We start from the raw sequence: 69,378 nt of genomic DNA on the forward strand, positions 1-69,378 counted from the left end.
ATCCAACAAAGGGTTAATCTCCGTAATATATAAAGAACTCACACAACTCAACAACAAAAAATCAAACAAACCAATCAAAAAATGGGCGGGAGACATGAACAGACATTTCTCCAAAGAAGATATAAGGATGGCTAATAGGCACATGAAAAGATGCTCATCATCGCTGATCATCAGGGAAATGCAAGTCAAAACTACACTAAGATATCACCTTCCACCCATTAGAATGACAAAAATATCTAAAACTAATAGTAACAAATGTTGGAGAGGTTGTGGAGAAAAAGGAACCCTCATACACTGCTGGTGGGAATGCAAACTGGTGCAGCCACTATGGAAAACACTATGGAGATTCCTCAAAAAATTAAAAATAGAAATACCTTATGACCCAGCTATCCCACTACTGGGTATTTATCCAAAGAGCTTGAAGTCAGCAATCCCAAAACTCCTGTGCACACCAATGTTCATTGCAGCATTATTTACAATAGACAAGACGTGGAAGCAACCTAAGTGCCCATCAACAGATGAATGGATAAAGAAGATGTGGTACATATACAATGGAATACTACTCAGCTGCAAAACAGAACAAAATCATCCCATTTGCAATAACATGGATGGACCTTGAGGGAATTATGTTAAGTGAAATAAGCTGGATAGAAAAGGACAATCTCTGTATGACTCCACTCATACAAGGAATTTAAAAATGTAGACAAAGAGAACAGATTAGTGGCTACCAGGGGAGAGGTGGGGTGGGGGTGGGCACAAAGGGTGAAGGGGTGCACCTACAACACGACTGACAGACAATAAGGTACAACTGAAATTTCACAAGATTGTAAACTATCATTAACTCAATAAAAATTTTTTAAAAATAAGGGCAATCATCCTCCCCTTGCCTTCCTTGCAAGGCCATCCATCTTTTTATTCAGTGAACATTTATTCAGTTCAAACTTTGTACAGAGCACTGTGCAAGGCCCAAGAGACACAGAGATGAATAAAACAGAGCCCCTGCCCACATGAAGATCAAAATAAGGTGTTCAGGAGCACGGACTCAGAGGCCTGACTTTCTGGTTCAAGTCCCAGCTCTTCCGTCAAGTAGCTGTGGCATGGCAAGTCTCCCTACCTTCCCGTCAATTCTATGGGATAAGGTCAACACCTGTCCTATCAGGCTGTTGGGGGATTAAATGGGTTACCCGCTGTGAAGTGCTGGGAATACGGGCTGGCACCCAGCAAGGTCTCTGTGAGTATTGGCTGCTGTTATACCAACGGAGGAGCAGGCAAAGAAATATGACGCAATGAGGGAAGAAATACACCAGGAGCACATGCAAATAAAGGAGGAAAGAATCAATTGTGCCTTGAGGGGAGTAGGTCAAGCAAAACTTTTCAGAGGGAAATATTTGAGCAAGGCCACGAAGCTAGGAGTTTTCTGGATGGAGTGGGAAAACTCAGCCTCCAAGAGGTTACGGATCTGCCTGGGTTGCCCAGCTATACGCAGAAAGCCAGCTAGGCTCCTTCTTGCCACTCCTGGCTGGGTGAGGGGCCTTCGGGCAAAGTGGGCAGAATGTGGACGGGGAGACCGCTAAGGGCCAGGACCGTACCAGGGCCAGCTGCCCAAGCTTGGGAACATGACAATTCCTCTGGGGGTGGCTGACAGCAGGGAGGGTTGGGTTTCGGGCTGCTGGCGTCGGCCTGGGTGGTGCCCTTTCTGCTGGCCTCCGAGAGTCCAGCGGGTGGCCCAACCTCCTCCCTACTCTTTCCACACACACAGCCACCCCCCTGCGGCGTCCTACCTCCCCACAATGACACCTGCCCCAAAATAGCTCCCATGTGAGGGCTAGAGAAAGGAAGAGATTAGACCCCTGCCTGAAGCGACGGGGGGGCAGGGGAGGGGTTCGGGGAGTGAGCCAGCCATCAAGTGATCTATGTCAAGCATCCGGGAAGGTATAAAACCCGTTTGGGACCAGGCAGCCTCAAACCCCAGCTGTCAGGGCCAGGACACCCCGTCAGCCTGCACTTGCTCTCTTTTGTCGTCTTCAGACCACACCATGGGGCTCAGCGACGGGGAGTGGCAGCAGGTGCTGAACGTCTGGGGGAAGGTGGAGGCTGACATCGCCGGCCATGGGCAGGAGGTGCTGATCAGGTAAAAGGAAGCAATCCAGCTGTCCGTGTCATCTTCCTCCCAAAGATCAGGGGTGTCTGCCGGCAAGGTGGACCATGCACCCTGGGGTTGACCAGCCGGCTGCATTAGCAGAGTTTGTTAAAACCCCTCCTTGCTTCTAAGTGTCAGGGATTGGAGTCAGAGGAGGAAAAGGGATCCATCTCACACCTCTGTCAGCAGCTGGGAGAGGCTTAATGATCAACCCTGGATGCCTAGAGGAATCCTAGAATCCTAGAGTCAACAAGGGCCCGGAGAGATCTTGTCCAGCCACCTCACCTAATGCATGAGGACACAAAGGACCTGAGAGGAGAAGGACGTCCCCAGAGTCACATGTCCATTAAAGTCTATAAGGTGTCCAGGCAAAGACATGCCTTCAAGACAAGACATGTAGCTTTAGACCTGGCTCTGCCATGGAGCAACTGGGTGACCTTTGGGAAGGTACACAACCTCTCTGAGCCTCAATTTCTTCTCTTACACAATGGGGGAAATTCCTAATATCTACATGATAGAGAGAAAGTGAGAATTAAGTAAGATGATGTATGTAAGGGGCCCAGCCCTGTTGCTGGCATATACGGAGTTCTAGAAAACCTTACTAACTGTTATAGATGAAGCCCAGGCTAGGGACACTGAAAGTGTTACAAATAGAAAACAAGACAGAGGCCTATCAGCGACTTCGGACGCTGTGTATGTCTTGAATTTGAGAGCTCAGAAGGGTGTGGTCTCCAAGCACATCTTGCCTTCTAGAACCAGGGGCTCCTGGAAAAAAACAAAACAAAATTCCGAGTTCTATAGACAGAGGATGGCTTGTGGCTTGTAAAGGGAGCCTTATTTCCCCACTGCCCTCCACCCCAAATGGTAACGGACTCCTCTCCTCTCCTGGTCCCTCCCTCATGCTCTGGGCTGGCGCAGGTCGGTATCCGATGGGATGTCAGGAACATTTCCGCACCCGGTGGAGGTGCACCCGGGTTGCCTCGAATGAACCGATTGTCCTTGGCGCTCTAACTTGCAGATGAATTTCTCCTTCTCTACGAGTCAGAGCAGGTTTTCCTCTCCCACTCAGATGCCTCCCTTGGGCTACACCCATGTCAAGCTTCCACATCTGGGGAGCACGGCCAGTCCTGTGAGCTCTGTCATCTGAAGTTCCAGCCCTTAGTGATCCACGCTAGAAACACTTGAAGGACAGTCAAGGTCTCTGTTGACTCTGACTGGCCTCTTGCAGTGTTCCCTTATGTCCTTCTCCTCCTGTCCCTGTCAGCTGGCTGCTGGGGCGGCAACAGGTCCTGTTTGATTGGACAAGGCTCCCCCCAAGTTGACATCAACTCCTCAGCCACCAATTTGCTGTGTGACCTTAGACAAGTCACTGCTCCTCTCTGGGTGCCATTTTCCTTTTGGCTGAATGAAGCGTGGTGTCTGAGCTCCCCTCCTGCTCCTGCTCCCTGGTGTTCCCCAAGTCCATGACCCTCCCCTGCTGTTGGAGAGGTGGCAGGCTGGTCTGTAGAGCAGAAGTCTTTCCAAGGTGATCTGGGGGCTGCCAGCCCTAAGGCAGTGACTTGGATGTCTTGAAGGGGGCTTGGGGTATTGTGTCATCAGGGGAGACACTTCCTCCCTTCCCAGGGTGGATCAGAGAGACCCGCCAGGGCCCAGGGGCCAGTGGGGAGATCTGATCCTGAGATGGCTGGCCCTGGAAGGCCCAGAGAGCCCAAGGCGCTGTCACATCCTAGGCTGTAGGACACGCAGAGACATCGCTGTGTTTGGGGTATGGCAAGGGTGGCCTCCCTGGCTGGGGCCGGGGCGGGGATGCTAAGTGCAAATGCCCCTGGGAGCTGGCCTCCTGTTCTGTTCTAGATGCTGGACCCGGGCTCCCTTACTGACCTTGGGAAGGTCATTGCTCCCACGCCTCTGGTGATCAAAGAGGGCAAACTGGGTCCAGCCGAGTCTGTTAATAAGACGCCGAGGGCTTCACTGCCAGGATGTGATCATAAAGTGCTAGAACATCAAAGCTGCAAGGTCACTTGGAGACTCTGGTGCCAGGAGCGGGGGTTCGGGTGGGAGGGGCTGCCGAGGTCGCTCCGGGCCCCTGTCTTTCCTTCTGCCCAAAGCTTGTCTGCTTTATTTACTTCTGCATTTGAACAAAGGATTTCAAGGCCATGAGAAGTTTGAAAATCACTGCTGGTGGCCAATACTTCTCACGTTACAAAGAGCAAACATGGCCAAGAGTCTCAGCCAGCCAATGGCAGCTGCAGGCAGAGCTGAAAACTCCCCATCTTAACAGTTCGGCTGCTGCTGCTGGAGATGATGGTGATGATGATGGAGGTGATGACGGAGGTGATGGAGGTGATGGAGGTGATGATGGAAGTGATGGAGGTGGTGATGGAGGTGATGACGGAGGTGGTGATAGTGAGGGAAGTGGTGGAGATAATAATGGAAGTGGTGATGGAGATGATGATGGAAGTGATGATGATGATGGAGGTGGTGATGGAGATGATGATGGAAGTGATGGAGGTGGTGATAGTGAGGGAAGTGATGGAGGTGGTGATGGAGATGACGATGGAAGTGATGATGATAATGGAGGTAATGGAGGTGGTGATGGTGATGATGGTGATTATGGTGGTAGAGATGAGGAGGAAGAGGAGGAGGACAGCAAATAGTTATGCAGCACACATTGATTGCCAGGTGCTGTGTTAAGTGTTTCACATAAATTATCTCATTTAAGCCTCATAACAATCTTATGAGATAGATTTTATTATCACCACATTTAAGAGAGGTTAAGTAACTGGCCCAAAGTCACAGGGCTGGAATTCAAATCCACACAGCTTGGGGCCAGCATCCCTGCTCTTGGCCGCTGTGCTCTGTTGCCCCACCATCTTGGCACATTAGAGATGAGCTCCACCTTCCCTCTGGTTCTTTGGTTCTAGAGCAGAAAAGGACTTTTACAGGTCCAAGAGTCCCCAGTCTTCTGTGTGGGCGTCCAATTGGGCCTCAGGTCAGAGGACAGCTGGGAAATGGCCTCCTCTCTCTCAGACTTGCCTGCAGACCTGTGATAAACTAGGCAGGTTGACAACAGGATCGAGGAGGAAAACACCAGGTAAGTGAGCATTCTGGAACCCTGGAGAAACCCCGCCGCCATTTTCACAGCGGGAGGGGCTTTGTCTGCTCTTTTTCCGGTGGCTGCTGTAGGTGAATCTGGGTGTGGCCTTCTGGGGCTGCCCTGGGGCTCCCAGCTGCAGGACTTGGGGCCAAGGGAGGGACGCAGCCGTGTGGCACCAGAATGGTCTGCTGGGCACTAATTAGCCGGGTTTTCCTGTACTGTTTAAAGTAAGTCTGGGCCCTTCTCTGGCTGACTGTTGTGAGAATGGCAGATGAGGCGGAGGTCAAGCCTTAGAATCTCGAGGCTGAGAAATCAGCTGGACCAACCCTTTTGGTTTAGAGATAGGTGAACCAGAGAGGCTGAGCCCCAGAGAGGCTAAGCAACTTCTTCAATGTCACACAGCACATTGGAGACAGAGCTTGGGCCAGAACTCAGCTTCTGTAATTCTCAGTCCCATGTTCTTTCCCCAGACATCTGAGGTGCTCCCAAAATGTCTGAGATCCCTGGCTCCCTGGGGTCCCAGGTCCTTGGCTCTCTACTGCCTAAGATAGTCTCCTTCAGCGTCCCGACCTCGGGCCTTTGCCTGTGGGTGCTAGGTCTCAGAGCTGTCAGGCAGGAGTTTGAGGATCATTGTCACCAGATAATAATAGTCAGGAGCTCAGGGACCCTTGGGTGGAGGTGCCGGTGAGGAGCTGTCAGTGACACACGAGGCTTGGCTGGGGCCCCGGGCGAGGTGGTGACATTGGACGTGGCTGTGGACAGGCCTGGGTGTGCTGGGAAGCGGGATGGACGTGCTCCTGGGGAAGGAGTGCTCCCTGTCCGGGCTGCTTGGCGCGTGCTTGTGTATGAGTCTGAGTGCACATGCACACAAGTGTGGCTGTATGCTGCGAGACACTTACGCAAACTGGAGCGCATCCCCAGTCCGTTTAAGGGTGTGGCAAAGGCCAGGAGCTGCAGGAGAGGGACCTCCCGAGGCCCTAGACAGAAGGAGAGAAACCTCGGGTAGACGGGGTCAGTCCTGCGAACATTTCAGGGTGCGACCCAAGGGAGAGAGCGTGAGTTATGGACCCGTCCAATCTTGAGTTTGGGTCTGGGCTCTGCCACCAACCGGCCGTGTGACCCTGGGCTGGTCACCTCCCTCTGTGGTCCTCTGTTTGCCCACGAGTGAGATGGGGATCCCTCCCTCCCAGGACCCCCTGTAACCAACACCCAGCAGGAGAGATGAGGTCCAAGGCTGGAGGTGGCCGCTCAGGCTTGCGGGCAGAGTCCGTCTTCGGCCAGCTCACTGGGTCCCTGGCAGGAGCGGGGGCCTGATCTTTGGCGGGCGGCTCCCACCAGGGCCCCTCACCCTCTGTACCGAGTGGGGCTGGGAGGTGCAGGGAGTCAGAGTGTGTGCTCAAAATAAGCAAGACTTTCTGAGCCAGAGAGCTGCTCTGGAGCGAAATGGCTCCCACAGGGAGTAGTGAGCCTCCTGTCGCTGGGAGCATGTAAGCAGCCAAAGGATGATTCGTGGGCAGGAAGCTGCAGACATGGTCCCGGGCATGGACCTGATCTCAGTCTGGCTCTTCTGCACATCAGCCCTGTAATACGGAGCTAGGACATCATACCTACGAGCCTCTGTTCCCTCGTCTGTGAAATGGGAATATGACCCTACAGGGAAGTGCAGGAGCAGAGCCTGGCACACAGTAGGTGCTCAACAAATCCAGGGTCCTTCAGCTCCTATGCTCTCCCCTCCCCTGCTCCATCCTCAAGGCCACTGTCCCCTACTGTCCAAATAATGTACAGAAAGTGGGAGTGAGGCCAGGGCACAATGCAGAGACGTCTTTCCTTCCTGCCTCTCACAGTAAGAGTGAAAAGAGGAAGGTGATGATGCTGATGACAAGAATAATACTAGCCAGCGTTCTACCACCTGACGGTGGGCTGGCACTCAGCATACACCACATCACTTAATCCTCACAGCCCCCAAAGGCAGGGACTGGTCATCCCCACTCCTTGGACGAGGAAGCGGAGGCATAGAGAGGGGAAGTGAATTGCCCAAGGTCACACAGCTGGGAATGGGGGATTGAACTCGAGTCCGGTCGCCTCCAGACCCCACCGCACGTCCCTGCATCTGACTCCAGCCCTCCTTGTGCCCACAGGCTCTTTACCGGCCACCCTGAGACCCTGGAGAAGTTTGACAAGTTCAAGCACCTGAAGACAGAGGCCGAGATGAAGGCCTCCGAGGACCTGAAGAAGCACGGCACCGTGGTGCTCACCGCCCTGGGCGGCATCCTCAAGAAGAAGGGCCACCATGAGGCGGAGCTGAAGCCGCTGGCCCAGTCACACGCCACCAAGCACAAGATCCCCATCAAGTACCTGGAGGTGGGAGGCAGGGCCGGGGCGGGCGGGGGCCTGGAAGGACAGGCCTCGGAGGGAGGAGATTTGGGTTCGAGTCCCAGCTCAGCCACCAACTTGCTGGGTGACCTGGGTCGCTCCTCTCTGAGCCGCAGTTCCCTTCCTGGAAAGTGGGCTGTCAGCAGCTTTGCCTTCTTCTTGGGGTCACTGAGAGGAAACATATCTCTCCCCCAAATTGGTGTCTCCTTACCAAGGAAGAAGGGGGAGAGTGGATATGGGTGCACAACTTGCATCCTCTCCCTAGGTAGGTATCGTTATCACACCCATTTGATGGATGGGGAAACTGAGGCACAGAGTGGTTAAGTAGTTTGTCCGTGGTCACAGAGAGAGCAAATGGCAGAGCCAGGATTCGAACTAGGTCTCAACTGCTCCAGCCCCTAGATCCTAACCTCCGTGCAACGGGAGTCTGAGACGCGCAGCAGTTCAGGTGGCAGGAAATCAGCTGCCGGGCTCAGTTCTGGGCGGAGGGTGGCCAGCAGAATGGCTCTATTGCTTTCAGTATCTTTACAGATGAAGAGACGGAAACTCAGGTGTCCTAGTGGAGGAGGGGATGTGGGGACAGGGAGCACTAAGGGTCTGAGGGACACAGCAGGCACGCTGGTGCAGCAATGAGGATAAGGACAATGGTGACAGCATTTGCCTGAGTCACCACATGGAATTCTCACAACTACCCATGAGGTTAGGAATTGTGTTCAGTGTCTTCTTTTCCTCTCACACGAGTTCAGAGGTAGGGAGTTCCGAGCTGGTGTGGGACCCCCAGGGACACAAGCAATTTTCTGTTCTGCCATGTCCTTGACATGTGGTGTCCATCCTCAAAGTTGACGAATGGTCCAAGATGGCTGCTAAAGCTCCAGCCATCTGGTCCGTCTTCCAAACAGGCAGCGGAGGAAGAGAGGAAAGCTCTCTCTTAAGGAGTTTAAGGAGTCCCAGAAATCTCATCCAACAATTTTGTTTACATCTCATTGGCCAGAAGTTAGTTACAAGACCACCCCTATCTGCACAGGAAACTGGGAAATGCGGTCTATTGCCACTCCAAATACAACTAGTGTTCGGTTACCGAGAAAGGAGAAAATAGACATTGGGCAGACAGTTAGCGGTCTCTGCCCCAGGCAGGTACCCTTCTCACCCCCATTTCACAGATTTGGAAACTGAGGGCTCAGAGAGGTTAAGTAACTTGTCCAAGGTCACCCATTTAATAAGCCAGAAGGTACGGTCCCATCGACGGCACTCTGGAACCCAAATTCTTAATCCCTGTAGCACAATATCTCCCATCAACCACAACCCCCCAGCCCCTTCTGTCTTACTCCCTGCACCCGCGCCCCCATCACACACACACAGTCTTGCGCGTCCCCCCATCCCACTCAGCATCACAGATGTGAGGAGCCAGTACTGCCTCAGAAATTCTGCATGCACCGGTCCCTGCCCTCCTAGTCTTCTCTTGGTAAATTCCCCTTCATCCCGCAAGGCCCAGCTCAGAAGCCACCTCCTCTGTTCCAGCCCAGGCCCCGGGGCCACCAGCTGCTCCCCGCCAGCCCTCCCCCCCGAGGCACTTTGTCCTCGTTCCCGTCATGGCGCCCGCCGGCTGTCTGTAATTTATCTCTGTGCCCAGCTGTCTTCCGGCTGGGATGCAGCTCCTCAAGGGCAGACGCTGGCTCACCCCCATTTCTGAACCCCAGGGGCATGCGGCTGGCTCACCACACAATTTGAGTGACCGGTCCCCTCTCTAGGGATGGGGAAACTGAGGCTCAGCGAGAGAGAACGATGTTGCTGAGGTGGCACTACCAGCTAGTGGACGAGCACCCAGCTTTAACAGAACAAGTGTAATTTACTGTCAAATCCTTGCAAAACCTTAAGACCGAGCCATGCCTGCTCGCCCCTCGCTGTGGAACCGCCTCCCGCGCCCTTTATAAAAAATCGCTCCTTCTCCCCTGGGGGTGAGGGGCCCCGGAGGCTGGGGCTAAGGGCGACTCTTCTCGGTCACCCAGCTGCCTCTTCCCACAGTTTTCAAGGGACTAGTGGCTCTGCCGTAGGCTCAGGACAGCTGAGCGGGGGGCCCGATGTGGTCCTCGAAGCCCCGTCTGACAGGTGGAGTCCCACACTGGGGTCGGGCCTCCCAGGTTCCCCAAGGGCAGGCACCCCGCGCCCCCACCTGGTTTTGTAGCATTTGCGAAATTATAGGTCATCTTAAGCACATGTCCACATCGGTGCCCGAAGGTGGGTGTTCGTGGAGCTGTGCCTGTCTCTGAGCCCAGTGGTGTTTCCTGGGTGTCGACACTTGTGCTTCCTGATGGCTCCCTCAGCACATGCCCCCCAACTTGCCTTCAGTCCCCTGAACCCCAGGCGCCCTGAGAAAATGGGAAACCCAGCCGCGGTGCAGTCACGACCTCTGTCCCTGGCTCTGGCCGACATTTGCCCACAGTCCCCTGGGTGCACTGCCAGCTCTGCCGTCCACTTGTAACATGACCTCAGTCTGGCTGCTTTCCCATCTGGGCCTCTGCAAAATGTCACCACCTGGCCCACTGGCCAGGCATGTGGTTGGCATCGAATCCTGATGCACCGTTGAAAAAGCCCAGCAGCTTGTTACATCCACGAGCTCTTTCGGTCTCTGAGGCAGCCCCATGTCGTGGCTATTCCTGTCTCCGTTTTCCTGGGAGTGAAATTGGGCATGTAAGGGCAAACTGCGCTGGTGGGGCCGAGGACAGATGTTATTGTCCCAGGGGCAAGCCCGAGGCCTCGTCCCTTTCCTCTTCCCCTCTCGCCTCCCCTCCCACTGATATTTCTGAGCACCCACTCTGTGCTTGGCACAGAAGCTATGATGCTCTGCTCCCCTAACTCCTAATTAGGCTGTTTAAAGCACGAACCATACTAAACCATTAAATGCAAAAATCAAGTACACACACATGGAAATAGTTTCTTTCTAGATTTCCTGGTCGAAAAATCCTGGATAAAACCACGGAATGGGACATTCTCTTCCTTTCTGCTGCCCGTGGCGGCTGTGCCCTGAGCTCATGCCGGGCCGTACTAGGTCCTCGTTTAGAGCAGCAGCTGAGGAGGGCAGTGGGTGAGCCAGCCCACCTGTCTGCGTGACCTCGGGCACACGGCTTAACCTTCCTCATCTGTACCAAGATGGGCCTCAGTTTCCCCATCTGCACCTGTCTCACAAGGTCGTGAGGATTAAAGGAGTTAACCCATGGTGATCAAGCCCCATGACCGGTGCCCCTCTTGTCCTTGTCCCCACAGTTCATCTCAGATGCCATCATCCACGTTCTGCACAGCAAGCATCCCGGGGACTTTGGCGCTGACGCCCAGGGCGCCATGACGAAGGCCCTGGAGCTGTTCCGGAACGACATCGCGGCCAAGTACAAGGAGCTGGGCTTCCAGGGCTAAGCCCCTGACGGCCCCCCCCCCCCCGACCCCCGTGGGCCCAGAACCCGGGGGCGGCAGGGCGACCTCACGTAGCCATGTAGAGCTTGCTTCCGAGTGTCTGCTTTGCTGACGAGCGGTGGGTAGGAGAGGCGGAGGGCTGAGCGCGTGGGATGCCCAGGATGGCTCCGCTTGCCTGGGGACCGGGCTCCGGAGGAGGGGCATCCCCTTGGGAACCAGGAGCAGCGTGGTCCTTTGCTCACTGTGGCCCGCAGGGTTTGGGTCATACTTAATTCTCCTCTCTCCTAAACTCCAACCGAATTCCTTCCAGCCTTCAAACTGGCCCACACCTGCACCCTCACCTTGAACCCCAGACCCAGGCCCCAGCCGCAGTAATTCTCCAATCCATCCCCGTGCCCCTTGGGGACAGCAGAATGGCCTTTTGCAATGAGAAGGAGGTCTGGATGGGGAGGGGACAGCCATGCCCAGCCCAGGAGAGGCGTCGGGTGTCTGGAACATGAGTGTGCCTTCTCAGGTAATGGAGTGACTCACCTGGTTTGAATAAAAGACCCTGCAATATTGCAGTGTCTGCCTGGTGATTTCCACCCCCGAAAGCAAGTGAAGGGGGCTCCGACGGGGAGACGGTGGGGAGGCAGATGCCGGGATTGTGTGAGAGAGCCTGTGGGGAGGATTCGGGGGGGGGGGGGGGGGGGGGGGGGAGAGGGGGGAGAGGTGGGAGAGGGGGAGGGGCACGAGGGAGAGAGGGATGGACCCCGCCTTCCTCAGGCCACTGCTCAGTGGCACGGACAGTGCTGGGCCCGAGGAGTGGAGGGGAGGGTCTTGTCTGGTGGGGAGTGAGCCAGTCAACAGACCTTTGCCGTTTGGGCCGATAAGTGCCAGGACCATGGGGCTGTGGGGCCCAGAACCACGGGAGATGGTTATGTGGTTACAACAATTTAAGTAACATGCTCAAGGATACCAGCTAGCAAGGGGCAGAGCTAGGTTCAAATGGTGGCCTGGAAGGCAGTAGAGACTCCAGCTGGGGAGACAGCTAGGTGGCCAGCTGGTGGCAGGCTCTGACCTTCTGGCCACAGAGAAAGGACAGACATGTGGGGAGTAACTTACAAACAGGCCGGGAGACACAATCGACATCTACAGGGGCCGAGCACACGGGCGGAATGTGCCAGCATTGCTGCAAGGACCCAGAATAAAACACTGGCATGGGACCACGGCAGCCAGGAGGCATCCTGGAGCAGAGGCCGGGGAGAGGGACCACGGAAAAGGATCTGGTGGTCTGGGTCGGTCCGGGTGCCCAAGCCATGGGGGCCATGAATAGCACCCAAGACTCAGGGCACCATCTCTGAGAAGCCCCAAATCCTCAGCCTCATAAATCTCCAGGGGCTCGCAGGACAAGCAAGCTAGTGCCCCCTGCCCCAGAGTGTCCGTCCCGGGGCCCAGGCCCCTGCCATGAGCCTCACTTCGCTGCCCCAAACCTCCGATTATGCCAAGCTGCATGGCCGCGGAACAGGGCCAAGCTCGTCTGCTGAGTGTGGCCGTGTCGCAGACACTAACAGGCTCTCTATCAGGGCGTGCTGCGGCATCAGACGACAGCGTTCAGGTGTCCACTGCCTCCCGTGCGGCTCCAGGCTTTGGGAATTCATATGCGATCTGAGAAGGCGGGAGAGGCGGGGAGGGGAGTCCAGGAGACAGCGAGCTTTTTGATCTTGGAGCCTGGAGAAAAATTCCATGCATTTATCTAGTGTTCAACAGAACACCCAGGCAATGAGTGCTTCTGTACAGGGTCCGTGAGCACGATTTAAAGTCAAGTCAGCGGTCCCTGCCCTCAGGCCACTGACAGTCTCATCAGGGAGACATGCTCCGATAATTAAGTCAGAGCAGAATAAAACTACGGCTGCGGGGGAGTACCAATCATTTGCCTTTCATTCAACAAGTATTTGTTGAGCATAGCAGGTAAAAAAAAAATCTTAGTCTATACCTTTGATATGCACAAAATGCAACTACTTTTTTTTCTGTGATTCGGCTGAATTTTTGTCTGGAATCCTCCTTGGGGCCAGGTGGCACACACCTAGTCTCCTTGAGGTTTCTCCGCAGTTCCGAATTTCCCTGGAGGTTTGTTTCGCTAATTCCAAGGGGCTTACATGTGCCAAGTTGCAGCTTGTGTGGTCAGGGGGGTGGCAACCTAGTTGTCGCTGTCATCTGTCCCCAGGCGTGTCCTCATGGATGCCACACTCCCACCCGGTCTTCAGTAATTGACCTCCTCAAGCACTCGAAACTCTGAGGCTGCCCAAGGCTCCTTCTGCCTGGGGTCACTTCTTAGGGAGCCCCTCCCCGATGTGTGCTCCCCCTGGTACATGATGCATAGGTTCCCACTGTGTTCAGACCCCAAGGGCCTGTCTGAGCTTTAGCATCCTCCTCCAGGACTTGGCAGGGCTTGCTCAGGGTTGCCCTGTACGGTTGTATGGTTGTGCACTCCACATGGACGCCTGGCCGAGGGGGGCGAATAAGGGCTGGATCGAGTCTGTGCTCCAGTTTCCAAGCTGTGTGCCCAGAAGGGGTGGTTTTTCCTGATTCACACAAGGCTACTCTGAGCTGGCAGCGGCCTCGAGCAGGACAGAGCCACTTTCTCTGGGAACCACCATCACCTGCCATCTTACTGTTTTCTTTTCAACTCTTCCTTCTGCCGGTTCCGAAAATGACTTTCCAGCCCTGGAAGCAGAGACGCTTCATGATTTCCTCCCAATCTTTTGCCCTTCCTGTGTGTTCTTTTGGGTCCTCTTAGGGCCTAAGCTTTTGAACCTGCCCATCCGGGCAAGAGACATGTTTTTCTTGCTTTCATCTGTCTCATCCTTTCACAGAGGTTCCCTGCTGTCTGGAAAGGAAAGAGAAAAAAAGAACGGAAATCCTGGGGGGAGAGACAGGCTAATATTTTAGAAATGTGATTCTGCACCAGCATTTATTCTGCATTGATTTAACAAATATTTATTGAGCAGATACAACGGGCCAGGCCCCGGACTGGGACTAGAGTCCCATCCTCCTGAAGTGTCTGTGGTGTGGGAACGAGGAGGACGGGGTCTGTGCCTGGCCTCAGGGGCCGCGGGCACACTGAGAAGCAGAGGGAGGGGAAGACGGGCTCAGGCGCAGGGAGCCGCCCACGGAGAGGCCCCCAAACCCACTCACGACGGCGCCCTGATGGTTCATCCACACGTGTTTACTGAGCCCACACCGGCCCCACACTTCGCTCCGCTGCCCCGGGGGCTCCAAGGCTCGGGGCTCCGGGAGGACGGAGACCGGGGAGGACGGAGACCGGGGAGGACTGGGACGGGGGAGGCTGGGTCCTGAGGGATCAGGGCGACCGGCCCAGTCACAGAGGGCTGAAGTCACAGAGATTGAGTGAGTTAGGAGTCTCCAGAGGGACAGAACCAATAGAATTTAGATATAAATATAATCTATGTTACACACATGAAATATATATAATGTAATACATGTATAATACATACTTTATATATAAAATATTATATATTGTATGTAATACTATGTGTGTATTATATACATAAAATATATCATATAATACATTGATAATGTATATTTTATATACTCATAAAATCTATAACATAATACATATAAAATGTGTATTTGATATAAATATGTATTTTCTAGTGTTATATAATATATATTTATATAAATATATATAACATATAACAATATATAATATTTATTATATGCTTTACATAAAATATTATATAATATATTTTATATTCATATTGTCTATTATGTTATGTATTATACATTATATGTAAAATATATATTATACATAATATTGTGTAATATGTATTTTGTATATAAAGTACTATATGTGGTATATAAATTCTATAATACGTGTATAATATGTACACCCCTCCATCACGGCCACTCCTTCAGTGTTAGCTGAATGGAGGAGTTACGCCCCACTTTTCCTCCCGTGCACATGCAAGCGTGTTGTAAACTGCAGGACATTTAAAAGTTAAGTGATTTGGGAGGCCCCAGTGGAGCGTGGTTCTGAACTTCTGGTTCCTGAGGTTGAGCTCTGTGCGTGTGTGTGCGTGTGTGTGTGTGTGTGTGTGAGAGAGACAGTGTGTGGGCGCCTGTCTGACTCCTCCCCTGTTGGGTCTGCTCTCAACTTGCAGTCCATTTTACCTGCTGCTCTGAAATCCATGACAGCTGTGCCCCCAGGACGGCCGAGGTGACCTCTTCGGGGACTCTAACACCACCTCCTCTGACTCGGCTGGGACTGTGGCTTTCTGAGGGGGGAGCCAGGCTGAGAGCTGGGAGAGGACATGAAAGGGCCGGGGCTTGAGGTCTATCTGGGTGAGCACAGGCGAGAGATTGTGGAGAGCGCTGTGTGCGGCCGCTCTTCTGAGCTCTTGACCTGACAAACCTTGAGCCCAGCGGAGCTGGAGGTATCAGGTGACATGAGAAAAAAAGATAGGACAGCTTCCCGAAGGGTACCACACAATGCTCACGCCCGTTTGCCACTTTGTCAGTAATTTAAACTATGTCTTGTATTTTATATCTCATTGTGGTCTCTCTCTCTTTCTCTCTTTCTCTTGCATACACGCACCCCTTTCGTTTTATGCTCCCGACCAAGTGAAAGGTTCATCTTTCTAAAAAATAGCCACCAAAGCTTCTCCTATTGACATCCATCAATTCTGTTTCTTCTGTCTGTCAAAGATGACCCACAAATAGAAAAATTCTTTCCGTGCTGGCATTTCACACAGAAATAGAAGCAAAATTTTGAACCCGCGTTAACACATTTAGAGTCTCTGCTGAAAATGTTTCTCCTCGTCAAAGGATGCTGTTTCCTCAAGGAAAACGAGGGTCTTGTCCGGGCTCAGAGCTCCTCGTATTCTGGCCGGTGGCCTCGCTCCCATGACGGTGGACGGAGCCTTTCATCACCTCATTCAAAGTTTGCACGCAGTTTATCAGCCTCAAAACACTCGGAGGGCAGACGGCCCCCTTGCTCTCACACGCCTTAGAGAGAGGAAGAGATTCTCTGGGCCCCGTGAATTATGAAACAGGGTTATTTGGAGCCCAGGTTCTGAGCACTGGGGACTCGAGCGTCTTCTGACAAATGTGGGGCCAGGTGGGACATGGGAGAGGAGATCTGGGCAGAGTGGGCGTCCCCTTGTCACCCAGAGCCGTGGTGCCTTCAGCCAATGTGTGTATTGGGGTTCTGCACTATATTTCCTTAGAAATGAGCCAAATGGGGCTATTCCGCTGGAAAGGGTTTGCTACGACCACTAGCCTAGGTTGGTGGCTCTCAGTGGGCTCGTGCTGTCCCCTGTGGGTGTTTCGGATCTTTGTGGGAGTCACTTGTTGCACTGAATGAGGACACTGACCTTTAGTGGGGGAGGGGGCAGGAAGGGGTGTCGGGTATTCCAGAAGGTGCAGGAAAAAAACACAGTCAAGATTTATCCCATGTCCTTGATCCTAACTCCAGACCTTAGAAATATTACTGAGAAATACTTTATCTTTGAACCGTTTAAAAGTACGTTGAATTATTGGGGAAAAAAAGATTTTTTTGCTTTACAAGACTCGTTGACCAGCTCAGGAAACAGCACGCCTCAGGCAGGGCCACCTGGGGCCTCAGTGGCCCTCTGCAGGTGCTTGGTGTCCTCTCCTTTCCGGCATGTGTAGGTCGGCGTTTCCCCAGACCCTCTGAAGTTGGTGGGATCATACGGCATATGGGGTGCCTCAGCACGGCTTGACGAGTGGTGCCACATCTGCGCCCAGGATCTGAACCGGCGAACCCTGGGCCACTGAAGCCAGCGCGTGAACTTAACCACTCGGACACGGGGCCGGCCCTGTTCTTCTTGAGTTTCTTGAAAGATGCTAAAGGAGCCCCCAGTCCCTAGGCCACATCCATCCTTGTTAGAATTGTCTTTCCTTTCTTATCTACTTCCCTCGTGCCTCAAGGCTGCTGTGGAACTTCTCTTCTTAAAACTCTTTGTTGGGGCCAGCCCCGTGGCGTAGTGGTTGGGCCCACAAGCTCTGCTTCGGCAGCCCGGGGTTTGTGGGTTTGGATCTGGGATGTGGACCTACACACCGCTCATCAAGCCACGCTGTGGCAGGCGTCCCACATATAAAGTAGAGGAAGATTGGAGCAGATATTAGCTCAAGGCCAGTCTTCATCAGCAAAAAACAAACAAAAAACCTTCTTACCAACACAACCTTTTCCCCTCTTCCTCTCCAACCCTCGCGACTTTATTCTATACATCAAATCAGTTTCTCTCCTAGTAATTAAAAAACAGCCTTCCTCTTTAGAAGGGGGAGAGGCAGGGCAAAAAATGGACAAGTAATAAAAAGATAGTCTTCAGCCAGGCCTGAGAGAGGGAGATTCTGTCGATGTCCCACGTTCACGCCTTTTCTACCATCACAATGGGTTAGACTTTCTGAAAATGGAACAGGTTGCCTGGGGAGAAGTGAGCTCCCCATCATCAGACACAAACAAGAACGGGCTGAATGACAACTTGCTGGGACCGTTCCATTCATTCAGTAACCAAAAGCCTCTGTGCCAGGCACGGCTAGACGAGAGGAAACAAAATGATGAATAAGAAAATCTCCAGCTTCAGGCGACTCACAATCCAGGGGGAGAGGCAGAGAGAAAGTCCCAAAGGGTGTCGTGGTCAGCAGAGGGGGGAGGCCCGATCAGTGTGGCCGAGAGGAAGGCTGGGTCTCGGAGGACGGGCGGGAATTTATTGCCTCTGCAGTGGGGAGCGGGCGGGAGGGAAGGGCTTGTGGTGGCAGAGAGTCGGGATGGAGCAGGTCCCATTGGACACAGCTCAGTGGATGGGGCCCGTAGTGCAAAGGAGAATTAAGCGGTGGTTCTAGATCATTCTGGGGGCTCGGTGTCTGCTGTGCCAGGCTAAGATGCCTGCGTGTCGAGAAGAGACATTAAGCACTAGATGGATGGACAGATGCAGGCGGGGGGGGAAGGGGTTGGGGTGTGGTCCTCTGACCTCCCAGCCTGCCCTACAGATCTCAGACTTCCCAGACTCCATAATCTCGTGAGCCGAGTCCTTCAACTAGTCTCTCTCTATGCGTCCTATTGGTGCTGTTTCTCTGGAGGACTCTGACTAATGCAAACATCATGTCTACTGGACAGATGGGGAAACTAAGACAGAGAGAGTGTAAGCAACTGGCCTAAGATCACCCAACTGAGAAGGGTTGGGATTCATATCCGAGGTCTACACTCTTCGCTGCTGTGGCCCCCTGCCTCGTGGGACGTGGGACGTAACCAGCGTGGCATGCCCCATCAGCCTGGGGACAAATATTCTCTTGATGCCCCTCCTGGGCAGGCTGATGCTTCCTCCGTCCTGGAGTCCCGCTCTCCATCCTGCAGGCACCCCGAGGCAGAGCGATGACATTCGGTGATGTTCTCCAGGCGAGACTCGCTAATCCGCCATCTGAAGCCAGTGACCAAATTCCCCGCTAAGTGTCCACAGGCTGGCGGGGATCCTGAGCCGGGTGACGGTCCAGAGGCTGCTGGGTTGGCCAGATCGGGGTCACTCGTATCTCACCTCTCACCTTGTGTGAGAGTGTCTCCAAGGGGTCACTGAGGGCCTCTCCAGAGCAGAGGGAACCGCTCCAGGGGACCTGAGGTCGCTGCCACTCGATGGAAACTCTGGGATGCTTTACATGGCAGCTTCTCTTAAAAAGAAATTCCACCTAATCAGGTACCCAAGAGAGTTCCTTCACCAAACATCTGTGACACACGTGCTGTTCGGATTTTCACTGCTGCATAAGAAATCACTCCGGAATGTAATCGTTTCAAACACAACAGTTCAATATTTTATTATGGCCTCTCCCGGCTCTCGGGGTCAACCAGCGCAGTGAGGGGGCGCAGGCTCAGGTCGCTCGGGGTCTGGGCTGCAGTCCTCGTCTCCAGGCTCGCCCACACCGCGGCTGGCTGTCTGCTGGATACAGCCACGTGGTCACTCGGCTTCCTCGTGATGTGGACACTTGGTTGCAAGCGCAAGGGACCCAAGAGACATGGCCGGGCGGACGCTGCCTCGCTTTCGTGACCTCGCCCTGGGGATCACACAGTGACCCCCCCCACATTCCGCTCTTGAGGAGCCCGTCACCGACCCAGCCGTGTTCCAGCGAGGGGACCTGGGTTCCATCTCTTGACGGAGGGACAGCCCGAGGACGTGCAGACACACTGTGAAGCCTCTACGCTTGCTCTCCATTGGCGCTGGGCCTCACGGCATGGCAGGGAGACAGACACGAGAGCTCGGGGTCTCTCTCTGCCTCTCCAGACCCACTCTCCTCCCAGCCCCCTGCTCTCTGCCTGAAGGCCAACCCGATGGACAGCATCCCGGGCTCCCCGCCCTCGGCTTGCAGTGGGGAAGTGCTGGAGGTTGGAGTTTGGGGAGAGTGAAGCTGGACCGTCTGCTCCCCTGACCCTGCCCTGCTGGGTAGCCGCAGGCTGGCTCCATCCCTCCAGGAGAACCCACATTTCCTGCAGGGGCCTCTCCAGGGTGTTTCCCCTTCCCAGTTCCCACAGCTGCCCCCTCCCTTTGCATGAGGAGCAGAATCAGCTGCTCTCCGTGACCAGCCCTGGATTCCACCCATTGGCCCACAGCTTGCCAACAGTCCTTGTTGCTGGGGTCCCTGCAGACACAGCGTCGAGGATAGAGCACCATGTGGTCAGTGCCCTGAGGGAGGCCATGCCGGCAAGCGCGGGGCCTGTTCCAGGCTGGGCCGGCAGGGGGAGAGGACATGCTCCCCAAAGTGGGACTCCAGGAGTGAGTCCGAGCTGACCAGAAAGTCTCTCTTTTGGGAGGGAAGACGGACCAGAGCATGCAAAGTGACGGGGACGTGGGAGAGCCCAGGATATTCCAGGAACAGCAAATGGTTGGGCATGAGCACCACAGGGTGAACCTAGAAGCAGGAGGGACAAGCAGGGGAGATGTCAGGCCATGCTATTTGAACTTTTATCCTGTGAGCAATGGGGAGCCATTGAAAGATACTCATCTGGCAGTGATTTGAAGAGGAATGCAAGTGGTCCAGAGTCTGTATTAAGCCAAGCCAGAATTATCTGGTTCAAATCACAGCCCTCCCCAAACCTAACTGGGGAGTTACTTACTATTCATGTGCCTCAGTTTACTCTTCAGTAAATTGGACACACTAACAGCACCCATGTCACCGGATTGTGAGGATCATATCAATTAGGACTCTTTCAGCCTCAAATAACAGACAACCCAACTAAAATTGGCTTAAACAATAAGGAGATTTAATGTCATGTAAAAAACCTGGAGGTAGGGAGGCCCTGGAGTTGGGGATTTACAGCTCAAAGGTGTCAGGCTCTAGGTCGGCTTCTCTACAATTCACTTTCCCCTCAAGGTCACAAGATGGCTGCCACAGCTCCAGGCATCACATCCTCACCCAACATTCAAAGGCAGGAAAAGGCAAGTCTCTGCTTTATGTTCCCTTTGGAAAGCAAGGAGGGACTTCCTAGGAGCCCTCTGCCTCCACTCTGACAGATGCCCTCTCAGCTCCCATCTTCCAGGACCGGATCCCGTGCCCAGGCCTAAGTCAATCCTGGGCAAGATCACTAGATGGGCTGAGAGCAATTCCAATCACCCCTGGATCCACGGCTGGAGCCATCTTTCCTGAGCACCACTGAGTCGGGGGGTGAACCCCCAAACCAACAGGAGACTCTTGAGGCTTAGAAGATGGAACCAACAGTGTTGGCCGTGCGGCTGAAACAGGGTGATCCACACTAAGCCGGTGGCCCAGCGCTGGGGCGTGGCGACACTCGGCGAGGGCGAGCTGTCGCACTTGGACAGCCTTGTGTAATGTAAAAGCAAGAGACAGTGTCACCCAACCTGAGTCCTCGTCAGCTCAGCTCTGGAGCCAGCCCTGCCTCTTCCCAGGGTGTGATTTGGGGGCAAGTTATTCCACGACTTTGTGCCTCAGTTTCCTCGTCTGTGAAATGAAAATAACAATTTTCTTCTTCCTTACCCCAAGGCCTTCATGAGGTCGAATGAATTCACGTCCACCAATCCCCTGGAAGAGCACCCGGGGTTCCCGCTCGCCCTTCACCATTGGTCACGCCCGTGCGCTCGGGCAGCAGCCCCACGGGGGGTGGCAGCAGGAAGCGGGCCTGCTCCCTGAGTTTCTTTCTCTCCCTGGTGAAGGGTCCCAGGCTGCAGTTTCTCACTGAGGAAGGGAGGAGAGGGGAGTCCGGAGGGAGGGGGGGGGGGCCCATTCCGCCCTGCCCCCTGCTGGGAGAGGGGCCGCGCATGGGAAGAGCGCGGGCGGGGCTGGTCGCCTCTGCCCTTGTCTGCGAGCACCAAGGGCCAGGAAGGGAGGAAGCAGCAGAGACCCTGGGACAGCCACGGGGAGACTCCAATCTGGGCCTGCAGACACAAGGGGGCAGACGGTGGGGCAAGGGCCAGCCCGCCGGACTCAGTGCCCTAGGTCCTATCTCATCACAGCCGGCTGTGTGGCCTCGGCAAAACATCTCCACCTCTCTGAGCTCCAGCTTCCTGGGTGCCAGAGGAGACTAGTTATATTGAGCCGACAGTGGGGGATGGACTATTAAAGCGTTAACCACCTCTGGAGAATTATGAGGCTGTGGGACCCATCGCCCCAACCCCTTCTCAAGATGCCTCCCACCACAGGATCTGCACATCGGAGTCCAGGGGCCCTTGGGGGTCACTTAGCTCAGGTTTGGTTTTACAGATGAGAAAACTGAGGCCTGGAGAAGATAAACCCCGGTCAGACCCCCACACCAGGCCCCTCCTGGCCAGAGGCTTTCTGCGCCCTCCGTCTGTCTCTCTCTCACCCCCTCCATCTTGCTCTCTCTCCTTTCGCTCTTTCTTTCCCTGGGGCTTTCTCCCCTCTGTTTAAATCCTTGTCTAGTTGTCTTTCTCTGTCCCCTGCGTTTGACTGCACGTCTTTCTCTGTCACTCATCAGCCACTCTACATTCCTCCCTCTCTCCCCATCTCCAATCCCGTAGCTTCCCTGTCATTTTCGAAACAGCTTAAAAGAAAAATAAAAACTCTGATAAACCCAGAGCGGGGATGAGGACGGACTGCAATCATCGGGGTCTTGAGAGTGGAGTCCAGCTCTGCCACAACCTCAGGTTCTACAGAAGGGACAAGACTGGGTCCTGGCCGCCGGGGAGGGAGCCAGCCCAGCGCCAGACACAGGAGGGGTCGGGCGCCTGACCTTGGGCCTCCCTCGCGCTTGCCAAGGTTCTGATTCCAGGAGGAGCGGTGTGACCGCCCCCAGTCCCGGCAAAAATAGCGCAGGGAGCCGTGGCCAGCCTCCCGGACGTCTGGCGGCCCAGGTCTCTGGAGAGACAGTCCAGGCCTCCACCAGGCAGAGCAAGAACCTGCCCAAGGTCACGGAGCAGCTGGGCAGCAGAGCCGGAGCCAGACGCGAGCCTCTGCCCCCCGACTGGCGCCCTCGCAGCCCACCCAGGGCTAGGCCAGCTCCCAGTTACAGAGAAACCGCAGGCCTGCCCTCACCTCTCTGCACCGTAACAGCCCCACTTTTGTGACCGTCTCCCACGTTTCCCTGTGGGCTCCTTACCCAGGGGAGTGGAAGTGGCTCTGCCACACATGCAGTCACCAGGAATCCTAATAACAATGTCAGCTCACCTTCCTCAGGCCCCTGACAGTGCTGGGCGCTTTCTACGCACTGTCCGCACAGTGACTCATTCCCTCTTCACTCCAACCCTGGGAGGCAGGCGCTGTTATCATCACACCCCTCTTATCGATGAGGAGACTGAGTCCCAGAGAGGTTAACTGACTTGCCCAAAGTCACAGAGCACTAAGTTTACTGGAGCTGGTCTTCCAACCCAGGCCCTAAATGAATTCGTGGATGAAAAAGGGAATAAAGGTTTGAGACTCGAGCTTACTAAGCAGCTGCTGCTATCATTTGACTGTTGGGCCACTAAGGGTCACAGTGGCCCCCCTCCTGGCCCTGGCAGGCTAGGCCCACAGCTGTCCTCTCAGAATTCCATTTCCTGGGGACCCTGGTGCTGGGAGCCCCACCCCCCAAGCCTGTCCCTTCCAGCGGCTGACCTTGGGCAAGTCCCTTTTCTCCTCTGAGCCTCAGTTTCCCCATCCACCCAAGGGGAAACTTGATCTATGTGTCAGGGGTTCAGTAAATTGAGATTCCCAAGGGGGCTGGTGGGATGGACCAGACTGGGGTCCCAAGCTGAGAGTAGCCTGAAAGAGCAAATTCTAAAATTCGGTTTCCTTTGGTCAAAATATGGAAATGACTTTAAAAGTACAAGAGGACCTGAGGTTCTCATGTTTATCTGAAGGGGGCTCACCAGTAAGGGGTGAGCAGGGCCCCCTGACTCAAAGGGCATGAGTGCCCTGGCCAGAGGCCGGCCCGGAGGACATGCAGGCAGAGCCACCCCGCCCTCGGGTGCTGGCCGCAGCCATCCTGGCACAGCCAGCCTGGGGTTGGTGACAATCACGTCCCGGGAACTTCTGCCAGAGGGGGACAGCTGGGGAGGAGGAGGAGGCAGAGGGACAGCTGGCTCCAGGGCTCAGGCTGAGTCATCCTCCGGGGCCGTGGTCTACACGAGTCAGGGGAGAGGGCTGTTTCCAGAGGGAGAGGAGGCAGCAGCGGGGAAGGCATCCTGGGGCTGTGCCTGGACCGATCAGCAGGAAAGGACAGACAGCCAGGGCCAGACTGCCACCTAGGGGAGGGTAGCCCCCTTCCCCAGTCTGCCGGCCCCCGCCCCCTACCTGCCGGGCCCATTTCTTTTCTTCCCTCTGATCCTGGTACCTGGTGACCAGACCCGGTGCCTCCTCTGGGCCCTCCACACCCTCAAACTCCCCCATGCTCTCAGCCTCCCTCCCACTCCCTGGCCCCCAGGCCCTTGAAGCTGTCAGGCAACTCTGGGCTCCAGGCCACAGAGGGTGGCCTGGGGTCTCTGGAGCCAGAGAGACATAGCCCAAATCCTCCCACCATTTCTGAGCTGGGTGACCTTGGGTAAGTTACTTGACCACTCTGAGCTGCAGTTCCCTTACTGTGAAATGGGGAGAACACCGTCTTACTGCCCAAGGCTTCAAAAGGAGGTATCCCGGGTCTTGCCCTTCCATTATGGAACCCGCCACAATAGGCAAATCTACAGAGACAGGAAGGAGACGCGTGGGGGCCTGGGGCAGAGGAGGGGGAAGGGAGCGACCGCTGAGAGGTGAGGGTTCTTTCCGGGTGATGAGAATGTGGATACTCTGGGAAGTGACCGAAGCCACCGAGCCGTGCGCTTTAGATGGGTAAGTGTGCAGAACATGAGTTATAGCCCCAAAGCGCTGGTGATGAAGGAGGTGCCCGTGGGGTGGATGGCACGCGTGGGTGCTCCAGGCTCACAGCACACCCCTGTTGGCTGCTCGCCACCTGCCCCCGTCCTGGGCACGGGCTGCCACGTCTTGGCCGGGGCCCGAGGGGTGGATGCTGAGCTTGAGAGAGGCCCCTGAAGGTCGCTGAGATGACCTTGGAGGGAAAGGAGGTGGTCCATCCTCCACCCTCAGGGGGAGGCCGCCAGAGCCAGGGTGACGGGGTGGGGGCAAGACCCGGGACTTAGCAGCCACTGCCAGAGTTTCACCCCCAGCCCCCTTGCTGGCTCTGTGGCCTCAGGCAAATTGCTTAACCTCTCTGGCCGTCGTTTCCTCTTCTGAAGAAATGGAGGTGATGGAATTCTCAGTCCTGACCATAGGAGAAAGGAGGGCATCTGCGCGGCACATCTGGAAAAGGGCTTTGCCCATCCTGAGCGCTTGGAAAAGGGTCTCCGGAGGGAGGGGCTGAGCGAGGTCAGAAGACCCCGAGTCCAGTCTGGCTTCTGCCCACCTAGTGACCTCCACCCTTGCTGGAGCCTCAGGCCCTGCCACGTCCAGGCCTGTGCCTCCCGCTCCTTCTCAGCAGGCCTGTCCCCAGCCTGTCCCCGTGTAACAGACGGACCTGGAGCAGGGAATCCCCTCTCGGGGTCTTCGTCTGTTCACCTGTCGGATGAGGGAGGGAGACCGAAGAAGCCCCAGGGCCCCCTTGCTGCCGGCCTCGCCCGCTCCCTGGCCCAGCACGCCTCTAGGGCTTGCCCTCGGCTTCCCCATGTCCTGTGTCCTCATGTCACCCGCCTGCCTCTCTAGTCGCTCAGAGGCAGGAGCCCACCTTCCTGCTGGGGCTGAATGAGTGAGCATCCACCTTGACTGAGGCCCCAGCCAGCTTCACCTGGGCCTGAGGGAGTGACCTTGGGCAAAACCTGGCTCTGGGCCTCAGTTTCGCCCACTATAAAACAGACCTAATAATCTCTGTGTCTTCTTTGTCTTCCTGGGGAGGACGGTGATGAGCCCTGGCATCCAGGGGCAGGGAGGACCTTAAATGATATTGAGTTCAACCCCAAATCCAATGCTTGAGGACCCCTACCAGGCCCCAGGCTGTGCTTGCATACCTCTGGAGTGACGGGGAGTTCACTTTCTGCCCACCCAGTCCATTCTATCCATTTGCTTGACAACAGTGACCGCATCTAACAGGTGCCACACACAGTGGCAGGTTCTGATGGCTCAAAAGTGAATAGGGGCCAGGTGACATAGAGGCAATGACATTGTTCAGGCTTGAACCCTGACTGTTTCTGCCTCTTCTTAGCTCTGTGTGGCCCCTGAGAGTCTTAACCGCATTTCCTCATCTGTAAATGGCAGTCACAGCTCCCCGCCTGTGAGGTCACTGGAAAGACCACCCCCAGGTGAGCTGGAGACCCTGGGGCACGAGCTCAGTCACTCTTGGGGAGCAGGTGCCATCGTTGTCTCAATTTTTCAAATGAATTTTTCAGAGGCACAGAGATGTTAAGCAACTACCCTGAGGTCACACAGTGAGTGTGACAGGTGGAGCCCAAGCTGGGCCCCGGCTGCCTATGCCCGGGTCCCTTGTACCTCACACCTCTCACAAGGGGCCTGCTCAGCGTAGCCCAGTTCCCTTCACACGATTCGGGGGCATGAGCGCTCCGTGCTCCCCAGAAGCCTCAGACCCATTCAGCCTCCTTTTCTTAGAGGGCAAGTGGGGCCGGTGGTTTTCCACTGTTATTTTTAGCTCTGCCCCCACTGTATTGTTTCGGATCCAGAGAACGGAGCCTCCGAGGTCCTGCGAGTGTCCAGCCAGTGTCCGGGGGGTATAACCTTAGCGGGCTTGCATAGGAGCAGTGATGACAAGGCTACCGGAACCTGAGCTCCCCGACCCCCACCCCACCCCCACGGAGACTCGGATCCACTGCGAGCAACTCAACAGAAGCGGCCCTGCCCCCATCCCGTCCAACTGGCGTCCACAGGTGGGGAGAGGACAGCGCTCCCAGAAGCCGGATGAGAGGAGTTGCTCCGGGTCACGAGCTTGGCATTTCCCAGCTCCACCTCCGTGTCCACTCACCTCCAAGGTCAGCCTCTGCAGAGCCACACAACCCGCGGGAGGGACCCCTCCAGGCCCCAGGGGGCTGGCAAGGAGGACTGGGATGGGACAGCAGCCACCGTGTGGTGCAGCAGTGAATCCTGCGGCCCCCACCTGCCAGGGAGCGAGTCTGGGCTCTGCCGGTGTGATGCTGGGTGAGTTATTCAACCTCACTGTACCTGGTTCTTCATCCATAAAATGGGCGTGGGGTGATGGCTGGCTCATAGGTTGCTGTGACGATTGACTATGAACCAAGACAGGTGAGCCACTTAATTCAGTGCCCCAGACAGAGGAAGGGCCCGGCGAGTGGGAGGTGGTGTCATCATTTGCCGGCCATCCATACACCTATTTATATGAATACTTACTGCGGGTTGAATTCCTTATCTTTTGCTTCATAACAAAGTACTTCAAAACTTAGTGGCTTAAAATAGTGAAAATTTGTTATCTCACATTGTTTCTGTGGGTCAGGAGCTTGGGAGCTGTGTGGTTCCAGCTCAGGTTTCCCGTGAGGCTGTGTCAGGCTGTCGACCGGGCTACAGGCATCCAAAGGCTGGACTGGGGCTGGAGGACCCTCTTCCAAGGTGGCTTCCTCCCCTGGTGGCAGGCTCACACTGGCTGTTGGCAGAGGCCTCACTTCCTGGCCACATGGGCCTCTCCACAGGGCCACTTGGATGTCCTCACCACACGGCGGCTGGCTTCCCCAGACTGAGCGACCCGCGAGAACAAGGCGGCAGCTGCGATGCCTCCTATGACCTAAGCTCGGAAGTCACACTCTGTCACCTACACAGTATCCTGTTGGTGACACAAGTCCGAGCTGCTGGCTGTGGGAGGGGATGACACAAAGGTGTGGACGCCAGGATCTCTGGGGAGCCATCTTGGAGGCTGGCCGCACTGTGCCATGCCTTGGGGCCAGACAGGAAGCAAGACCACCGTTGTTGATGTCATGGCTGAGCCTGACTGTGTGTGTAAATGGCAAAAACCAGCATGGCGAACCCAAAGAAACAGCTGGAGACGCATCCTGTGAAGATGAACAGGGTGGCATGTGACAGTGGTCAGAGGGAAGGCCTCTTCAGGAGGGTTGGGGTGGGTTTGAGCCTGAGGGTGGACCCAGCCCGCCATGGAAGGGTCGGGGGAGGCAGTCCCAGGCAGAGGGAACAGCGCCTGTGCGCCATGAGAGGGCCGGCCTGCCTGGCTCTAACGCTCGCTTGCGTGCGTCCCTCTTTGACTCAGTTTCCCCGTCTATAAAAGGGGGATAATAACCGTTCCCACTTCCTATAGGCGTTTCTACAAGGGAAGCCCCTAGCACAGGGCCTGGGGCCGAGTGAGTGCTGGGGACGTGAGGGTCGGGATCCTCACTCGACACTCTGATGTTGACTGGGCCGCCATCCTAAGCATTGCCTGATGACAGTCTCGCTTCCTTTAATGTAATCCTCTAGGAAGGGAGAGGGACCAAGGAGCCAGTGTGGGGGACCCTGTGGCCCGGGGGTGGGAGTAAAGCTGGCGTGGGGGTGCTCTCTCTGAAAATATGGGGGCGTGCGTGGAAGGCCCCCGCAGGAGAAACACAGGAGTCTGGAAGGTGAGGCGGGGGACAAAGGCCTGGGACACCCCCCGGGGGGAGCCTGCAGGGTCTCTTAGGGACCGGAGGGCAGCTCGCTGTGGCTTCAGACCACTGAACCTCAGGGTCTCCGTGGACACAGGGAGGATCGAGGGAAATGGCTGGTGCGGAGGGAGGGGCCTTGAACATCACAGTCGGATGGGCTTTCCCGGGGGCGGGATCGACCAGCAGGAGGGAGGCAGGGACGGGTTTACCGTTCCAGAAGCTCCCTCTGGCTGCCAGGAGGAGGCGTGGGTGGTGAGGCAGAGGAAACAGGGAGCAGGTGGGAGAGATACTGGGGCCTGGCCCAGAGCGGGGGTGTGGGAATGGGGGGGGCCGGGAGGGCAGAGGGAGCCAAGGAGGAGAAGCAGCAGGAGGAGAGGGCAGGGCAGCCCTCTTCTCAGGCCCTGGCAGGGCTCCCCTCCTGTCTAGGGATCTGTCCTAACCTGCTTTCCCCGACCTCTGACCTCCCTGACCTCTGACCTCCATCACAACTATCCCCAACCTAAGATAACACTCAGCAGATGCATGGGGTTGTATGAGGCCTCTTCAGCACCGCTCCACCAGAGCACTCATTACATTGATGGTGGCGACCGTTTATGGAGTACCTGCTGTATTCCAGGCACCACACACACACAGACACACACCCCGTGACATTTAAACCCCACAAGAACCTAGTAAGGTAGATATTATGGCTCTCATCTTGTAGATGAGGATCTCAAAGATCAGAGAGGTGAAGTAATTTGCCCAAAGTCACACAGCTAGTAAGCATCAGGATCTCACCAAATCAGCTAATACATGGAACATGCTTACACCAGTGCCTGGCACCAGCAGGCACTCAATAAATGCTGGCACTGTTTTTGTTAGTACCATCAGTTAGGTGTGCCTGGCTGCAAGGTCCATAGCCCCGGGGCCTCACTGACTCATCTTGCTCAGTTCTCGAGCTCTGTTATCTATGTGTCTGCTCCATGGGCTGTGGGATCCTGCACAGCAGGAAGGGCCAGGTTGCTCTGTGGGTCCCTAGCACCCCACCTGGGGCGGCTCAGAGTAGGTGCTCAGTGATGCTAGACCGAATAAAGGAGACAGGAAGCTCCTGGAGGGCAAGGACTATGTCCTAAGAATCACGGGATTCCCCCAGCCATGAGTGTCCTTGAGAATCATGGGATTTCCCCAGCCATGGCTGTCCCTGAGAATCATGGGATGTCTCTGTGGGAGGAGCCTCCATCACCACTTCCACCAGGACAGTCCATTTCTCCTACCAGCCGCCTCCCCCGTCCTCAGGAATCAGCCCATAGTCAGCTCCCACCAGCCCCACCTTCCTCCTAGCCCTGGCTCTGGGCCCTCCGAGGCCTCACCCGGAGGAGCACATCACATCCATCCTGACGCTCTGGTCTGCCGTGGTCTTCCCACAAACGGGCCTGGAGCCCCTGTCTCTGCCTCGGGCAGGGGCAGGGGGACCGGCAGCCTGGGGTCCCGGCCTGGCCTCTGGCTTTTGGTGGGAGCCTGGGCAGGCCCCTGTCCCCTCCGGGCCTCAGTGTCTGCACCCTCCACTGAGGCACCACGAAGCGTCCCCTTGTTCTGCCGTCCCAGAGGTTGGGCAGGTGCGGGACAAGCCCCACCTCCCTGCCAGTCTCTCCAGGCCGCTGGGTCTGCCCCTGACTGGCTGGTGTGTCGTTCCCCCGTCTGGGCCTCAGTTTCCCCAACAACGAGATGAGCATGGTCATTTTCATCACTTTTACTCAGCCTCGTCGGTTTGCTACAAGGATCCAGCTGGATGGAGGGTGAGGAAGTTCTGTTAATAGCTCTCGGGCGCCTCTGGGTCCTTGAGGCTCAGGGGGAAGCGGCATGTCTCCTTAAGGCCACTAGGTGGTGCCAACGGGCCACCCATCTCCCTGAAGGCTGTCAAGTTCCACCCTGGGTTACTGCAGGACCACAGCCACGTACCTCCTCCCACTGAGACGGGCCAGCTGGCAGAGGCAGGCTGTGCTGGGGTTAGGGACGGGTTTTAGGGTCAAGCAAACTTGAACTTGAAGTTCTACTCCGGGCCCTGCTCTTGGTGAGTGTCCTGGGTCTCTGCTTGGCAATTAACTCGCTGGGTGTCACTGGGCATGTCACAGGACCTGCGACTTGAGGTTCTTCATCTGGGAAACAGGACAACGTGTCTTTTCTCCTGGGGCATCCTGGAGACCAAATGACATCGGTCGTGTAAAATATCCATCCCGCCTTCTGGCCCAGAGCGAGCCTCTGTGAGCACGTCTGTCACCAGCCATTACTACTTTACATGCAGAGTCTCCCCTGGGGAGAACCTCGGGCAGGAAGCCCAGAGAACTGGATCTGAATTTGGCAAGTCCCTTCTCATCTCTGGTTCTCTGTTGGCCCCAACGGACCTTGAGAGACTGGGAGCGTCGTGGAGAAATAAGGGCTTGGGAATCCGACAGACTTGGTGTGAATGCGGCCCACCTCTCCTCTTCCCAGCTGTGCGCCCTTGGGCCTCCCTGGTAATGTTTGTGATGGTTTGTTCTAAGTCTGTCTTCTGGGTTCTATCTAAGTTCCAGGAAGGCCTGGATCTTATCTATTTAGCTTACCTACTAAATTCATTCCTCAGTTTAGGGTCGGGCACAAAGTCAGTCCTCAATAAACGAGAGCCATTGTGATTATTACTGTGTGATTACTATATACATTCACTCAACAACAGTAGCAGGCCCTGTGGTCAGAGCTTCCCCTGCATTATTGCTGATAATCCTGTCATTATCTCTATTTTACAGGTGAGAAAACAGGCCCAGAGAAGGTGGGTCCCTGCCCAGGCTCACACAGCTACGGAGCAGTAGAAGCTGGGATTTGAAACTGAGCCCCAAGACAGATTCGTGTTGACAGATGTATAAACTGAATACTGACCCTCCAGAGAGATCCACGCCCTAATCCCGGGAACCCCTGTGAATGTCACCTCCCGATGGCAAAGGGATTCTGCAGATGGGAAGAAGTGAAGGATCTTGAGATGGGAACATTATCCCCGATTATCCAGGTGGGCCTAATGTCATTGCAAGGATCCTTCTCAGAGGGAGGTGGGAGCATCAGAGTGGGAAGAAGAGAAGGGACAGCAGAGGGAGGAAAGGCCACGTGATGTGGGAATGAAGGCAGCACCCATTCTAGAAAAGCCGGGAAGGGAATTTCCCCTAGAACCCCCAGAAGGAAGAGCCCGGCTGACACCTTTCACCCAGTGACACAGACCTCAGACTTTGGGCCTCCAGAACTGTAAGGTAATAAAAGCATGTTGTTTAAGCTATGAGGCTCTGGGCCATTTTTTACAGCAGCCACAGGAAACTAAGAAACAGACAAATGAGATAATGTCTGAAAAGCCCCCGGCATACAGTTGGAGCTCACTAAATGCTCTTTCCTCTTCCAGCTATAAGTCCCGGGATCTTCCAGCTCAACCAGCCCATTTTACCGACGACGTGGAGCCTGAGGCCAGAGTTAGGGGTCAACTTGCCCCGTCCCGCCGAGATGAGTGGCGGGAGGGTGCTGTCTCCTGGCACGTCCTGGGGGTCCTTGCTCTGCTCTTCTGGACTCCAGCCCTGGGCAGCCTGGGCGAAATCGTCTAGTCCAAACCCATTTTCCGAGTGAGGAAACTGAGGCCTGGAGTTGTCCGAGAGTTGCACTCGAGTCCCTAAGTGACAGGGGATGTGCAGGCCCTGAATCCCCAGGGAGTCCTCTCGGCAAGGCCCTCCCCTCCCCATCTGGAGCGCCGCTCCTCCCCGTGTATCCCCAGCAGACAGGGGCCAGCGGGGTCTGGGAAAACCACATCAGGAGCGGCCCAGCTGTGGTGCAGGAATTCGAGAGCAGCTCCTTAGTGGCCTCCAGCCTGGGAAAGCTCTGAGGCCTTCCTGTCCCCGCCCGCCTTGCCACTTAGGGCCAGCCCTGTCCCCAAGGCTGTGAGAAGTCGCCTGGAGGCAGTGTCCAGTGGGGTGGAGGAAAGAGCGGCCTAGAATGGAGGGACTTGATCCCCGATCCTAAGCCAGTTAGTGGCATTATCCTGGATTATCCTAAACCGAGCTCAGGGCCCTGGGCTTGTCTAGGGGAGCATAGGTCTCCCTGCCCCCGGCATGTGGGGGTTCCAGTGGTGCCTTAACACCCAGCGACACAGGCCCACAGCCAAGAAGGCACAGTTCTTACATAAAGCATTCATACCCACTGGCACCCTCAGACCTCACAACAGCCCTGTAACGGCGAGGCTGCTGCTGTCCCATTTTACAGATGGAGAAACTGAGGCTCGGAGAGAGAAAGGGACTCTCCCCAAGTCAAGGTCCTGTGGTGGCAGCACTGGGACTCTGCTAACTCCGGGAGCTCTCGCGATGACCCTGGACTCGTCTCTGGCAATTCGGTCCCAGGCTTGCTGTGGGGCCTTGAGTAATCTCCCTCTCTGAGCCTCGACTCTCCTCTGTGAACTAGGACATAATAATACCTCACTGGGGCGCCTGCAGAATCAGGGAGTGCGTGAGCCCCGCGCCTGGCACGCGGTGAGCGCTCCATCTTCGCTCACCCTCATCACCATCACACTACCCGATTGGATAACCGCAAATACTACTGCGCGGCCCCGGGGCCAGGAGCCCAGCACAACAGGCCCTGCCCCCGGGGCTGGGGGAAGACGCCAATAAACACACAGGTCCTGCGGGAGGTGAAGGAGTGACCACGAGAGCAAGGAGGGGGCTGCCTGGCGTGTTCAAGCAACACTGAAGAGGCCAGTGTGGTCCTAGGGGGTTAGAGACAGGGCAGTGGCAGGAGGAGAAACCAGAGAGGTGGGGGGTGGGGCAGAGTCACAGACCACGGTGGCCATTGGGTGGACGTCAGCTTTCCTTGAGCCAAGTGGGGAGCCATCGCAAGGTGTCCTCATTGTCCACTAAACGCTCAAAGCCTGCAATGGGCCCTTAGACCCTGGGTCACTGTGTGAGGAGTGGAATGGCCACCCGCTAGCTAACCACCCTCCTCCGCCCAGGACCCGCCCACGGCCCCTCCCCCTCCCTGCGATGCTCCAGAACCCTGAGAATCAGGTGGTCCTAAAGTGTCAGCGCTCAGAGGCAGCTTGGAGGCCATTTGGCTCCAATTACAGATGAAGAAAGGAGGCTGGGACGCGGAGGGGAAGGGGCTTGTCCGGGGCCTCTCAGCACATCCGCGGCTGTGCCAGCTGTGACGCCCAAGGCTCCTGCCTCCTGGAGCAGGGCCCCTCCCGCTGCAGAGCCCTCGGTGAACGGGACGTTTTGTTCTTCTGGCCCAGATCCAAGGAGTCCCCAGGGACACACTCTGGTTTGCCTTTGCCAAAGGCCTCGCCAGCTAAGGGTCCCTTCTAGGCTGCCATCTCTGGCAGAAGCTGCGCCCTCCTGGGGCCAGCCTCCCGCCTGCACCGGCATTGAGGAGTCCGTGTGCATGTGAGGATGGGGACCCTGTGCAGCTCCTCATCCCAGTCACCCTGCTCCCAGGGCTTCTATTCCAAGCACAGACATCGAAACACAATAAGCAGCCACTCACTGCCCACTTCTGGGGTCACCCTGTTGGAGCAATAAGCTCCTGACCTCTCTCCCCACCCCGTGGATGTTCATGGTGGTTCTGTAGCTGCCACTGCCAGCTCCTCAGCTGCAGTTCAAGGGGAGGGAACACCAGCCATTCATCCACTCTCTGATCTTCCATTCATTCATCTCTCTATCTTCTTGCCCATTGGTCCGTGCATTCATCCATACACCCACCTATCCAATTGCCCCACCCACATATCTAGCCTTCCGTCCATCCATCCATCCATCCATCCATCTATCCATCCACTGATCTGAACAGCCACCAGTCTGTCTGATTGTTACTGGTCCATCATCTCATCCATCCATCCATCCATCTATCCATCCATTCATCCATCCTATGCTCTCTCTCTTACACCTATTGTTTGCCCAAAAACCTCTCTCTCTGCCTGTGCGTTGGTCTACATATCCATCATCCACCTATCCCCTTACCAACTTCCCTGCCCTTCCGTCCATTCCCTCACCTTCCTCCCATCCATCCATCTCCCCACTCCACTCCCACTGCTCTGCCAACCAACCTGTCAGCCTGTCTCTTGGTCCATCTGCCCCTTCATGCAACGTTCATGGAGGCATATCCTGTGGGACTCAGCGTTGTAACTATAGCACCTACAGTAATAGCTGCCACTTACTGGATGCTTGTTTTATGCCAGACACTCTACCTACGTTCTCACTTAATCCTCACAACAACCTGTCGTCGTTTGACAGATGAGGGAACATGCTGGATGGCCTCAATTAGACAACTGTCAAATTGTTTCATTCCAAGAGCAGCTTTACAAGATAGATGCTGTCATCATTTTGCAGATGTGGAAACTGGCCGTGCAATTTGCCCGAAGTCACAGCAGTAACGAAGGACAGGATTTGGACCTCAGTGTTCTGACTCCGAGTTCCGTCCTCCTTCCTTCTGACCACCGCCGCCTGAGACCCGATGGCCAGACCTTGCTGCCCCGGTGTGTGACTGTGTGTGTCAGTCAACCTCGGGCCTCAGTTTCCTTGCCTGTGCAAGAGGGGGCTGTGGGAGTGGCTGCTGACTTCCTTCCTTTCTTCCTCTGTCTCCTTCTCATGAAGAGCCACGCAGGACTGGGAGATGAGCTGGGCCAGGTGAACCTCTGAGATCCAGCCTTGGACGTGGCTTGGCCCAGTGTGAACCCGCGGATGACCCCATTTCACTGGCTTGCTCCACAAATATCCTTCACTGAGTGTGTACCGCCTCAGGGCACAGCCCCGGGGACTCCGTTCCTCACCTCTGCTTCAGGGCAGGCAACCCAGCCAGGGGGAAGGGTGCAGCCCCGCAAGAAGAGGAGAGTCACGTCTGCTGCCAGCTTGCTGTGAGATCTCGACATTTCCCTCAGTTTTCTCATCTGCCCAACGGGCTAGCAGCACCCGCCTCGGAGGAGCAAGTGAAATATGTGATGTGAACACGCTCACCACGCCCTCTCCTCTCCCTTGCTTCTGTGCAATAACAGGGCTGGGCTCGTGCAGAGGTCCCAAGGGGGGTTCGTGGCTGGACTTCAGGAGCAGGAGCCCCCGAAACCACAGGCGGTGTTTGTGTGTGCACGTGCAGTCTTCACCAAGAAGGCCTGTGACTTTCATTAGATTCTCAAAAGGCCCATGACTTAGTTGCTAATGATAATAATCACTAATTGAGTGCGGACTTCGAGCCAGCACCTGTAAGTGCTCGGTGCTTAGTACACCTTACTTCATTTAATTCTTAGTAGACGGTAGATGGAATAGTGATTGAGCTCAGGAACTCTAGAGCCTCATTGTCTGGGATCAAATCCTGGCTCCATTGCTTCCCAGCTGTGTGGCCTTGGACAATGACCTAACCACTCGGTGCCTCAGTTTCCTCAGATCTAAATTAGATGACAAAGCTATTTGCTTCATAGGGTTGTTTTGAGGAGTAAATACAGGAACAGAGCTTAGAACCATACCTGTCCCTAAGCAAGAGCTCAGTAAATACTGTCTTAAAGTAGATGAGGAAATGGAGGCTCAGAGAGGTCAAGGAACTTGTCTACAGTCAACCAGCTGGGAAAGAGCCCAGATTCTAAGCCTGGTGGTCTGACACTGGAGCCCTTGCATTTAATGGATATGCTCACTGTGTGTTCTTGAAAAGACCCTGACTTCATCCCACATGCACCCTAATTCTTACATTCAAGGCTCTAGATTTTACTGACAAGGGAGAGGTTCTGGCCACACTGGTCTCCAAGGTTCCCTGACATTCTGATACTTGAGACTTCCACTGTGCGAGTCCCCCCATCTGGGGGCCGTTGACCCAGCAGGCTGACAGGCCTCCAGAGGAGCTGCAGAGAAAGAGCGAGAGAGCACGTGTGGGCACCTGAACGTGTGCACATCCCCTTCCCGTGCCCCCCCCCCCCCCCCCCCCCCGGGGCCGCCCCCCCGGCCCCCCTGCACAGCCTCCCAGGAGAGGCGCCCCCGCAGACTCCGCTCCCTCCCGGCGCCATGTGACACTGGCGGGTGGTGTGGGAGGGAGGAGGAGATGAGCTCGTCACTGGCTGACAGCTCTCCCTCTGGGGCAGGGAGCTCCCTGGCTGCAACCCTACCCCAGATGGCTTTTAACAGAAGAGGAAACAGAGAAGTGCTTTGCTGGGCCACTTCCTGGCTTAGCAGGACCTGGGCAAGCATCACTTCTCAGGGCCTCGTTCTGCTCATTCATAAAATAAGGACAATTGCTCCTATGCCACTGGGCTGTGGCGGACACGACAGGAGAAAAGGCATGTGTGTAAAATACCCAGCCTCACAGACTCCACACTCTCAGGTCCTCTCCATCCTGTTCCCCTCTGGAGGAAGAAGGGGACTCCTGGTCTGAGACCAGAAGTGGCATCCTTTAGCATCTTGTCTCAGGGACGGGAGTTCAGCTGAGGCAATGGCTGGAGACCTGGTGTGGGCTGGGTTGGCCTGTGCAGGTGACAAAGCCACAGGTACTTGATATCAGCAAAATGGCCCAGCACAACTCGATCTGTGGCCTCCTGGAGCTGAGCGAATGAGCTCCCTTCTCCAACAGACCTCAGGCTCCACTTTGTTCAACTGAGTCTCCAAGAACTCCACCAGCCGTACCATCCTGTGGGCTGGGTGGCTATCTCAAAGCGCACATGGCCAGAGGGTGGCAGTGGGGGAGCCTTCTCCCTACTTTGCATATTTGTTTTCCAACAAATACCTTTTAGAGCACCGACTACATGCTAGGTGCCAGGTTCTAGGTGCTGGGGGTACGGCAATGAACATGAGACTGTAGGAAGCTGATATTCCGGCGCGGACAGTCAGACTGCACACGGCAGGTAGTGAGGAGTTTGTGCTTAGTGCCGTTGAGTCGATTCCGACTCCTAGCGACCCCGTGTAGAGCAGAGCAGAGCAGACGCCTGCCCATCTTTTTGCGCCATCCTCTCATCCTCTGGCGCTGTTTCAGATGATGCTCTGCTGCTATTCACAGCGTTATCATGGCCAATTTTTTCAGAAGTGGGTGGCCGGGTCCTTCTTCCCAGTCTGTCTTAGTCTGGAAGCTCCGCCGAAACCTGTCCATCACGGGTGACCCTGCTGGTATCTGAAATACCAGTGACATAGCTTTCAGCATCACAGCAACATGCAGCTGCCACAGTATGACACCCAACAGGCGGGTGATGTGGTTCCCTGACCAGGAAACGAACCCGGGCCCCGGCAGTGAGAGCACTGGCTCTTAACCACCAGACACCAGGGCTGGCTAGTGATAAGCACTGTGAAGGACCACAAAGCAGACGGAGGAGACGTGGAGGGACCGGGTGCTCATTAGGCCGAGGGTCAGAGAAGGCCTCCTCCATGGGAGACATCTGAGCAGGACCAGAGGAGCCAGGTGGGGGCCACGTGAGGATCTGGGGCAAGAGCATTCTGGGCAGAGGTCAACTGCAAGGCGCTGAGTCTCCAACTGCCTGTCAGGATTGAGAATCGTCAAGAAGTCCCCGGGGCTGTGCGCAGTGAGCCGGGCGGTGGGAGGACGCGCATGGGGGGAGAGTGGAAAAGGTGGGGGCAGGGGAGGTGATAAGGAATTTGGCTTGGGGTCCTGAGCTTGAAGGGCTGGTGAGGAGTCTGCAGGCCCAGCCTTGCCTGCCCAGGCTGGGGAGAGGGGACACATTTTGTGGGGTCAGTCCTCTGAGACCCCAGATCCCCACAGTAAGCCACTTGGACCTAGCGCCTGCACAAGAACACGCTCTTGAAATTCTGGGTTCAGCCTAAGAGCCTTAAAGCACCAGCGGCTCATCTGGGCCAGCCCCCTTTGCTCACATAAGCCCACATGGCGGATAAAGAAATTGAGGCTCAGAGGGGAGAAATGACCTCCCCGGGGACACCCAGCCCCCGAGTGCGTCTGCATCCTGAGATGCGCTCTTCCCACTTTGGCATACTGCAGCCCTCTTTCAAAATGATGTTTGTGAACATTAGTCTCAGTAAAGACAGCTAAAAAGCATGGGTTGGAGATGTTTTTAGCTGCCTGTAAGCCAGATAAAAGGTTCTGTTGTTGCAAAAATGCTCTTCTTGTGTATGCTATAAGCATCCATCAATTTCCGAAATTATCCAGCCTCCCTAACGAGAAATGACGGGCGCTTTCTGAATTTGAGATGAAGAGGGTTTTTTTTGGTTGTTGGTGGTGGTTTACTCATATCAGACTCTTTTCCTGCCCTGAGTGTAATATCCTAAGTTTCAGGGAGGCAGAGGCTGTTTTTTTTTCATCTCTGCAGCCCTGGCAGAGGAGGCTTCTCCTGAGTGGCCGCTCGGACACCTACAGTTGTGTGACGCTCTATATTCACACGCAAGTGGATCAGCATATAGAATGGTTATTGAACAAATGAATGAATGACTGAATGAGTTGGGCTCAAAAAAGGCACATCTTCAGGTTCTACGTAGCCAGGGATCACCAGCCTGAGACCTCTGCCTCAGGGTAAAGAAGAGAAGTCATATTTTTAGGGGAGGATGATAAGCCAGGAATCAGCCAAAAAGCTGACAAAAGAAATTCCAAATTTGGGTTCCCTGTCCAGAGCGAAGATGCAGGCACATCAATGCTAGAAGGGACCAGCATGAGTCAGTTGTCACCAGGTTATGCTGCATAACAAGCAAACCCAAATCTCAGGTTCTTACAACAACTATTTATCTCTCGCCCCTGTTGCATGTCGGTGGCGGGGGGCCCAGCTGCAGCAGCTGTGTGGTCCAGGCTGTGGTCAGGGTCACGTCAGCTCCACAGGCCTCTAGTCCCAGGACGCAGGCTGAAGAAGCAGCTCCTATCTGGGATGTTACGTCTCATGGCAGAGGGCAGGAGCTCGACAGGGATGGGACAGCTCCCAATGGCTCTTGAAGCCTCCACCACAAACCATCACACCGTCACTTAGGCCCACATTTTGGGGTTCAATCCAGTCACATGGCCAAGACCAACATCAATGAGCAGGACTGATGATGAATATTTGCTAACAATGGTATAATCCTTACTAGGATTTAGGGACCCCTGAGTCCAGCAGATTCGAAACTGTTCTCAGAAGCATTCTCCAACCCTCTCGGGCCACAGAGAACGAAGGAAGCGAGGGGTACCAGTGGACAGGGCTCGGGGACCGCCACCTCCAGCAACAACACCTCACTGTGAGGTGGCCACGTACATTTTCATTTGAAAGCTGCTTTAAAAAAAAAAGATTTTAAAAAATCATTGGTCTAATACAAGTCCTCCGTATTACAGACAGGGAGACAGAGACTTCACAAGGAGACACACGTGAAGCTGATCAGTGGCAGAGCTGGGACGCACGCCCAGCAAGAGACCTCTTCAGACAGCACCCAGGTCCACATGTATTCATATATTCATTCAACAAATATTTACCGCCCAATAACTCTGGGCGAAATTTTGGCAATCATAGCATTCTCCTTCATTCAGTCTATATTTTGACAACTTACTTGGTGCCTCATTCATTCATTCATTCAAAAACTATTTTCTGAGGGCCTACTATAGGCCAGGCCAGGCTACAGGCACTGGGCATACAGCAGTGAACAAAACCAATTTTCTGACCGTGGAATTTGCATTCTAGGGCAGACACAGATAATAAATGAAATAAACTATATATGTACAAAGTGTGATAAGCACTATGAAGAAGGAAAAAAAAAAAAGCAGAGAGAGGGGCTGGCCCGGTGGCACAGCGGTTAAGTTCTCACATTCCGCTTTGCCGGCCCGGGGTTCGCCCGGTTCGGATCCCGGGTGCAGACATGGCACTGCTTGGTACGCCATGCTGTGGTAGGCGTCCCACATATAAAGTAGAGGAAGTTGAGCATGGATGTTAGCTCAGGTCCAGCCTTCCTCAGCAAAAAGAGGAGGATTGGCAGCAGATGTTAGCTCAGGGCTAATCTTCCTCAAAAAAAAAAAAAAAAAGCTAAGGGAGGGAGTAAAGAGTGCCAGAGGGGTCATTTTGGACCAGGGAAGGTGTCTTTCCATAGGTGAAATCTAAGCAGAGATGTGTGTGAAGTGAGAGATGAAGCCACATGTGTCTGGAAAGAGAGGTGGTGGATAGAGCAGGTGCAAAGGCCCTGAGGTGGGTGCGTACCTAGGGGCTTGGAGGCGCAGCGGAAGGCCTAAGTGAGGTCAGAGGGCATGAGGTCAGAGATGTGGCTCGAACCTCAGCGGTCCCAGGAAGGAGGGCTGGGTTTGCTGATGTGGTGAGGACCCCCGGGACGGTTTGCATCAGGGGAGAGGTCTGATCTGTGTCTTCCACGCGCACAGCTTGGGTGAAGAACCCAGGGCAGGGAGCCCTATGAAGGGGGCTCTTGCCACTGTCTGCTGGCGGCTCAGAGGGCTGGGGGTGGTTTCAGCGTGTGGTCAAGACAGTCCCACTCCCAACCCCACTTCACAGGGAGCAGAGCCCGGGGAGATGGCCAAGACAGCGGACGCCCACCCCGGGGGCAGCAGGCTAGCGGATGGAACCGTGAGAGGGGCGGGGCCTGCCTCCGGGAGTGATGGACAAAGGAACAGCGCCTCTCCTCCAGTGGTGCCCAGGCTCTGCGAGCTCCCATTGGCTGGAATTCTGCCCCGGCGGCTGGCTGGGCGGGAAACGCCTCCCAGGTGCCCGCCTCGCAGGAAAACCGCCCAGATGACGGGCCACTGATCTGTGATTCCAGCCACGCTCAGGACGCAGCTGCCACTTGATTCGTCCAGATCTTTCCCTTTCCATCAACCTCCCGACCCCCTTCCTCCCATGAAAAAGTAAATGAGGTCCTTGGAGGGGTGGGTATTCTCTTCCTCATTTTCTTTTCACCTGGTATCTCCTTCTAACATCAGCGAAGCCATCCCCTCCCCGGGAAGTCTTCCCAAGCGTCCGCCACTTCTCGCTCTTTCCGTTATGTCCTCCCACAGCTCTTCCGAGGGTTGCTAGTTTCCCTTTTGGTCTGTGATTATTTGATTGATGTCCATCTGTCCCACTCACTTATGAACTCTGCGGGGGCTCTTTCATTTTGGGGGTGAGCTGGGGGTGGGGGGTGTCACCGTTGTATTCCCCACTCCAGCAAGTCCCGGATGCATAACTCAGTAAACGCGAGTTTCCTGCTTCTGTGGTGTTTTCAGGTCCTGTCTCCTCCAAGGATCAGGACCTGATGGCCAGGAGCTGTCTTAGGATTGGGGTCCTGGGGAGATTTTTTCTCTAATTTTTTGTGCAGTAAAATACACGTAAAATTGTGTGGAAGTGAATCTTCCAGCCCCACTCCAGCCTTCAGATGACTGCAGCCCTGGCCAACATCTTGACTGCTACCTCATCAGAGACCCTGAGCCAGAACCACCCAGCTAAGCTGCTCCTGGATTCCTGACCTGCAGACGCTGGGTGAGATAATAAATGTTTATTGTTGTTTGAAGCTACTAAGTTTTGGGGTACTTTGTTACGCAGCAATCGATGACTGATATAGTCACCCACTCTATCCTGCCAAGTTTGGCTGGCGCTGGCCTTTGCTTGCTTCTCAGAATCAGATCCATTCCCAAAGAATGAAGATTCGCCCTCACGGTGGCTTTGGGAAAGAACGTCATCCAATGTGGATTAACCGGCTAGTCTCCTGGGGAGTTTGGAGTTTCCAGTGACTTAGTGAAGACAAAAGGGCTGTGTAGGATGGAAGGGGGAGCAGTGGGGGAAGGGGGAGCAGAAAGAACCCAGATTTGGGCGTGAAGACCTGGGCTGGAGCCCAGCCTCTGTTGCTTGCCAGTCGAGTGACCCTGACAGGTGACTCAGCCTTCCGGGCCGCAGGCTCATTATTCGTCTAATAGACTTAGCTGACAGCACTGCTGTGAGCTTGACAGTCTGTTCCCCCGACTGGGTCTTTTTAAATTGCAAATCCGATCATGTCATTCTTTGCTTAGAACCTGTTAGTGGCCTCGCATTGCCTGGATAAAGGCGAACAGCCCCGGCTGGCCTGCACTGCCCGCCGCTGTGGGGCCTGCCTCTGCCCAGCAGGCAGGGTCTCCCTCATCCTTGCTCACTATGGCTCTCCCAGCTTTAACCACACCGCCCGTCCACTGGTTTCCTGAAGGTGCTACGTTCGATCCACCCACGGGGCCTGCGGCATGTGTGGGATTTTTCCACCTGAAAGATGCCCCCCTTCGACTTGCTAACTTCTCTGTTACCCTTCAGATCTCAACTTGAATGGGAAGCCTTTGCTGATGACTTAGGCCCCACCTCATGGCCCTCACCGTCATCTGCAATTACAAGGGTATTTGTGTGATAAATAGACAGGCCTGCCTCCCCCCGCCCCCCCCCATGTCAGTGAGCACCACAAGGGCGGGGCCCGGCTGCAGGCCGGCACGGGCACAGCGTAGGAGTGTAAGTGCTTGTGCTTGTGTGAAGTGAATGAGTGAGCACAGGGTGCCCGTTACTGGGCACATGTTAGCTTCCATCCCCTCCCCCATCCCCGGATTCCACTCTGACTTCAGGAGCTCCCCGGGGACCCAGAATTCAGGCCGAGTAAACTTATAGGGCAGATGCTTCCAGATTTCTGTTGGTTCTGAACTTTGGCACTATCTGTAATGTTTTCCAAAAAGCCGATGCCTGGGTCCCACTCTCAGAGGTTCTGGTGTAGAGCTGGAGTGCACTGGACAGCAAGATAATTAAAAGTACCCCCGGCCAAGCCTCAGAACCACTGCCCTGGCCGGAGGGGAGACGGGGGCCCTGGCAGAGACTGGCCAACCTGGAGACTGGAGAAACCCAGAGGCTGCAATGTGCCAGACACTGTTACAAGGATTTCCTTTAATTAACTCACGTAATCCTCAGAAGAGTCCCATGAAGAGGGTGGTGTTATTACCCCCTTTCACAGATGGGGAGACTGAGGCATGGAGCTATCAAGTAATTTGCACAATGATCCAGTCTCTTGGTGGCAGAGCCAAGATTTGAACCTCAGGGACTCTGGCTCCAGCATCCAGTGCTGGGCCGCCAGCCTATACTGCCAGTGACCCTGGAGAGGTACCCACTGACTGTCCTCACCCTAATGATTGCTTTCGCATCTTCTGGGGGCTGGCGGGGTGGGGCAGCTACCCATCTGGCGTCTCTATCTTTTGCCGAAAGGATGTGCCCCGAGCCAGCAGCACGCATCACGGAGACGAGGTCAGATGGGCCCAGCTGACCCATTCCAGCTGGGCTTCTCCGACCCCAAAAGCATCCGCCTGATGGTGGAGCCCATCATCGGCCTCAGGAAGAGACAGGTCGCTATGGAAACCACAGGACTCCACAGCCATACCACTGGCTGGCTTCAAGGAAATATTTTCACGGCTCTTTTGGGGCTCTGCTGTGAGGCAGCCAAGGGGGTTCTAGCTAATTGGGCCCCCCGTTTGGCCAGGACATCAGGTTAAGTCCCAGCATGCAGCAGCAGCTCTGGACCAGCCCTTCTCCTCACCTTGCACCCCCAGAGGTGCTGTTTCCAGCCCTCCCGTGGGAAGGCGCGTTGGTGGGGAGGTCTGTGGGTGATTGACATGTGGGGTTGAGTCTTTAATTAAACCGTGCATCATGTGCCAGTCAGAAGAAAAGAAAGTTCAACTCAAAGCCAGGGTCGTTATCCCGAGCATCATTTCAGGAGCTCTTTCCCATGGCGGAGAGCGTGACCTTGTCTAACAGTTGGGCTGAAATCCTTCTGAGGCCTCTCCGATCTGTTCCCGAGCCCTGCATGTGACTGTGTGGGGTCCGTCAGCATTCAGCCCCTGCCATCAGACTGGGTGACTGGTGCCGGGCTCAGCTTTGACGAGCACCAGACCTGTGGTTCTCAACCCTGGCGCCCGTTCGCATCCCCGGGCAGCTTTCAAAAAACACCCACATCCGGGCCTCACCCCCGGCCAATTAGACACCATGTTTGAGAGTGGCCGGGGCTGAGAACAAGTCCACCTCTGCTCCACACAAACGGGGAAACTGAGGCTCTGAGAGGAGAAGAGACTTGCCCTGGGCCTCCCAGGTGGCAAGGAGCGCTGAGGCCAGCCGGTTGCAGATCCTCTCCATCCTTCTGACACCCCACAGCTCCAAAGGTGGGGGTGGCATCGGGACCTGGCTGGGAAAGGCGGGGGCTCCTGGGGGGATCCCTACCTTTTGAAAAAGTGTGGAACAGTGTAAGGCCTTTCTAGTAAAGACGTCCTCATGGGCCAGCAGCCTCGGCATCACCTGGGAGCTTGCTAAAAAGAATCTCAGGGCCACCCCATACCTACTCCCATACCTACCGACTCAGAATCTGCATTTTAACAGGACCCCCAGGCGATTCACATGGACTTTCAAATTTGAGAAGCCCTGTGGTAATGACACTGGGATAGAGGCTACAACACTTGAGTTCTAGTTGCGTGACCCTAGGAAAGTTCTCTTAATTTCTCTCAGTTACACTTTCTCCATCTGTTTTATGGGGATACCCGAACCTTTAATGTCAAAGCTGGAAGGACCAGAGACGGGAAGCAAATTGACCAAGTGACACAGCAAAAGTGCGGCAGAGCTTCTAGAAGCAAGAGCAAGGCTCCTAGACCCGTGCAGCTCCCTCCGCTGTGTTGCCCCCCAGCAGGGCGGTGGGGGCCAGGGTGCTGCAGATACAGCAAACGCTCCAAGAGGCCTCCAGCTCTTCTTTGATATGTCGTTTTGCTCAAGTGTCATTGCTAGAAATTGCATCTCCCATCTGTAAAACTTGGGGATTTGGTTGCAGTCCCATCATGTCTTTGTGAGCTAAAAAAATAACAAAAGATAGCAAAACAAAAGTTGGTGCCAAGGAAGAGAAGTCATTTGAACTTGAGGGAAAAGAATGATGTGTCTACCTTCCTCCTCTTCCTCCTCCTCACTTGTTCTTGGCAGAGGGTTGTGCATGCCTGTGCCTGCTGTGCCTGTGCGTGCATGCATGCGTGTGTGTGTGTGTGTGTGAGGGTGGGCCTGTACATGTGCATGTTTGCGTGTCAGTGTGCAAGGGTGTGCCTTGCACACATGCATGTTGTGCGTGCATGTGTGTGTGAGGGTATACCCATGCATTCATGTTGTGTGTGCATGTGTGTGCAAGCATTTGTATGTCTGTGCATGTGTGTGTGTGTGCATGGCTGTAATTGCCTGTGTGTTCCTGGGTGTGCATGGTGTTGTGCATTTGTGTGCATGCATGTGTGTGTGGTGGTAGATGTGTGCATGCCTGTGTACCACATGCATGAATATATGTTTATGTGTGTGTGAGTACAAGTGTCTGTGTGCAAGCAAGCATGTGAGCCTGCATGTGCATGTGTGTGCTGTGTGTGCCTTGCAATGTGCCTGTGTGCACGTGCATGCTCATGTGAATGTGAGGAAACGCATACACCTGTGTGTGCATACACGCACATCTGTGCATGCATTATGTGTGCATTTGTGTGCTTGTGTATGCGTGCATGCCTAGGTGCCGGTGTGTTCATGTGTGTGTGTGCGTGTGTTAGGCAGTGTGAAACATGAGGTGGCTTAAATACCTTATTTGGGAGGCAGGGGGGCACTGGAAAGCCCAAAAAGTCCTTGACATTCAAGGGTTTTGCATGCAGCTTGGGCTCATTTCAACTGACTCAAAGGCCCGGGGCTTGTCACAGTTTATATTTTTGATGAGGCAAAAATGCCGGCGTGGAACTGAGCTGGTGAATGAGCCTGGCTGACCACCCAGGGATAAACACTGTTTCTTTCAAGAAAATGGCCTCCAAAGAGTTCCAATTGCTAGAGCTAATCATGGAAAGAAAGATGAAGACATCTGAAACATTACTGGCTTTCAGTCTGAAAAGCAGAAACAGGGAGTGGATTAAAGAGCAGAGTCGAATCTGGCCCTGGCTTAGAGCTCAGGCTCCAGACGAGCCCGCCATATGCAGCTCTCAGTGGAAACCAAGAAAAGTGATTCCCCACTGGGCTCGAGCGAGCCCCTGAGCCAGCACAGAGAACAGCTCAAGTGAGAGAGGACCCCTTAATAACCGCAGAAATGGCTTTAGTCCTGACTCCATGGTCGGTAAACCTGCGAGGCAGCGTGTTAACGCGTCAGTTACGCTTTGCTCCCTTTTAGAGACAGAGTTGATGCCCGAGACAGGACTTTCCAGTGGGGCATTCTTAAAGCTCTCTTGTTTTACTTCTTGTGCATGTCAAGGGCCCACAGTACCTGTAAGCATCAGAGAAAAATTGGGGGCTGTTGGGTGGAGTCAAACTTATAAGCACGTGAAAATTATTAGTAATAATATTTTAACGGCTCATCTCTATCAAGAGCTGACGATATGGTAGGTGTGAGCTAAGAGCTCTCATATTAAGTATAATTACGCTTATATTAAGTAGAATAATATGATTCTCCACCTCCAGGAAGTTCTTCCAGGTAAAAGTCTACAGATCCTTCAGAAGCAGCTAAAATTGTTGCCTGCTCTGGGAGACCTTTCCCACCTGTGTCAGCAATGACTTCCCTGGATCGCGGCTCCCGTCTGTCCCTCATCCTTGAGATCCTCATCCATCTGTTCCCAGCTCCTAGCGACGGGGGTCTGGGCATGGACAGAGGTCTGTGCTGGTGCACATAGACGTCACATGGGCCCTGGCCTGTCCATTGTCTCTGGGAACTCCCCTCCCCACCCTCCTGGACTGTAGCCGTCAACTCCGCTCGTTTCTCATTTTGGATAAAATTGGTTCAGGCTTTTCCACTTCAGATTTAATTTCTTATAAAAACATTAGGGAGCTGAGAACATTCTCTCTTGGGGACCGGCCTCCGTCCCCAGCAGGCAGCACACCGGGAAGCCATTGCTCTGGAGGGCAGGACGGAGGCTGCCCCGCAGCTCAGCTGGGCCCTGTCGCAGGCTCTGCTCCCCTCCCAGCCCTCTCCTCGGAGGTCATCCTCTCTCTGAATTGAAGCCAACGGCTCCGTCTATGCCCTGGATCCCCGCCCTTCCCACGTCTTCAGAGACCTCTCTCCAGCGATTATCCCTTCCTTCTCTCCTGGGTCTCCATCTTCCTTCTTTTCTAGAACTTTCTCAACAGCATTTCAGTGAATTCAAGCCTCTCCATCTTAAAAAAATGATAATAATACTAACAAACAATCCTTCTGGAAACCCTCAGCCCCCTCTGGCTTTGCACCATATTTCTCCTCCGCATTATAGTCACGCTTACTGAAAAATTAAAAAGAGCCAGCCCTGATGGCCTACAGGTCAAAATTCGGCACACTCCTCTTCAGCGGCCCAGGTTCAGTTCCCGGGCCCGGAAGCACACCACCCGTCTGTCAGTAGCCGTGCTGTGGCGGCGGCTCACGTAGAAGAAACAGAAGGACTTACAACTAGGATGTACAACCACGTATGGAGGCTTTGGGGAGAGGGAAAAAAAGAGAGGAAGATTGGCAACAGATGTTAGTGCAGGACAAATCTTTCCCCAGCAAAAAAAAAAAAAAAAAAAAGGCTGCTCTCAAAATTTTTTAAAAAACAATTAAAAAGAAAGAGAACAAGATGCCCTTGCCATTTGCACACCCCAGCCCCTCCTCACATGTGGTCTTTCTTTAGTTGGGCTTCATCCAGTGTCTGGTCGACACTCTTCAGCCCCTTCTTGGCAGCCTTTGGCCCTGCAGCCCATCTATTCCTTCTCGAGTCGTCCTGTTCCCCAGCTTCCACAGCCCCACACTGGTTTTCCGCCCACCTCTCCTTTCTTCCTTCTCCATCCTCCGCTCTCTCTTTTCCTAAACTGTAGTGTTCCCCTGGTCCTCTTCTGGTCTGTCTGGTCGACATTCTCCCCATGGCCAGCATGAGCCCCCGATCTATTGCTCAAGGCCAGACTTCTCTCCTGAGGTGCAGACCGTCACATCCAGCCTGCTGCTGGTCAGTTGCACTGGAGGGTCCCACAGGCGCCTCAAGCTCCAGACGACTCTAACTCAAGGCATCATCCCCCTCCTGTTTCCTACCCACATGGCCTTCCAACCTGCACCTCTCCTCCTGGAGCCCCCTTTTGGTGACTGCCCTCCTGCCCACCCAGCTGCCCAAAGGCCCATGCTGACTCTCCATCCAACACAACACCCCACACCTGGGCGACCCCAGGTCTTCAGACCCTCTCCCCGGAACCCGCTCTCTCCTCACCATCCCCACGCCACACCTCAGAAAAGGCCCTTTCACGCTGTCAGTTCCCTCCCAGATCACTGTCGCCCCCTCTCACCTGCTTTCCTTGCCTCCCGTCCTGGCCCTCCAACCCACTCCCTGCAGCCAGAGTGGGCTTGCAAAAGGTGGAGCTGATCCTGCCCATCTCTTCACTCATGCATCCCTCCTGATCTGGGTATCAAAGACCTACTGTGTGCCAGGCACTGTGCTACTCTGGGAGGACCTGTGCCTTAGTCTGCACAGTTCACATTCTAGTGGAAGAGACCTGAAATAAACAAACATGTTATCAAGTGTCAAGTGGTGATAAATGTTATGAGGAAAGATAAAGCAAGGAAAGAGGATGGAGAGTGACGGATGGGGGGTGGTGAATCTTAGGTAGAGAGGTCAAGAGAAGCTTCTTTGAGTAGGTGACACTGGAGCAGAGATATGAATGAAGTGATCAAGTGAACCATGGCAGGGGCCAGGGGAGTCTGTAGAGGAAGCACATTCCAGGCAGCGATAACTGCATGTGCGAAGGCCCAGTGGCAGCTGGGCACATAGTGTGTTTCAAGGAAGAGCAGGCTTTAGCCCTCTGTGCTCCATTGAGCTACGCTGAGCTCAAGTCCCTTGCACACACCTTCTGGAAACCTGCTCCCTGCTTAGCTTTTATTCAGCTGTTAGACTCATCTCCTGCTGCGAGTCAGTCTAGAAGCTTGCCCAGGCTGGGTTAGGGGCCCCTCCTCTGAGCCCCCGTCACCGCAGGGGACAGCCTGACCTGCAATTGTCTGTTTACGGGTCGCTTGTTGTTCTTTGTGGAGAAGGGATGGCATCTGATTCGTTTCTGTGCCCTGAGACGCAGACAGCGATGAAGGGTTTGGTGAATGTTTTAACCAGGTCTTGCTGCCCAACAAACCACTCCAAATTTAGTGGAGTAAAACAGACACTACTTTCTTCTGCTCTTGGCTCCTGTGGTCGGGATTTGGGGCAGAGCACAGTGGGAATGGCTCGTCTCTGCTTCATTATGTCCAGAAGACTCAAGCGGCCAGGGCCAGAGCCACCCGGAGGGTCCTGCATGCACGTGTCTGGCCTTTGGAGAGGGCTCAGCTAGGACTGTGCCCGGAGCATCCCCCCAGATGGCCTCTCCACGTGGATCGGGCTCCTCGGCACAGCGGCTGGGTTCTGAGGGGGAGCACCCCGAGAGCAAGAGAACGTTCCAACCAGGCAGAACCGCATGGCATTTTCTGAGCTGGCTTTGGAAGTCGCAGAGCATCACTCCAGCACACGCTGTAGGTCGAAGCAGTCAGAAACTTGTCCGGATCAAGGGGAGGGGAGACAGACCCCACGTCTGGAAGGGAGGTGTGTCCAAGAATTTGGGAACCACAGCTTAAAACCCTCCAGTGAACACATCAAATGGTTGAGATTTGCACTCCATGTTACAAATTGCCAAGTGCTTTCACGTCGTCCTCGTGTGGTCCTCCCTGAGATTCAGGGATGACGACACGGAGGAGCAGAGAGGCGATGCGTGCAAGGTGGGCTCGTAAGAGGCACACAGCCAGAGCCGACGCTGCAGGGCAGGGCCACATCGGGAGCGTGCCCAGCCCAGCGGGCCCGCAGTGGGTCTCACTGACACAGAAATAATTGTGGCTCACACTTACCACATGCCGGGCGCTGTTCTGAGTATTTCACAAGTACTAATTCATTTAGACTTCATTGCAGTCCGATGAGATGGCGGCATTATTAACCCTGTTTTACAAGAGAGGAAACTGAGTCGCAGAGAAGACAGCTGGGGTAGATTGCCGTGTTCACAATCCCCATGTCTTCCCTGTGTTAGAACATCCACATAAAATCTCTGCCACGTGATCCCCGGTACCTTTCCCTGCAGTGGACACAGTACGTTTTCCTAACCCCATGGATTGTGGGCTGGCTGGGTGACTTGCTTCGGCCAATGAAATGTGGCAGAAGTGACAGTGTATCCTGAGTCCTTCTGAGCTGAGGTCTCAGGAGGCAACTCATGTGTCCACCCACCCTTTTGTGTTCCAATGATCCGCCGTGAGAAGTCACGCCCTGGGTGCTGCAGGCTCTTCAGCCTGGGGGGCGTCCCAGAGCAAAGATGTGGACCAGACCGGAACCCAGTCCTGGAGCCAGGACCAAGACTGGGGTGAGCGAGTGTGGCAACTGCCTCTAGTGCAAAAATTTAAGGAGATGCCACAAAACTCAGGAATCAAGCTAAATATTTTCATGTAATATTTTTAAAATAAAAAGTAACGCAAAAAAATCCCCTGCTGTAGACTGAATGTTTGCGTCTCCCCAAAATTCATACATTGAAACCTAACCCCCAACGTGGCGGTATTAGGAGGTGGGGCCTTTGGGAGACGATTAGATCATGAGGGTGGAGCCCTCCTGAGTGGGATTAGTGCCCTTATAAAGAAGACCCCAGAGAGCCCCCTTGCCCCTTCCACCGTGTGAGGACACAGCGAGAAGATGACCGTTTATAAACCAGGAAGCGGATCCTCACAAGACGTTGAATCGGCTGTCACCTTGATCTTGGACTTTCCAGCCTCCAGAACTCTGAGAAATAAATTTTTGTTGTTTATATCAGCCAGTTTATGTTGTGATATGAGTATGTTGTGAATATCCAGTTCATGGTATTTTTGTCATAGCAGCCAAAACAGAATAAGACATCCACAATGAACGAAACATCAAAATTTTAAATAAAGACAGGATCAGCATTGAAGTCAAGCGTAGCAACGACCAGCTTAGACCACTCAAACTGCAGTTGACCTGGGGTCCGGTAAGGATGAGAAGAAACCTTTGGGAGCGGTTTGTTACACAGCATTATTGCAGCAATAGCTGACCCATACAAAAAGTAATTTGCCCAAGGACCTTCAACCTGCAAACAGCAGAGCCGAGATTTGGATCCAGATGGTCTCAGACTACAGTCCAGGTTATTAAGAGTTAGAATGCTCGCCTCTCTTGTTGAGATGCACATGAGGTGCGTGCCCGGGATATCTGGGTTGGTTTAGTCCTTACCCTGGGCTCTGACTCACTTTCCTCTCTGGTGTTCCATTTCCTAGATGAGGCTGGAGTCCCTCCCTGAGGGCCATCCCCAGTCCCCTTCCACCTGGCACAGGATCCTGGCTCTCTTCCCTTCATTCCACCGGAGACCCTAATAAGACTGATCTCAGATTCCATAGCAAGGTGCCAAACCAAGGTGAAATTTTCAATGCATATGGCCAAAACTCAACTACTTGGCCCTCGTATTTCTCACCCATGTCAAAGACATAAAGGAGTCAGTAGAAAGAGAATTTCTTGGGAAAGAGAATTTTTGGAGAGCGCCCTGGTGTGCTATGAGAGTGTCTGTCCCTCGTCTCAAGCCTAGAGTGCTTGATGGGCGTCCCTGTAACTGAGGGCTCTGTGGCCACTATTTGTCCTCTGCCTGATAAATCTAATGGGTGGTAGACTGGGTTAGACGCTAAAGATCCTTACTGAACTCAGACCAAATTATACTTAGGGTTGATGGGGGCAAAGGATGTGAATTTCCTGTGGACCAGATGTGGGATAACCATGAGATAAAGCTGCCCTGGGGATGCCCTGCCAAGAGAGCACCCTGGAGGAGCAAGAGGCCTCAGCACAAGGAACCTACAGGTATTGGAACATTCCCAGGGGGCTGGAGGACTAAGGAAGCAACCCAAAAAGAGATGCACAGTGTTCCAGCAAGACGCCCACAGCGGAGAGATTCCCAGTGTTGGCGGGATGGTCTCCGAAAGTCTACAAAATTACCCGTGAGATTTTAACACCATTGTTAAACATCGACTATGCTCTGAGCGTGACGCCATCTCACCACAATACCATAGCACCAGGCAGGTAAGAACTCCCTGCTCCCTTGACCTCTCCCCCTCCGCCCCCAGACCCGCCTCCCAAGGATGGAGGAGAGAGAAACCGGAATTAGTTAAAAGGGAAGATGGAGAGTGAAAAAAAAGAATCTGCCCACTCTTCTCTTCCCCGGATTCTGGCTTTTTGTGCGCAGTAGACCTCAGCTGGGGGAAAGACAGAAAGGCTTTCCTTGGAATGAAGACGGAAACGTTGATCGTCACACCAGCCAAGGACTTTTAATTGGGGCTGCATCTGCCACCTGAAGTGGTTTTAGCATAGATGAGAAAAATCGTGAGACAGTCCAAGTCTTCCTCGAGGGAGGGGAAAATAAAGCCCAGAGCTGTTTTAAAGAAGCAGTGGGAGGTCAGGGCTGCTTCTGGCTGCGTCCACTGAGTTGAAGTCAGCTTGCATAGGGTGTCCTGAGGCCTGGACTGGATACAGGAGGGCCACCGGGTGGAGACCGATGGCTGGCCAGCAAGAGGGTCCCTCCTCTTTTTCCAGTAGCCAGTCGCCATTGGCATGGGCAGCCTGCAAGGACCCATGTTTCCCAGCCCTTCTCATCCATGAGCACGAGACTGAGTCTTGCCAGTGGAAAGTGACTGGGAGGGATGTGTCTGGGGCCCTGAAAAGAACAGGGTCTTAGATGTGAAGGAACCTGAAACGCGGACGCTTGAGTGACCAGGTCGGGCAGAGCCACCCTTTGGCCTAGCACCCTCATCTCGGACTTTTCCACGAAAAAGAAGCTGAGTTCTCCTGTTACAGTGGCTGGGCCTTTTGATACGAAGGGTCGGGCATCTCACTCCCTCTGAATCACACCTGCCCAAGTTCTCTGACCACGTTCAGACATCGCACCCCAACCTGGCTGGCCTCTCCCTCTGGAGAACAGCCCCGCAGCTGTTCATGAAAGCTCTCTCATAACTGAGGAAGCCCCTCAGTTATGAATGCTCTGGGGAAAAAACAGGCTCTGCAGTCAGATGTGGATTCTAGCGCAGCTCTGCCACTTACTGGCTGTGCAACCTTGGGCAAGTGGCTTTACCTCTCTGAGCCTCAGTTCCCTCATATGCAAAAAGGGATACATAATCCTTCCACATACATTTGCCATGAGGATCCAATGAGAGGATGCAGGGAACATGCCTAGCACAGTGCTTGGTGCATAGTAGGTCTTCAACAAAGATCAGCTCTCTTTCCCTTCTCCTGTTCCCAGCAGCCTTTGCTTCTGAGCCCCAGCTGGCCTCCTGTCAGCCCCCACCAAGCCCTGATGCAGACTGGTTTTTCTTTTGAGTCAGTGACAGGTTCAGAGAGGTGGAACAGAACAAGTATTTAGAGTTTGCAGCGCAGAATTCTCTGAAATCAGATTCCCGGCTCCCTTCCTGGGGCCGGGAAGGGAGCTAGCTGTCCTGAGCTCGTCTCTGAACGGTCTTCCCGTGAGCAGAATTTTCCTACCATCTTACTCCACCCTCCATCCCAGGGCTAAGAAGAGACTGGTCAGAGAAGTCGCCCTCCTCTGCTGAAGCCCTTTGCTCACTCGCCCCATTCCAGGGCGAGTCTGTGGGATGCGGGACACGGGGCTGGGGCCGGGGCTGGAGCGAGCGTGTTCTGTTTAGCAACGATCGGAATGTTGTGGGTTATGTAATAGGAATATTAATTCCTTCCTGCAGAGAACATGGGCCTGCAAGGGGCTGTGCCTGTGTTGTCTGGTCCAGCTGCCCTTCTCCCCATCTCCCACTTAGAGATGAAGAGACTGAAGCCTGGGGAGGACGTGACTCATTCACTGGCCACCCGGAGGGAGCGGGTGGCAGAGGTGGGCCCCATGGTCCAGCACACTCAGCTGCCTCCCCGCTAGCCCTTCTGATGGTACGGCACTGGTCCGCGATGGAGAAGGGGGTCTTCACCCCCACGTCTCAAAACGACAGAAACCAGGACTGGGGAAGCATCAAGGTGACTTGCCTCCCACACTGACCTTCTCTGGCTGGTGTGGGCAAAGGATAGGAGGGCAGCTGGGCTTCAGATGGACAGAGGGAGGAGCTGGGCTCCCAGGTGGACGGAGGGAGGAGCTCTCCCCCAGCTCCCCACCCCCAGCCCCCCTGGCTATGCCTCCACCAGAGCCAGTCTCACCTGGCTTTGTGAACGTGCATGTGCAAACCTCTCCCTCTGGGTCGTGAGCTCCTGGCAGGCAGGGACTTCTCTCGGAACCCATCCATCTCCAGGCCGAGCATCTGCATGCTCAGGGCCTTTTGCCCATTGATCAGAAGCACAGACGCATCTCCATCTCCCAGATGCCAACTCCTTCCTCCCCCGCATGGAGCTAAGGTGGCCTGTGGTTTCGAATCCCCCACCTGCACTTCAGCGGCCGTGCCATCTTGGACAGATACTGAACACAGGGTCAACCTGAGGATCGTGATCCTCACGGAGTGAGAAGATTCGAGGCTGACGTGAGACGCGACGCGTAAAGCACACTGCAGGTGCACGCTGATTCCCGTTTCCTTCCTCCACCCAAGGAGGACCGTGGGAGGCGGCACGTTCGGGGCTGCACGGGGACAAGACCTTCTCCTGCCACCTGCACCTGCCATCCCCACCCACAGCCCGTCTCATTCACACGAGGGCACACTCGGCCTGTGCAGTGTTTATTAAATACTGTCCAGAAAGCTGTACGTCGTATCAACCATACACAGACGTGAGCCGTGTCCCCACCTTGAGGGTCAACAGCCCAAGTGAGGCTGCCCACTCGTGACATTCGGGCCAGACCACTCCTTATCGTGGGGCTCTCCTGGGCTCTGGAGGGGGTTCAGCAGCATCCCTGGCCTCTACCCAGCAGAGGCTAGTAGCAGCCCCCAAATCTTGACAATCAAGAATGTTTGCAGACATTGCCAAATGTCCCAGGGGAAAAAAATCAACACTCCACAGGAGCCACACAGAACTCACACATATGGTGACCCCAAAGGGCTAACAGTCCAAGGGGGAACCCCAAAAGGCTGACAGTCCAGGGGGCCCACTCCTGTCTGGCCTGGCCACCCCTCCAGAGGGACACAGACAACTCAACACACATAACCCTGGGCGGCCCAGAAGGGCCAGGGCCCAATAAAGGGCACAACCTCCCATCCTGGGTGCCCCCGCCCCTACCTACTGAAGCTTGAAGACTGCCTCAGTGTGGACGCGCAGGGTGAGGGCCTGGGGCAGTGCAGTCCGGGGCGGGAGAGGCCAGCTTCAGTGGGGGAAGAGGCGCACCTCCTCTTGGAAATGCAGAAAATACACATGGTCAAGGACACAGCTTAGAAACGAACCCACTTTAATCGGTAGTGTACACAGAGATCTGAGGCAGGGAGCGCGTGACTGGGTGAGACCAGGCCACACACCTGTCCTGGCCAAGGTACCTGGTCCACTTCGAAGGGTCAGGCAGGGGCCGGGCGGGGACACAGAAGCAGGGTCAGAGCTGCTGCCTTGGGGTGTATGGGGTGCAGAGCTGGGGCCGGAGCACGTGTATATGTGTGTGTTCACGTGCGTACATGTCTGTACATGGGCACAATGTACACAGAATCCCCAGGAGCCCTCCCAGGCAGACTCAGGGAGAGGGTCAGGAGAAGACGCCTCAAATCTCTGAAGGCCCCAGGGGCTGAGGCAGCCTCAGGAGAGGGGCCCATCACAGTGTGTGCTGAAGGCCCAGTCCTGGTCCTGCTTCCGCCACTCAGAGACTCGCTGTGTGACCTGAGGCAAGCTCCTCCCCCTCTCTGGGCCTCAGAATGATTCACTAGATGATCTCCAAGGCTCTTTGCAGCCCTAAATGTCAATATTTTCAAGGAGATTAAGATACAAAACGTGTTTAAGAGCTGATGACAAGAGTTTTTGGTCTACAGGTTCAGATCCCGCCACGCCTGGCGTCCAGCACGTCCACTCCCAGGTACGAGGGAAAGACCCACCGGGAGCTTTTATCACCTGCCTCTCCCGGGCTCAGCTCAGGCTCCCAGCTGCTCCTCCACGCCTCCCAACAGCTGGTGTGCAGAAGGCAGTGGACAGCAGGGCTGGGCCGGTGAAGGGACAGAGGCCGGGCCGGGGAGCGCCCTGGCCTGGGGGGCGGAAAGTGCACTGCTCACCTTCTTTGCTTCCCAGCACACGGTGGGCCCTGCACCCAGCAGGTGCTCCATAAATGTCTGAGGAACGAGCACAGTGGAGGACAGCCTGGCACTCGAGGGCGCCAGGGCTGGCGCTCGTCACTTCCCCTCTGAGTCTCAGCCTCCCCCTCCGTGAAATGGGGGCAGGAGCCGCGGCCCGGCCTGCCTGCCCCACCTTGCAGGGGTCCACGGTGAAGCTGTCCAGCTGCAGATGGGCCACGGGACCCCATCCGGACGCGGGAGGAAGGCGTCCCCAGTGGAGGCCGCGTATTGCACTTGGGTAGGGGCCTAGCCAGCGAGGGGTCACCAGGCTTGCACAGTACAGTAACATCCACTTCTACCGCTACGCATGACATGAAAACAGCTGCAGCCACAAAGCACAGCCAGCGGACGAGAGGAAGCGGGGCGAAGAGGTGGAGGAGGGCAGTCCAGGATGTGGACGTGGTCTGGGAGATGTGGCCGGCCTCCCTTCGGACACACAGATGCCCCTGCTCCATGTCAGGGACAGCTAGGGGGCTGGGGGAGAAACAGCTGAGCCAGAAGGCAAGATTTTCAGGGTCGGGGGGTCTCCCAGCCGCCACCTAAACCAAGCTGGGTCTTACACCAGGAGAGCGGCCACCTCTCCCCTCTGGCTCTGGGCGTTGTTTTCAATCTGTGACTGTTCCAGGGGGCGCTGTTGGAGGCGGGGGTCCCGGCCCCTCTGGCATCGCTGTTTCTTGCATCCCAAGGACAGGAAAGCTCCGACGGGGGTCCCCGCATAAGCCCAGGGTGTCCCCCGACCTTGTTTCCTGCCCCGCAGAAACCCATCTCCCCACGGAGGAGACGAAACCACGGGGGAGCCGTGGAGAAGAGGGATTCGAGGGAAGCAGCGGGAAGGCAGGAGAACGTCCAAGGTCAGAGGCCGGGGTCCTCCAGGCTGGTGCCCAAGGTCACTGAACACGACTGCTGTGGGGTCTTGTCCAGGGGACATCGGGGGCCATCCCGTAAGGCACCACCCAAGGCGCCCCCCCCCCCCCCCCCCCCCCCCCCCCCCCCCCCTGGATGGTGCACTTGTCCCGCTCTCGGGCCTGGCCCTCCCGAAGGACCTTGGCCTTGATGTACTTGAGGTCACTGTTGACGCTGGGCCGGCGGGCGAAGGGTGACACCATGCCGTAGGCGTCCATCTCCTTGACGCGGCGCATGCAGAACGGCCTGGGGTGGAAGGCGTCGCCGTACTGCACGGAGATCTTGCGGTGCAGGGCCGGGCTCATCTCGTGCGGCAGCTTGGCCATGCTGAAGAGCACGTAGAACATCTCGTCCACGTTGGTGTTCTTCTTGGCCGACACCTCGAAGTAGGCGCAGTTCTCGTCGCCCGACACCAGCAGCTCGGCCTCGGTGGCGGGCACCTGGCGGCAGAGCTCGCCGTGGTCGTTCTTGTTGCCGCAGATGACCATGGGCAGCTCGGCCGCCTCCTTGGTCTTGTTCTTCAGGCACGACTTGACCTCCAGGATCTGCTTCTGGAGCCGCTTGACCTCGTCGAAGGACTCCCGGTTATCCAGGCTGAACACCAGGATGAAGACGTCGCCTGCGGGAGGGAAAACCCAGGTGGTGAGTCCACAGGCCGGCGCCCGACCTCCCTTGTGGGCCCCCTCTACGTGACCCATCACCCCGCCCGCTGACGTTTAGGGGCACTGAGCCCTTCGCGCAGCATCACTGACTTAGCGCTCCACTGTCTCTGTGGGGACATTCTGTTATTCTCCCATTTTCCAGAGCGGGAGACTTGAGGCCCGAGGGTTAAATCCCTTGTTCGAGGTCCCGTAGCTAATATGGGCGCATATGGTTCAAACCCAGTGAATTCACCCTACGCTTCCCTGCAGGGCTGGAGACGGGTGAGTGAGTTGTGCACCTGTGCGGACTTGTTCGAATAATAATAAAGACGATTTCCATGAGGGCCGGGGTCTTGCGTATCTTGGTCAGTGCACATCCCCAGTGCCTGGACTAGAGCCTAATGCATAGTAGGAACACAGAGAGTTGGCATCAGGCAGGCTAGCTCAACATGCCTCCTCCACCTAGTAGCCACACGGCCCTGAGCACGTCATGCGACCTCTCTAAACCTCAGTTTCCCCATCTGTCCCCAGCGGATGAAGTCCTGGCCTGTAGGATGATTTTGAGCATTTCACGAGACAATGACTGGGCAGCGGCTTATGCCTGGTGATCTTAGGTCTCAGTAATAATGATGAGAACAAGGCACCTGTGAGCACCAGCGTGGGTCACGTGCTGCATGCCCACTTTTCCCCTTGACTCCTCCCAAAACCTCTGTGAGGGAGAGTTCATCACCCTCATGTTACAGGTAAGCAGCCTGAGGCTCAGAAAGGGCAAACAACCTGCCTAAGATCACACAGCTCAAAGATGGCCAGGCCGAGATTTGGACCTGATCTGTCCTCACCTAGCTGGTGCCCAGCACCCAGCGAGGGCTCTCTGCTCCTTGAATAAGTCACGGACGAGTAAGTGAACGCCGGCCTCCAGGGCCCACACCACCCCTGCCTCAACTCGCTGCATCGGCCAAGATACGTCTTTGAGTCTGAAACACGGATGATGCAGAGGGGGGCGGGGGTGGCAGGGAGGGCGAGGGAGGGCCCATGCCTGCAGCCCAGTTTCCAGATCTTACTACAGTGAGCACAGCCTCACACCCAAGGCACCTTCCACACTGTGGCTTAAATTCGCAAGAACCTGGGGGGAAATGTCAAGATCCCTGTTTTACAGATGAGGAAACTGAGGCTCAGAGGCGCGGGTAACTGGCCTGCTTCTCAAGAGAAGACTCAAGCGGTTCCAGCTCCTGGCAGCACCTCTGTCCATTCCTCTGAGCCCCAGAGCGCGCCATGTGCCCCGGTAACAGCACATGTCACAGCCAAAACTGTGTCCGGCCAACAGCGTGCTCTGACCAGTCAGCTCGCGGGCACAGGGAGACCTCATCCCCCTCGTGGTCTCGGAGCCCAGCGCACAGTGGGTGTTCACAAAGCTGGCTGAATGGACAGGATGGGCTGGACGAATGACGGTGTGAGCTGTTTAGAAAGGCAGCGCCAGCCTGGCAACCGATTCTGCTCGTGCTGCCAAACCCCGTCCCATTGGGCTAATCCTAGGCCCCTGAGGACTCGGCGGCCTTGACATATTCAAATGCAAGACTGCGATGCCAAGCTCCAGAGACGCGGCTGGCAACGGAAGCAGGGCTGGTGGCGGGATGAATGCCTTTAGCATCTCCTGGGCACCAGCACCAGGCTGGAAAATGAGGCCAGGGTCGGGGGCTGGCGGGAAAGAGAGCAGGCAGCAGACAGGTGTGCCTGGAGTGATGTGCGCACGGGAAGAAGAGATGACGAAAATACTCTATTACGGGGATAAGACCATGAATGTCAGCGTGTGCAAGGGGCGTCCAGGAGTGTCCACGTCAGACTGATGGGGTGGTCACCTCCGGGGAGGGGGAGGATCCCAGGGTTGGGGTCATGGGTCAAGGGAGCTTTTTAGCCTTTTCTGCATGCTTAAAGGAAGGTGTGAGTATATTATTTGTGTAATTAAAAATTAATTTGGGAGGCCAGACCCATGGCGTAGCAGTTAAGTTTGGCATGCTCCACTTTGGTGGCCCGGGTTCACAGGATCAGATCCCAGGTGAAGACCAACACCACTCATCAGCCATCCTGTGGCAGCAACCCACATATAAAGTGGAGAAAGATGGGTACAGATGTTAGGTCAGAGCTAATCTTCCTCAAGCAAAAAAAAAAGAGGAAAATTGGCAATAGATGTCAGCTCAGGGCGAATCTTCCTCAGCAAAAAAAAAATAAAATAATAATTAATTTTGGAAATTGCATGTGGCTCCTCTCCACATCTCCTTTCCCTCCTTCTGACGTTAGCCCCATTTATATGGGTGGGTGCCCAGTCCTCTCCCCAAGGCAGGGAGAGCTGACATTCCAGCAGTAGCCACTGTGTGCTGGAAGCACCCCCCCCCCCCCCACCACTTTTGGTCAGTCCTCACAGCCACACCGGGGAGAAGCAAGGTTATGCCCGTTGTGCAGCTGGGGAGACAGGGATTCAGACGTCTGGTCACACGTCTGGGCCACCAAGCAGTGAAGCCAGGACTGGAACCCAGGTCGACCCAGGGCTCCTGCTATCCACACACTCCTCTCCAAAATATGGGGTCTGGGGGGTGCAAGTGCGATCTGGGTCAGATGGTCAGCAAGGACCGCCCGGAAGAGGAAGCTGTCCACCTGGGGCATTCATGGAGGGTCTGGGGCAGGGGACGGGAATGGCTCCGGTTTCTCGGCGCAGAAGGGTCTCTATCTGGGGGGGTTAGTGATGGCTGGAGGGTTCCTCACTCCTTCCTTCCCTCCCTCCCTGCCCGGCAATGCGAGGGGCAGGCCTGGGGAATGACCCCACGGCCGCAGCAGGCACACTGCGGCTGAACCTAAACCCAACAGTTACTGTGCACTTCCTGCGTGCTCACCACGCACCCACAGACAGTGACTCGTTTCATTCTCACCATGCCCTCTGGGGTGGGTGCCAATGTGATGCCAGTTTACAGATGAGAAAACTGAGGCACAGAGACAAAGTCACTTGCCCAGGGGTACAAAACCAGGATGCAGTGGAACCAGGACAGGACCCAGGTGGCCAGGTTTCCGGGCCTGCCCTCTTAGCCACCGCACAGAAGTGCCTGAGTGATGTGAGGATGGTCTGGCCTCCCCCGGCCCCCTTAATCCCCACAGTCTCCCACTCCCTCCCCACTGCTCCCCTCCTGGCAGGTTCCAGAGGCTACAGGGGAGCTTGGTGGTAAATAAAGCATGAGAGCCAGACAGCCATCTATCAGCTGTGTTACCACCTGGAGTAACTTAACCTCTCTGGGCCTCAGTTTCCCCACTTGTAAGATGGAAGCTAAAACCTACCTCCTCGGTTAGGTGTGAGGATTACATAAATACGTGCCCAGCTCTAAGAACGGGTCTTGATAAGTGTCAGCTGTTGCCATTACTGCTACTACGATTGTTACTGAGCCCCCAGCTGGGGCAGGGCCCCTGGCTGGACACTGCCCAGTCCTGCCCTACCTCGCTGAGACGTGGGAAAGGCCTGGGGCGTCAAGAGACCGGAGCCCAGCAGACTGACCACGGGCCCCGGAGCCCTGCCAAGTCACCTCCCGCAGGAGGAGAAGGCAGCAGCCCCTTGGTTTCTGCACCCGCATCCTCGGCGCCCACGCCCGCCCAGGCACCCACCTGTAAGGATGGAGAGCCTGCGCATGGCGGGGAAGGGGTGGTTGCCGGACGTGTCCAGGATGTCCAGCTGGTACATGTCCCCACGGATGTTGTAGACCTTGCGGTGGAAGTCCTCGATGGTGGGCGTGTACTGGTCGTCGAAGCGGCCGTTGAGGAAGCGGGAGACGATGGAGCTCTTGCCCACCCGCGAGGCGCCCAGCACCACCATGCGGTAGGAGTTTTTGGCGGGCACGCTGAGCGCGCAGTTGCCGCTGGACAAGGTCTTCATCATGGCTCGGGGCTGCGGCAGAGAGCAGGGAGCAGGCGTCAGGGGCCCTGGGCCCGGCCCTCCTCCGCGTGCTCCTGTCTGGGTCTCAGTTTTCTGTCTGTAAAATGGGCTCGACTCACGGGGCTGTCGTAAAGAGCTCTGCATATGGGAAGACCTCAAAAAGGCTAACTCTCAGGCCCCGTCCTCTCCATTCTGGCCTCCCAGGAGCCTGTGCCTGCAGGACAGGGCACAGGCCTTCAGCACGGGCATGGGGGCTGTGACCTTAGAGCCCCCCGGGGAGAAGGGAAAGGCCACGTCCAGACCAGTCCTCCATGCCCAGGGCCACGCTGCCCTGGGATTTTCACCCCCAGGCCCTGGGACTTTGGCCACCTCCAGGAGACCCAGGGACCTGGACTAGGTGATGCGGGTCAGAGAAACAACCCAGGAGTGACGCAAGCCGCTCAGAGCTCCAAGGGTTGATGGTTCCAGAGCACACCCAGAACCTTCCATAGGAGCCTCTTGGCCTTGTGGAAGAGGCGGAAATGGACCCAAGCTCCAAACCCCAAGTGGAGATGTGCAAACCTCCAGAGGCCCTGGGAGGCCCTCCCCAGAGGCTGTTCACAGCCAAGCCCTCCTTTCCGATTTGAGCACCCCCAGAACCCCCGAGCCCTGAGCCCCAGTCGCCCTAGTCAGTGTGAGCTCTGCTGAGACCTGCCCCCGATCCATAGCTCATGATAGTCCCTCCCCCAAAACACCCTCTTCGCTTCATGTTTCAGGGTCTGGCCCAAAGGCCACCTCCTCTCTGAAGCCCTCCCTGACTTCCCACCCCACCCCAGCAGGAAACCCTCCCCTCTCTAGAGAAGAGGAAGTGCAAATGGGCACAGACCAGCTGAAATACAGACCCTCTCTGCTCTCAGCAGGTTGCCACCCATGGCTGTGCAGGTTGGGCACTGCACCAGGCACCCAGAAAGTGGGGGCTGTCTTTGCAGAGTCCATCTGCTCAGAGAAGGCACCTTCTTTCAATCTGCACAAAAGGCAGCACCTGCTAATACGCCTGGTCCCGACCCCCGGTGGCCCTAGGTCAGGAGCCTGGAGCACCATGTCCATTCCCCTCAAGGCTGTCTCCAACCTGGTAACGTTCGATGTCTGCCGTGACTTGAACATTACAGGACCCGAGGTGGACACACCTCCCATGTGCAGGTCTCCCGTGCAGGGCACTCAGGCCTCCGTGTCTGCTTGCCCAGCCCAACTGAGAGCCACTGAGCAGTAAGCTGGAACCCAGAAAGACCCTTCTAGAAAGCTCTGGCTGGCAGCGCCTGTCAATCTCAGTAGCATACATACTCCCACATGGCCAGCTCCAAGCTATAGGACAGCTGCTATGAATGAAGGGACACGTGCAATGAGGCCGCTCAGCACCCTGCAGACCAGGCCCGGAGTTGTGACAACAGCCACCACTGACCAAGCCGGTGCCGTGTGCCAAGGAGAGGACAGCGACAGAAGCTGACATTTATTTCGCAGCCAACAGATGCCAGAGTCTTCAAATGCTGTGTATGTCACAGCCCACTTCGGCCCTCAGTAACCCCCCAAGCTAAGCAGAGTTGCCCCAATTTACAGATGAGGAAACTGAAGCCCAGAGAAAGTTTAGGAACTTGCTCATGGCCACACAGCCAGTACCCAGCCAAGGGGGGACTTGAATCCACACAGTGTGGCCCTGTGCTGCGGAGTCTTCTCACCGCCTCCCCACGAGGTACATATTATCCTCCTCTTTCACAACGAAGGACCCTGAGGCTCAGAAGTCTATGTGACTGGCCCGTTTAGTTAATAAGGGAGCCAGGACAGTGACGCCAAGCCTGAGCCCCCCCCCCCCCATTCCCCTCCCCGTTTATGCTTGAAGCCACCTCTCAATCTATCCCACAGGATTTCAGTGCATACATACAGCAGGCACTCAATAAATGACCCATGAATGAATGGAGCGAGTGGCTTTTCCTCTGGAGCCAGCCCGAGGCCCCCTTCTGGGGGCTTCTCCTCCACCCCCACCCTGCCTGCCGGCCCAGGGGCTGTGCTCAGGAGGGTCTCGGTGCCCCGGGCACACCCGGGGGCGGGCAGTGGGGAGAGGGGGCGGCAAGACCATCCCCAGGGAACCCTTCTCAGTCTCCTTCGGGGCTGGGCAAGCCGGCCTGGGCCTCTGGTAGAGATAGGGGCAAAGAGGGCCCACCCATGACAGCCCCCTCCCTGGTCCCTCGGCAGGGAGCCTGACTCTGCTGGGGATCACCTCCGTCTAGACAGAGAGAGGAGGAGGCCAGCAGCCCCCAGGACAGTCTTGGTCTCCACCCCTGCCTGCCCCAGCCTCTAGCCCAGAGCTCCTGGTACCGTGCTAATGTCAGTGACTGAATGGGCCCAAGGAAGTCAGAGACGGGGGCAGGGAGTCCAAGAGAGGAGGCAGGCAGGCAGAGAAAGGAGGCAGAGAGTCAGAGAGAGGAGGCAGGGAGCCAAAGAGAGGCAAAGGAGAAAAAAACATGTGGCTTTCCTCTCTGAGAGCAGACTGCGAGTTTCACATGGCCCCAGACATGTGGGGCTGTGTGAGCTGCCCAGACACCTGGACACCAGGTGACAGTGCCTCGGTGGGTCCCGCCTCCCACCCCCACCTCCTCCTTCCCTCTCCTCCCCCTGAGGAGGAGGCACCGTGGGTAGCGCTGTGGGCACAGCTCCTCAGCCGCTGCCTGCTCTCCTGTCTCATCCTCAGCCAGGCTGACCCCACAGCGAGGAGCACACAGGGGTCGGAGTTCAAAGGGCCCTTTGAGAGTTTAGAGTCCCACCCAGGAGGCCCAGAGAGTGGTTAAGGGGGACCCCCGGGTCATTCTAAGGGCACCTGGGAGGCAGAAAGCCCCGGAGCAGAGGTGCAGTGGGGCCATCCTGGGGGAAGCATGGGCACAGCCAGGCAGCTTCCATCACACTGGGTGCTTTGCGTCCCTTATTCCAACGACTTCACAACAGTCCCATCAAGAGGGGTCTGCCATCGACCCACCGGACCGATGGGGACACTGAAGCTCCGAGAAGCTGAGTCACCTGCCCCAGCTCACAGATGACTGGCTGGGCCAGGATTAGAATCAGGCCGTCAGCTTCAAAGTCTGGGCTCTTACCTCGATCCAACCCACCTCCTGGCCAAAATCAGAGTCTTTTTCAACAGTGTCTGACTCAGTGAGCCTCAGCTGGCATCAGGCAGGGCAGCGACCCCTGAGGGCTATTATACGTTCATTCCCTCTCTCTCCCTACAAGCAGCTGGGGGCGGGCACCCTGCCCACACTCTCCCCCAAACCCTGCCCAGCCAGCTCCCAGCAAACGCTTCGGCGGTTTCACCCGTTTCTTCCCCTTCAAGCCCCTCCCCCAGGGCTTGCCTGGAAGACGCAGGGGTCAGATGGTCAAGGACGGCAGGACGAGAGTCTGGACACGTCCTCCTCCTTGTGAGTACCCCAGAGCTTGTCACTGCACTGGCGCTCTTTCCCTCTCTGCCTCCCACACACCTTAAGCATCCTCCATCCACGCACACCCCATCCACGCACACCTCAGCCTCTCTGGACACACGTGTATTCACTGGCCTCCATGCCCACACTGAGGGGACTCCTGGGGGCTTTGCAAAGCCAACCTCAGCAGCCTTAACGGCTCAGGATGGGAGAAAGCAGGCAGGCATCAGCTTTCAGCAGATCAGCTCTGCCTCTTGCCAGCTCGGCACCCTTAGGCAAATGGCTTGGCCGGAGGGGACTGGTCATCTACCAAACAGGTACACTCTAAACAAACCCACAGCGTGGCCCCGAGAGTTTAGGGAGAAGTGAAGAGGCTGGCACAGCCCCTGGCACACAGCAAGCAGCCTCCTTTCTTTGCGGCACTTCCTCTTGGCAGCCAAGGGGCTGCCTGGAGCAGCCAGGTGGGGCGGGCCTGGAGCACAGGCAGAGGTCTTGGGGGGACCCCATCTTGTCTCTCCGATGAGAGGGGAAGCCTGAATCACGGGCTCCTGAGCTGGCTGTCCACTCCCAGCTCAGCCTCCTATCTCCCATGATGTCCTGGACAACATCCTTTGTCATCCTCCCAGGGCTGGGGGCAGAGAGGTCAGAGAGAGCCCCTCAGAGGCAGGCAGGGGGCAGGGGTCCCTCTGGCTAGCTGAGCACAGGAAACCCTTCCTGGGAAGGAAACACTCCTTGCGCCAACCTAGAAAAAAAGCTCAAGCAACTCTGGACAAGGAAGACACTCCTTAATCTTGCCTCCTCAAAGGAGATGCACCCCAGGCTGAGGGGCCACTGGCGGGTCCCATCCCAGCCGCACCCTCCCCGCCCCAGGTTTGCAAGCTGCAGCTGGCTCAGGAAGCGGGGCCAGCGTGCTTGGGGAAGGTGTGTGTCTCTGCTCCCGGAGTCTCGGTTTCCTCCTGTTTAAATGGGCTCTTACTCCAGATCTCTTAAATGGAAAGCTCCCAGCGCCAGATCCAGCACACAGGAGCAGGTCGCAGAGTCTGCCTTCCCGGGCATAAGGAAAGGGCCCAGTCCCCAGGCCCACACAGCCCTCAACGAACTTCATCTTCTCGGGACAGGCAGTTGCCGGAGGATCCCGGCCCCGAGCAGATGCTCCATCTGCTTAACTTTCCCTCGCCCTGTAAAGCGTCACCCAGCCCCCCGACAAGCCTCAAACCTTTCTTCCCGGCTTGCCCACTTCGCCCAGCTCCCCAGCTCTGGTGGGCTGTCTCGCTCCTACCTGGGAATGGCGGGCCGGGCCTCTGGCACGGCTCGGAGGGCTGCCTGGAAGCGCCTGGAGGTGCGAGGAACCGCCTGCCCCGCCGGCCGCCGCCGCCGCCGCGCTTTCGGGAGTCTGCGGGGTCTCCCGGGTCACTGCGCCCGGCTCCTCCTGCGCGCGGCTCGAGCCGCCAGGCTGGGCGCGGCCGGGCTCGGGGGATCGGGGAGCCGGAGCCCCATGGGCGGCTTCCGAGGGCTCGGCAGGGCCCGGGCGCCGGGCGGGCTCCGGCTCGCCGCCGCCGGCCCGGCCCTGCCCCGACCCGGGGGACTCCGGCTGAGCCAGGTGCCCGGAGGCGCGGGAACGTTCGATGCTGGGGTCCCCGCCTGGGGCTCCGGGGATATGGGGAGGGCGGTAGGGGCGACTCCGGGACGTAAAGAGGGTCCTTAGAGACTCCCGGCGGGTCCTTTGGAGGCGACTGTGTGTGTGTGTCCTGGGTGGGCGAACCCGCCTGGCCGCCTATGCTCCCTTCTCCGCCCGCCCGGGTTGGGGGGTTCGGCGGCTGCCGCCTCCTCTGCCCGCAGCTCGGCAGCTCTCCTCCCGCAGGAGGGCAGGTCCTTTCTCCCCGCGAGGCGACGCCAGCAGCTGAAGGAGGAGCAGGGCGCTCAGCTCCTCGCGCGTGTGGGAGGGGGCCTTGAACGCCGCCCCAAGGCTTCGGAGCTCGAGTTAGCCTCACACCGGCTCCTCCTCCCCTGCACCTCCTCTGGCCCCCAGAGGAGGCGAACTTTCTGCGGGGCCCCGGCTTCTCCTTCCCTCCCTCTCCCGGAGGCGAATGTTTCTCCTTCTCCCGCAGGGCGAGGTCAGGGGTCCCCCCGAAAAGTGGTGGCAGCTCAGGCTCCCGATGGCGGGGCCAGCACGGAAGCCCAGCTCAGCCCCGGGCGCCCTCTGTCGCCCCTGCACGCGGGGCCCGCACAGCCCCTCCGACCCCGTGAGCAGCGGGTCCAGCCGCCCCGCGCCCTCTTCTGCCTCCCCGAGCCCGCGCCCCGCCCCCACCGGCGCCCCGCCCCCGCGCTCGGCCAATGGGCGGCGGGTCCTGCGGCCTGGCGCCCCCCCCCCCCCCCCCCCCCACACGGCTGGCGCTCCGCGTGCCCGGGCGCGTGGGGCCGGGGGCCGGGCGCGCGCACCGTGACCGGAAGGCGGCACGGGCCCGGGAGGCTGACGTCTGCGCATGCCCTCACACGCGCGCCGCCCCGGCCGCAGGTGACACGCGAGGGACCCGCCGCCAGCCGCCCGGGACCCCAGCCGCTCCCGCGGGGTCGCGCGCCACCGCTCCCGCGCCCTTCTCCTTCCCGGGACCCCCTGGGTGCCCTCCCGGGTGCCCGATCCGAGCCGCCGCTCCCCGCCCGAGGTCTCGGTGCGCGCGGGACCCCGCGGGCTGGCACATGCGCCGCGCACGTGCGGCCAGACGGGGCCGCCGAGTCACCTTGGCCTGGCGCGCCTGGATGGAGGTCTGCGTGGTGTGCGGTCCGGGGGGTCCTTGGGCAGCGCCTCCCTCGCCTCCATTCTCCTCCTCTTGAACCAGGGCAGATATCGGTTATTCTCGTGCCATACCTAGACACCACTTATTACTTGATGCGTATTTTCTTTAAATCCAAGACCCACTTTTCTTCCCCTTAAACGCTTTTTTTAGACAATCGTTATATCACTGCCTTAAATGGGAAACCAGTATCACTTGCCATAAATAGAAGGTAAGAATAAAAATAAGCCCAAGGAAAACAAAGCAAGGTTATTAAGTTCTGGCTGGAAGCTGTGTCCTGCCAAGCCTTGAGATGCGTCCTCGGTGGAAAAGGGAGATTGGCAGGGTGGGGTGAGGCGTTGAAGAGCTATTAGCACCCAGCAGAGACTGTCTGCTCCGTGGCATCAGGTGGCTTAAAAGAGAATCTTCTCACTGTGCGATGCAGAGAAGGGATGCAGTCCTGTGTTTGTCAAACATATTTTGTCCCAGCCAAGGCACCGTCCCTCACTTCCAGAACCCCTGGCCCCTGGGGATGTCTGCCAATCTTCCCCCACCCCAGACCTATCCTCCCCACCTCATGGTAGGCAGTGGGGGTCTAGGGGACGCCAAGCTGAGAGTCCAGCTCCTTTGGGCAGGAGATTGGCGTTCACGTCCTGTCCCTATAGCCTCCCGAATGTTTGGCCCTGGGCTAGTAGTCATGGAAAGTCTCTGGGCCTTGGTTGTGTCATCTATAAAATGGGCACATACGATAGTCCACTGATGAAAGTGCTCAAATGGCCTTGGACTTTGATTATAGAGTGGCTTGCCCTGCTTGTCCCCGTGCCGTCTTGAGATGCTCCAGGGAGGTTAAGCAGAGAAGATGGGGCAGGTGGAGGTGGGGGCACGGCACTAGCCTCCTTGATCCTGTTTAAGCCCCTAACTGCAGGCTGGGAAATCCGGGCCTCAGAGGGGCTGAGGGACCTGCCCGAGGTCCACCAGCCAGCAAGTGGCAGCTTCCCAGCCCAGCGCTCTTTCCACAACCGGACTCTGCTTCTAGGAACTGGCTTCAGCCCAGAAGGGTTTGTGCTCAGCTCGATGCACAGAGCCTGTGAGCCTTGAGCCGGCCGTGAACTTGGCACCTGGAGGCAGGCAGGGCAGCATGCTTCACCTGGAAGGCTGGAGTCAGGAGGACTCAGGCTGCTGGGCCGGTCCCCCTACCTCCACCCCGGAAACATGGCAGGCGGCCAGCTCTGAGCCTGCCCAGGAACCCATTACCCGCTGCTTCAGCGAGTCCTCCGCCCTGAAAGGGTCACGCTCCACGGACCATAGCCCCACTGGAGGGGGCTGCATGTGGAGCTGCAGGGCCCCGGAGACTCACCTGTCCCCGCCCCACCCCGTGCAGAATGGCTCAGTCCATAAGCAGGTGCATGCACATCAGGAACTGATGCCCAAAGAAGGCTCATGTGGCAACAGTGCGCCTCCCTCTGTGCCCGCTTCCCTGTCCTCCCCTCGCTAGCCTCCCCATCTCTCATGGACCATTTGGTGTAGCCATCTCCTTCCTTACTGGGCTCCCGGTCACCCCCCTCCCATAA

General features: G+C 56.1%; 2 protein-coding genes and 1 long non-coding RNA gene across 5 annotated transcripts; 2 read left to right on the top strand and 1 right to left on the bottom strand.

The window, feature by feature from the left end:
- Window positions 1–1,961: 1,961 nt before the first annotated feature.
- Window positions 1,962–11,578, top strand: MB (myoglobin). Its single transcript, XM_046646018.1, has 3 exons — window positions 1,962–2,131; window positions 7,376–7,598; window positions 10,872–11,578. Exons 1-3 carry the CDS (start codon window positions 2,037–2,039, stop codon window positions 11,016–11,018), a joined length of 465 nt encoding a protein of 154 aa, XP_046501974.1. The 5' UTR covers window positions 1,962–2,036; the 3' UTR covers window positions 11,019–11,578.
- Window positions 11,579–20,348: 8,770 nt separating this feature from the next.
- On the top strand, window positions 20,349–35,920 carry LOC124230599 (uncharacterized). 3 transcript variants are annotated; one of them, XR_006886224.1, is made up of 4 exons: window positions 20,349–26,606; window positions 30,811–31,067; window positions 31,449–34,550; window positions 34,669–35,920. It is a non-coding gene; the product is annotated as an uncharacterized LOC124230599 (long non-coding RNA). The 3 variants fall into 3 exon arrangements; XR_006886223.1 differs by having other exon boundaries at window positions 20,349–24,299; window positions 26,135–26,606; window positions 31,449–35,920; XR_006886222.1 differs by having other exon boundaries at window positions 31,449–35,920.
- Window positions 35,921–57,029: 21,109 nt separating this feature from the next.
- Window positions 57,030–66,797, bottom strand: RASD2 (RASD family member 2). The gene is made up of 3 exons (XM_046646705.1): window positions 66,316–66,797; window positions 61,329–61,608; window positions 57,030–57,664 (listed from the first exon to the last, which is right to left on the bottom strand). Exons 2-3 carry the CDS (start codon window positions 61,597–61,599, stop codon window positions 57,030–57,032), a joined length of 906 nt encoding a protein of 301 aa, XP_046502661.1. The 5' UTR covers window positions 61,600–61,608; window positions 66,316–66,797.
- Window positions 66,798–69,378: the final 2,581 nt, after the last annotated feature.

The sequence above is a fragment of the Equus quagga genome, chromosome 19, assembly GCF_021613505.1.
Source record: "Equus quagga isolate Etosha38 chromosome 19, UCLA_HA_Equagga_1.0, whole genome shotgun sequence".
NCBI classification, from domain to species: Eukaryota; Metazoa; Chordata; class Mammalia; order Perissodactyla; family Equidae; genus Equus; species Equus quagga.

What these genes read in the sequence shown, in the direction of transcription:
- MB (XM_046646018.1), top strand. Translation starts at nt 2,037, where the DNA reads ATGGGGCTCAGCGACGGGGAGTGGCAGCAGGTGCTGAACGTCTGGGGG. An exon ending in GGGCAGGAGGTGCTGATCAG is followed by an intron (nt 2,132 to 7,375) that starts GTAAAAGGAAGC and finishes TTGTGCCCACAG; the next exon opens with GCTCTTTACCGGCCACCCTG. An exon ending in TCCCCATCAAGTACCTGGAG is followed by an intron (nt 7,599 to 10,871) that starts GTGGGAGGCAGG and finishes TTGTCCCCACAG; the next exon opens with TTCATCTCAGATGCCATCAT.
- RASD2 (XM_046646705.1), bottom strand. Translation starts at nt 61,599, where the DNA reads ATGATGAAGACCTTGTCCAGCGGCAACTGCGCGCTCAGCGTGCCCGCC. An exon ending in CAGGCTCTCCATCCTTACAG is followed by an intron (nt 57,665 to 61,328) that starts GTGGGTGCCTGG and finishes TCCCTCCCGCAG; the next exon opens with GCGACGTCTTCATCCTGGTG.